A 72,089-nucleotide genomic window follows, 5' to 3' on the forward strand; every position below is an offset into this window, starting at 1 on the left:
AAACTGAAGGAATAACCTGGTAAATCACACTTTTTCCAAAATTGGTTGGCAAAATACAAAGTGTATCAAAGCCCTGATAGATATAAGAAATTGCTGTAAGCTGCTGTTTCTTTATAACATAGCCATTAACTTTCAAACAATCATTCACTGCCTTTACAAGTTCCATATTTCATAACATTATACATTTCGAGGAGTTGGCCATTTTCTAAATAGTGTTCATAGGTTAAACACGCTATACTTTTATTTTACTCATTTTGAGATTTCTTATCTTAGTAAGTGTGCCCAGTTTAAATAATTAATAAGCACAGCTTTAGTGGTTATCGAGTCCGGCAATTAAATATTCCGATTCAACAGCCAATAGAATTGTTACAATCACGCGCTGGTTTTCTTGTAGTTCTCGACGCCGGTGCTAACGCGCTTCGCCGGCAGCCAGCGAGGGCTGAGTTACTTAACTAATGTAAAGTTACCAAGGAAATGAAAATCTAATTGTTACGAAAGTCAGTGTGGCTGAATTGCTTGGATAGCCCCTAATCAGTTCAAATATAATATCCTTTCCCAAGATTATAGTTAGTTCTGGTGCTCTAGAGGATGAAAACAAAGAAAAAGGGTATTAAATTTTACAATCCCAAGCATGTCTTGTATATATTTTAGGGTTGAAATCGGGCTAGTAAGGGTTATGTTATGTATTGTTATTTAGGGTTTTTAAATTTAGATTTGTTTAGATTTTAACTGTTTCTTGTGGATGTCTGGAAATGTTAGATTTTGTTTGTCACTCTGGTAAACAGCTGATGTACTATCATATTACTATCTTTGTGTTTGAAGAGAGAAAGTGTCTCATTTAAAGTTAAATCATGTTGCAAAACCAAATATCACAAACACCATTAACAATGTCCTCTGTGTAATCAATATTTTAGTTACAACCATTTGCTGGGCAGTCCTTGACAAATGTGAAGACTTTAACAACAAATTAGTGAATGGGTTTCCCATGGTTCTGCTTTATTTTTTCTATAAACTAATTCAAAGGGTACGTATGTAAATTTCCTGGATATCCTAAAAATAAAAATAAAAACACTACAAAAATAACACCTTCAGAAATTTCGTTCTGCAAAGAAGACTTCAGAAATTTGATTACGAAGAATGAGGCTGAGAATTTAGCACAAATATTAAGTTTAGACTTAGTGAAATTGTGTGGCAGCTGTAACTAGAAATAGTTTAGTTTGTAAAATAAAAAATAATGCTATAAAAAGTATAAAAAAATTATGTATAATAAGTTAATTCAAAAATAGATACAGAAATATTTGAAAAGTCAACATACCCTGAAATGCGGTTGCCCTTATCAAATATAGCAGTAAATCAAATGTCAATGACTATTAAATTACTCGAGTGTGTCAATGAGGTGAACTTTCTGGTCTGTAAAATTTAACAAATTTTGCGATTTTCATAATGAAGAGTAATGAGCTCAAATTTAAACGTATCAACAAGTTCAGAATATTGTGTAATCAATTTAATGCGAAAATATAACCTTTTAACTGAAGTTTAGGGCAAACTCTTTTGTTAAAACTGTCAAAAACCGCGAGTAAACGACCACTGAAGTAAGGTCCCAAAATTGCTGTTTATCAAAAAGTGCAACGACTTGGCCGAGAGTTAAGGGTAAAAAACAACTGTTTAGGGCGGTCTGCACATAGGGGCACCTGATCTAGGGTCGGGGCTAATTTTAAGGCTTAGATATTTTGTCCAATGAAATTTCAAAGTCCAGACTTTGATATCCTGTTATTCGAGATAGGGACCATGAAAAAATAGCCCCGACCCACGGTTTGGTCCGCAATTTATCTGGCTTTCAAGAAAATCTAAAATGGCTTTTTGATAGCCAATACAATCGCTGCATTTGTGGGTTTAGTGGGAACCATTATTTCTGCTAAAGAAAATTCATGTGATTCGAGGAAGCATCAACACTACAGACCAGATAAAGAATGACGTAATGCCCTCTACAAGCCACTGTGATTGGCTGATCGGGAAACAGACGTGGAATCTGATTGGCGTAATAAATTTTTTTTTAAGAAGGAGGCGGGGGAGAAAAAACAGACGAAATGTCCCAAAATGAACTTCAAAAATCAAGAAACCTGCAAAAGTTGAAAGGAAAGAAATGAATTTCATTCTTCTTGTGAAATATTTTATAGGTCATTCATAGGACAGGGATGTATGTAAACTAGAAGGACTAGATATCAAATTTAGAACAACAAAACAAGGTGACATTTTGAGACACAATGTACAATATATTTTAAACTTCCTGTTGCTCAAATAAAAAAAATCCAGAAAAAAATGACTCCAAAACCATCTGAAATCCATTTTTTCTACATCCTGAAGAAGAAAGAATATAAAGAAATCTAATATAAATCAAGGTTTGTGTCATCATTCCTTAGTGATAACAAAGATACTTTCAATGAGACAGGGATGGTTAGCATAAATACCCATCTTTTACTTCCATTCTCTTTATAGACCATAATAGCATAACATAGCATTTTAATCTACTTTCTGCCAGAACAGGGATATTAAAAAATGAAAAAGCCTCAGCTCATCTGTAGGGAAATTAAATATCTAAAGTGAGGTGAGTGAAGGGGGTTAAGCATTTGCCAGCAAATAATAATGAGCTGAGTCAGGCTGGATTCTCCATGAATTTCGACCAATTTCGAGGTGGTAGAGGTTTCACAACTCCTTCTTCAGTTGACAGTGAGAGGATTCTCTTGCTCTTGTCATCTGCGACTTGAATAATATCAAGAATCCACAACTAATAAAAGTTAACTAACCTTTGTTTTATTGCAGTTGGGCTCCAGGGCCCGGTTGTTCAAAAAGCGATTAAGGCCGCATTAGCTTAATCCCGATTAGCGATTAGCGCCGATTAAGCGGTTGTTCTAAACTCACGAACTTAATCGTGATTAAGAAAAGATTGAATCCAGATTAAGAGCCTTAGCGGCTCCAAGCAAACCTTAATCCTGCTCCATAGCAGGATTAAGAGCAGATTAAGATTAAAAACAAGAAAGATGGCGAATGTTATGAATCAACACCTTTATGGAAACCTTGGAGGAAATAATCGAAGAAGACGAAGAACGTATCGTCTGAGGAATATTTTGATAGACAACACCTTCTGTAACGAAGAAATAAGAAATAGATTTCGATTTTCACGACAAGGCATTGCTTTTTTGGCTAATTTGCTGCGAAATGACTTAGTGTTACCAACAAGAAGAAATCATGCATTGTCGGTGGAGACCCAAGTTTTGATTGCTCTCAGGTTTTTTGCCTGTGGGAGCTTCCAACAAGTGGTTGGAGACAGTATAGGAGTTGACAAATCCACAGTTTCCCGAGTGATCCCAAAATTCTGCCAAGCATTGAATGCAAAAAAAAAGACAATTTATAAAATTTCCGACAACAAACGAGGAAAAAAGAATCATAAAACAGGGCTTTTAAGAGATGTCTTGTTTCCCTAGTGTGGTTGGTTGTATTGATTGCATCCATGTTAGAATCTCATGCCCCAATGAAGATGAGAGAGATTATATAAATCGCAAAAGCTATCACTCAATCAATGTTCAAGGTGTTTCAGACCACAAGTACAGATTTATCGATGTTGATGCATCTTCGCCTGGTTCAACGCATGACTCTTTTATTTTTACAGCTTCTCGTTTGAGTAACTATCTCGACACAAATCATCGATCTATTGAAGATGATCTTTTGCTTGGTGATTCGGGATATGCCCTATCTAGCTATTTACTAACCCCACATGACAATCCTGTCACTCGTCAAGAAAGAAGATTCAATAGGAGCCAAAAATGTGCTCGAAGTTCTGTTGAGAGAAGTTTTGGTTTACTGAAGAGAAGATTTCCAGCATTGAAGAAGACATTGAAAATGGCGATGATGAATTTGAGGCTCTACCCTATCCAGGCAACCCTGCCCACTACAGATATAGAGACACTGTTCAAAACCACATAACAAACACTTTTTTTTAAGATATCGAAACCAATATCAAGTTCATATTATCTATCGTTTATAAGTTATAAATTCACAAGTTTGGCCTCCTCTCAAAGTAAATAAATATTATTTACAGTAAATACAAAGTTTATAAGTTTTTATATACATAAACAAAAAAAGCAACAGCAAGACCACCACCATCCAACTCCTAAGTTTTCCTTACATTTTGTTTGTTTTTGTGCGCCTATTTTTGAGAAAAGAATTCAGACAAAAAATAAACATTCAAAAAATGAGATTCGAATCCATTGTTTTTTCTCAGTCATTGACGTTTTTATCAAAAATTCTAAGGAATTCCTTTGTTTTTTGTTAGAGAAGAATGAGAAGGAACAAAATAACAATAGAATTTAAGAATAGGCTCATTCGAAATTGTAGAATGCTCGAAAGTTGGAAAGTGTTCATTCAAAAACATTTTAAAATAAGTTGGAGATCTGGTTGGTGGTGGCTTGCTTTGGTTGCTTGCTATTAATTTTTATTGTGATTTGTGAAAGATTGTTTTATTCTTCAATGGGATTTTCAACATCTGGTTCAAACCCGGGGGGGTACTAGGGTTGCAAGCTGACGGGGGGTGCCGCCCGACTTTCGAACTTTGGACCCTTACCGGGACTAAAAAGGAGAAAACAAAGGAAAATTTTGGGAATTTTACGACCCTTAGCGGGACTAATTTGACCAATTTTGATCAAATTTCGATCTTTCCGGGGGTAAAAAGTTGAAGTTTTCCTATTTCTCCGACCCTTAGTGGGACTGAAATTTGATTTTCTGATTTTTCCGACTTTGGAAGTCCAAAAAAGGTACCCTTAAGGGCGGCACATACCGTACCCTCCATTTGCCTAAGTACCCCCCCCCCGGGCGTTCAACATATAAAATGTTTCCTTTCATCAAACTGATTTCAAGCTGCAATTTTTCTTTTTGGAGGGTTAGAATTTCGTCTGCTCGTCGAAGGTTTCTCTCTTTCAAAAGAAGGTTTTTGTTTCTGAGGCGTTCCCCTTTCAGACGAGTCTTTTGTATTGCAAGTTCTTGAAGAAGACATTTTTTCTGAATTTTCTTATTCGCAGTTAGCGTCGAGCGTTTGATTAATGACTTCCCTTGTTTGGGTGCTGTGGCTTTTTGTTTTCCTTTCGTAGTTTTTTGAATTGTTTCGTTGGTTTCATCTTGAGGACCCATAAGAGCGGTCGATGAAAGCATTGGGTCTGCTGATACCTCACTCATCATTGACGTTGAATAAGATCCGATTTCTGTAAAAATAAATAATTAGGAAATTATCATCTTAGAATTATAATTAGCTGATTGCTTCATTAGTGTCTTGTTTTCCGGTGGGTGGGAGTAGAGAAAGACAGCAAGGATAATAAGTATCACACCAGAAAGATCATCAGCAAGTGTACTGAAAAAAATAACAAGGAAATTTACCAGTTTCATGTGCGTTTGTTGCAAAACCATGAAGGCCCTCAAAAGAGGGACGCCCTTCGAATAAACTCATAATTCTCTGGTCTGATGAAGATGGTTCTTTTGGTGGAGGACCACCACCAGTGCCATTTTGATGTCCCTTGAATTTATTATAGGCCAGCTTTGCTTCAGATTTAATGTTTTTAAATTTGTTTTGTATACTAGCAATCGTACGAGGGGTTACCCCAACAGCATTAACGTTGCTGGCTATTTTTTGCCATGATTCGTTCTTGTTTTGTTGTGTTAGAGCATTTGAAAATTTTCCTTCAAGGATATCTTTGAATTCTTCGTGTGAGTCTAGTAGGACTCGTGTTTCATCTGCTGAAAAGTTCGGTTTTCTTGTGAACTTTGGTTTCTTCTCATTTACATTCTCCATTTTTATTTGAGTTTTGGTGATTTTAGAATTTTTGTTTGTTTTGTTTTTGTTTTTGTTTTGGAAACGAGGGAAAACCCCGGCGCATTCGATTTTGCTCGAATTGCGCTTCAAGGTCTTTTTTTCGGGGAAACCCCTCGGATTAGTAAATGAAGCTTTGAACAACGCTATCAAGTCGTAGGATTAACAAATCGGAAATTAATCACGATTAGTGGTAATCGGCTCTTAATCTAATCCTAATCTAATCGCTTTTTGAACAACCGGGCCCAGCAGCTCCAGCACGCATTTCTCAAATTCAAAAACATCTCAAAACTGAAGAAAGCTTGGTTTCTTCTTCTTCCCATCTTCTTCGTTCTTAAATTGCACTAACACCCCCGAAGTCACTCCTATGATCTGGCCTACGTCATGTGCCGCGCTTAAGGGTGGGGTTTTTCAGCATCCCAAAATGCACTGTAAGGGTGTGTTTCTGTGAGATTGCACTGCAAGGGTCGAATTTTAAAACAAATTCAAAATGATTAATAAAAAGAAAGGTTTTTACTTCTTCTTTGTTTGAAAAAGTTTCTATTGTCTGATAATTACAGCTAACGAGAATAATTTTCTCAGTTTTTCTTTGAAACAGAAAATTTCCCAAGCTTCTTTTTTCACACAGATTTACAGCTGAAAAATATAGTGCACTAAAAGGGTTGGGTAAATCATGAGAAAATGCACTGAAAGGGCACCTTTTCAGTCATATTAAACTGCACTGTAAGGGTACGATTTTGAAAAGCAGATTTTGCGCGGCACATATCGTCGTTTCGAAATCGAGTGCCCCCCCCCGGGCACTAACATCATCATCATCATTGACAACACCAAAAAAAATCTAAAGCTTTTTGGGGAATAAAATAAAGAATTGTAAACAACAAAGAAGTGAAGAAAAATCAAAACTGAAGCTATAACTTGGGCAAAAATAATGCCCTCCGAATAAACTTGTGCATCCAAAATGTATGTGTTTCCTGATAATTCTTTAAAAGAAAATACATTTCGACTCTGTTTCATGAAAAGAATATACAACATTTAGAAAAAGAAAATATCAGAGTCCTTCCCCTCTCAGAAAAAAAGATTTCAATGATTTCGAAAGATCAAGAGAAAAATAACATTTTCCAGACTGTCCAGATTGAATGTACTTACTAAAATAAATTGTTTCGAAACATTCGAGAACATTTGCGCGCTCGTTTGAACACTCAAAAACATTCGATTTTCAAAGCGCTGTGATGTGTTAACTCGTGAATGTCCAGTTGGGCAGCAATAACAATGAAATTATTATCAGCAGTTAAATATTAAAAATTTGAAGAGTTGATTGCAGGCATGATTCTTCTCCAAGTGCAAAATTGATAAGTTCAATCATGAGTAATTACTTTGTCCATTATACATATTTTTCCAAATTAACTGTTTGAACTGAAAAAAAAAAACACAAAAAAAACAAATATGTAAGATACAAAATACAGCTACAGGGCTGGGAAATTATACTAAGGGTAATTTTGGTTATGGCATAAAAATTTCTTACTCATGTCAACTGTGGTGTTGTCCAATAATCAACAGTGCTGTCATAGCAATCATGTTATCATTCATATAACATAATATCATGTTGAACATTATACAAATGTGATTATACACACGAAAATGAGCCAATACTCATGTCCTTTTAATATGATCGCATGACAAAATAATATATAAACAATAACATTGTCCAGACCAGATTATTGCTTTAACAGAACTACAATGGGAAAAAAACTACTTTTAAGTTTAAGATTTTTTTTTTCTTTTTTTAATTTATAAGTAATGACACGAGCATAGAATACAAACACTAAAAGGTTCCAGCCCTCCCGCAAAAAAACCGCTAGATTATACCGCCAGGAGAGAGGAACCTTATAAAATGAAAAACGAGAAGAAAAAAACAATAGAAAACTTAGGCAAAATTAAACAAAAAACAAACTAAATGAGCATTGTGAACAATCAAAACAACGGACCTCGAATCGACCGGTATCTTGGATAAATTTTACGGTTATACTTATTATATCATGATTTAGGTTGTTACTAAAATTCGAATCCCCAAAGAGAAGTATTCTGGAAAGTATTCTTGGGTTAAAAGGTAACAAGCATATGTCAAGTTGAAGAAGGCTGTCAAACATTACATGTCTATCATCGGTGAAATCAAAGCAATGCATCAGAAAATGCTGAGTAGTTACGATAGAGTTATTTCGACAGCTGCAAAAAGGATCAACTGTGTCTGCAAAATTGTGTTTGAATTTATGTTCCCGAAGATGACTGAAGTCGACCCTTAAACGGTTAAGTAGAACCTTACCTCTATTGTTATCAAGTCTGAAAACCGAATTGGCATTGGGTTTTAAGAATCTGAGTATCGCGGTTTTGAAAAGAGAGATTGAAGGAAGATTTCGTATGTTCTCGTCCAGGTTATTCCACTCACTGATACAAAAAGGAAAAAAGGAAGCACGATATCGTTCAGTTCGACAAAAGGGTGGCACAAAAGGAGGTTTAATTCTACGTCTTCCACCAGCATCCTCATCTTCATCTTCATCAACCTCCTCCCCCTCTGGGGAGGAAGGATATTAGAAAGATAAGTTGGCGCAAAGCCATTAATTATCTTATAGAAGAGAATAAGTCTGCGGCTAAGTCGCCTGTCCGCTAGACTTTCAAGACCTAGCTCAAGATAAAACCGGTCTACACCGGTTTTCATCTCGAAAACTAGGCATTCGTCTAAATTAGTAAAGTTAGGTTTTGGCTGGAGACCTAAGTGGTCTCGATAGTAAACACAGACTCCACCTCTCTTAGAATCAGAGGGGTGGTCGCATCTTTCGATCGTATAGTGTTCAATAGCTAACCTCGGATCGTCGTCACTTATTTCAGAATTTAAAAAGGTTTCTCCTAAACACACGATATCAAACTTATGAATACTGAGAAATGCAGAAAGTTGTTTTATTTTGATAAATTTATCAACCCAGACACTATTCAGATTCCAATGACAAACATTCAGTGTGGTTTTCTTCCCCGGCCCAGGGTTTACTTCAATATCTCCAGATAAAAAAAAGCAGAAAATTATAAAAGATGCAAGATTTAGTAGGCTACAAATTGGAGAAGAACCTAGGTTGCCACGGAACTTCAAACTTAAAGCATCGAAAAATCCGATGCATGCTCTGTGCTGACTTACCCACATGACAAACAACCTGACATGATATTCCTCGCAATGGTCTTGGTGCAAAAAATAAAATCAAAAATGTAACGACACAAAAATAAATTAATGAAAAAACTGTAATAAAACAGTAAACGCTATTAATAAGAAATTTCAATACACTCGTCATGAGTATAATGACACTAAGGATTCTGAATAGAAGTATTCAGAAGTCGTTATTGATAATCATCTAGTAGTGGATTTGAGACAAAAGACAGAATATCAAATTTATCTCAATCTGAACTGCACAAAAAACTAAGTTTCTGTGTGAAGTTTTGTATATTAATAAGGAAAAGCAAAATTCGGAAAAGCGTCTCTCAGGTCGTCTTCGTGAAAGATGTCAGTGTACGTGTTTGCGTTGAGTTTATTTATCCTGGCCATACCATTTTTCGTAACCACATTCGCGATCAGTCCCTGTTTTTTTAACATGCCACAACGACCACGTAATGCTTTATTACGTGGGTACAATGACTCGTTGATGAAAATATTATCTTGCAAGTTCTTTTTGGCTTGAAGAATTTTCGCAACCATTTTCCTGTTAGAAAATTTTACAATAATATCTCTTTTCCTGCCATACCTGTGACAGGCTTGAATATCTCTTTCCATATTAACATTAATATTAATTCCCCCCAGCAATTCACAAACTTTCCCTTCCAGTTCTCCATCACCAATCTCATCGTCTAGCCCACTAATGTCCAAACATTCTCGTCGACTGTATTGCTCACTTTTCAGTAAAGCAATTTCTTTTAGTTAAAAAAGGCTTAAAAAAGGCCCTTTAAATCAATAGAGCAATAAAAAAAACACATTAGGTTGCAAGGTATGAATATCTCACAAAATTCACCTAATACAAGTTTATGCTGAAATGATTTATAATTTTATTTTCGTTGTTGTTGTCTGCCGATGCCGTGATCAGGTAGAAAGCCACAGACTATCTGGAAAGTGAAATGAACGTTTTTCATTTTTAGCCAATCAAACTGATCAAATCAAACTACCACGTATCACTAATCACATCAGACATCATTGCCATTTTTGTTACCGTACCTTTGAGTTGCTGAACTGGTCTTGCTAATGGAATACCCTTCTTGGATCTGGATTTATCATCTTTTAAATTATTGAAGCTGTTGCTCGAGTTTGAGAATGTCTGAAGACAGGCCAGTCTGTCTGTTGATCGTCGGGTGCTTTTAAAAGCAACCAAGAATTAGCACCCGAAAATGAGCACCCAACTATCAGGTATTAAAATTTCTATCTTCGCACACCCCACTGTTGAGTGTTAAATTTTCTATTTTCAAGGCACCCAGCACTCCAGCCAGATTTATTTTTCTATTTGGTTGAGTTGCAGGAGGCTCTGACACGTCGTCAACAGTTGGTTTTGGACTGACTACACACAAGTCCCCTCACATCTGCCTCACATGGTATGGGTTGACCCGGGCGATGCAAAGCTTCATTCACTTGCCAAGTGAATGAGCCGACACATGGGAATCGAATTTCGCTCAGTCCGCTGAGCAGAAACCAAGGTCAATGGCCACTATACCATAGCGCCTGTGGCTGTAAATAGTCAACACTTGGTTTTGGACTGACTATACACAAGTCCCCTCACATCTGCCTCACATGGGGATAGTATGGCAAGTCATGTTGACCCGGGCGAAGCTTCGTTTACTTGCCAAGTGAGCCGATGCGAGTGGGAATCGAACCTCAGTCGCCTGAGTAGAAATGGGGGTTTCCATCCGTATCAACATGCATAACAGCAACAACCACTCCAAGCACCAAACCCGGTAGACAAGGTTTATTTATTGCTGACAACGATCAACCATCTTTTTTAACCTTTTTGTATATATCTTTGTAATATCATTATCTATAGAAAAAAGATATCACGATATCATTACATTATTCATATTTTTCAGTTACTTGATTTGCTAATACTTCAAACTTTGATTTTTTTAGAAAGGAAAATCGGTGCTCAATAACATTTGATTTTATCAGAACATTTTCAAACATTATTAAACATTTGAAGAAATATCTTTGAAATAATTTTCGGTAACTTAAATTAACCAGTTGTAAATTACAGCTCTTATTATGAATTCGTTATAAGCTCAAAAAAGTACAGTAGGAGTTAGATCTCATCAGATAGCGTGTTATTGTTTTGCTAATCCAATAAACTATATCTACAGAGTTTCCGCATAATTAGTGAACAATCATTTTAGCCGCGTCAGCAATAAAAACAATTGTTTTGTCGAGTCAGCATAAAAAATAATTATTACTAATTTATCAGAATTTTCGTCGAAATTTTCAACACGGCTGAATCTATTCCATCTACTGCTACAATTACCACTGCTGAAGATTATTTTGATGATGATTTGGATGAGGTGATAGTAAATTTCGTTCCAGATGAGCTTGTTCAATCAATTATCAATGGAACCGATCCAAATTTGAATTTTATTCATACAGAAGTTGGTGCTTCAGACGACTCTGACAAAAAAGTTCCTAAAATTATTTTGAAACTCACATCTCAGAATGTCGAATCTAAGTCTGGTGAGTTGTGGAAAAAAGCTGTTAGTAGTTTACAAGAAGACAAATATTACTTTATTGGGAGTAGAAACAGTAGGCAAACGAAAAGACACTTTATCTACTATATCATCAAATTTGACAGATCTACGTATGTCTAATCTGAGATCAGATTGTGGTTGTTTTCTGCCCACCACGCTGAAGCTCTAAAGGGATGGGTGAAAACATACAATCTGACGAATATGCTATCTCAAAATCGTAAGGACTGCGTTCGTCTAAAAGGACTGGGAATGACAACAAAGTTGCGTGATTGTGTTTACAAATAGGGTGCTGTATCAGTTTTTGACTTTCTGGGGCACAACAAGTTCTTGTTGTAAAATTTTCCGCGGGAGGACTATTTTCCTCAGATGTATAATTTGTGTGCCTTCAGAGGTTTACCGTGCACGTAAGAAAATTATGAACAGCTGTTATCAGGTTATATATGTCTGTCTAACTTGAAGATAACATTGAATCTTTACCCTATGATTGAACTTTCCCTCCCAACAAGGTCCCTTATTTCAGAAGGAAGAAAACTCACGTGGCAAAAGTTTTATGCTTATCTCAGTTCAGACGAATCTGACGTTGACTTTATTCATTTGAAGGAAATATGGACAGTGGTGAATTTTGACATCCTTATTTACAAATTAACTTCAAAACTTTTGGAATTACTAATCACAGCAAACATTGAACCGTACATAAGTTCTGCATCTGTTAAAGAAGGAGAAAAAATAGATTGCTGGATTCATTGCTCACTCAGCAAAAAAAAACATTACAAAAGAAAAGGCAGTGAGGGTGAACAATTTATTGAAGCTATCAAGACATGGAGCACTGGAAAGAAAGTAAAATGTTTTGACCTTCGGAATCGTGGTGGATTAGTTAATGTTAGTGATAATTGTTTTTTGCTTTTTCAAGCTATTGAATATTCCGTTCGTGACGTCTTTAATCCTGTAACATTAAATAACTATGCTGGTGAGAATTTAAAAGAATTAATCAATGAGAGCATTTACAAACGAAAATATATCATTTATCGGTGGGATGAGCTGAAGAAAGGAAATGAACTCAACTCCATTGAGAAAGAGAGTTTGTTTAAATTGGTTGTTGTGCGTTGGATTGATATACGTGGGAAGGCATTTGTCAGAGCTTGGGTGGATGGATTGAGACAGAAATAAAAAGAAAACGTTTCAGATAAAGGAGAGCATTCTCATAGGAAGCAGCTAAATGCTAAAAGAAACTATAAATCCAAATCACAATGTAAATGGTTTTTTTTTTTTAGTATTTTATTTACCTGAAGGGAACTATTTTAAAAAACTCAATTGAAAATCATTAGCAGTGATTCAATTCTAAGATATCAAAATCTAAAGTTCTCAATTCTAGACATCATTCCTCTATGGAAGTCACATAAAAATGAGATGCTTTTCATGATAGCTACGCCTGGATCAAGTTTCATTTTTAATGCTTATAAATAATTCAACCAATCAAAATATTCCGCTCAAAATTATTTCTATCCAGTGTAATTAACTTTTTCATATAACAGAGAAGTTTAAATTCTATTGAATAAATAATTTTTTTTTTTACCTTTTGCTGCACACAATTGTATTCTGACAGATCTTGGCTTTGTGTTCAGAGCCACCAAGGGTGATCGAAAATAGGTTTCATATGCCCTTTTCTTAAAAAATTGCTTTTTTATTTTTATTTTTTCATTCTAAGAAGTTTCAGGGCTTGTTGATTAAAGTTCTATTTCATGAAATTGCTTACAGTAGTGATGATAATGTCATTTTGTATATACTTTTAGTTTTGACTTTTGTATATAATAGACCATAATCTATTATGCACGATATTGTGTTACTTTACTATACGCCATTTCGGAGTTCACGAGCAAAAAATTTGTTTTTGCTAGGAACATTTTGTAAGAACTAGTGTTTGCAGTTGAGATCCTACCTAATGTATCGAATTTTTCAAAAAAAGACAGAAAAGAATGATATAAGTATGAAACAAACATCCAGCTTTAACGTTCTATTTTTCGCTTTTTTCGCCATATATTATATGGTGAAGATCAGAGATCTGACCTCAAGGAGAGAAAGTGTAGATAATACTAAATAAAATAAAGATGAAACATAAAAAGGGACTAATATTTTTATGATTATACGTTTCTTTTCCTTTTTTTTGAATTTTTCTAAACCAATCAAACATTCTGTCAAGAAATGAGAATTTTATGCAAAAAAGAACCAACAAACTAATAGACATAAAGTTTAAAAAGCCAAACAGATAACACCAAATACCACTCAAAAACCCAATCAATGCAATCTGGAGTCCCGACTTGCGACAGGTGCAGCGGCTGTAAACATGTTTTAAGGACGTCCAACACTCAGCCTCCCCCAGATTCCATAACCCTGGACACACCCGCAGTCCAAACAAACTAACAAACATAGAAAAATAAACAAAAACTCGCACACTAATACAAAGAAACAAAAAAGGGTTAAACACCAGACAAGAACAAGACAAACGACAAAATACAAGTATCAAAAAACACAAATTTTCAAAAAGTAGGCCCAGAACCCGGTCCGACACCTACAGTCCGTGCAGCGGTCTGCACGGGAAAGAACGAAAAAAAAAATGACTGAGAAAACTAACATGCAATACATAATATAAAAAAATGTTTCAATTTTTCAAAAATGCAGTTGCACTAAGAAATCATTTAAAGATTCTCCGAATTTCATAAAAGTCTCCGGAAATCTATCTAACACTTTACAATTTGTTTTCGCAACAAAGATCTTTCAGCTCCCTGAAAATACCTAGGGCGTAAAATGACATTGCTAGATTGTCCCCTTGTGTCGTTCCCTCAACTGATAAAATGTTTCTACCGTTCCGAATTATCATGTTTACTGGTATTCTGTAGGTGTTTATAATAATACATGCGAATTGTAGACACTGAATTCTTATGTTGTGTAGGGCGGCACTCCTGTTCATTGAGTTAAAAGCATTGCTTGCATCTACTAGTATTACGGCATCTGTCTCGTCATTTGCATAAATGTCCCTCATGGCATGAATGGCAGCTTCGGCTCCAGCATCTAATCCTGTGGCCACTTGAAGGGGTCCTGCTGCCTCCTGAATATCGTTCTTAAGTACCCATCCTATACATTTACCGACAATCCTCCTCAGAACTTCTCCTACTCCAATTGGGCGTACTCCAGGTTTTTTGTCTAGTGGTATTAGTCTACATGCTGTTAGAGTTTCAATGGCATGGGGATTAACGTACTCGGATGCTAGTTTTTTTGCAAGTTTGGCTATTTGGTCACGCAGGTCCTTGTTCTCCTTTTTAAACTTTTTACTGCTTATTAGGTGACAGTAGAGTTCTGCGTCCATGTGGGAGGGTCCTCCAGCTCCCTTTGTTCGATTTGCGGCTTTGAGTACCATTTCCTCGTTTATATCCTCAAAGTAAGATGGTATCACCTTGTTCACTGGGCCTTGCCGGAGGGTGTTATCTTTGATCTTAGTGGGCTTTGGCTTTAATTACATCTTCATTTATCTCATGTACACCTATGTTGCTTTTTGACAGCATGTTGAGGGCTGCATTGACTTTACCTTGTAGCATTAGGTTCGAAAAAATTCTGGCATCATCTGGTTTTGATCTGCTTTTGGAATTGTCAATTCTCTTTTGTATTACTCTACATTCGGTTAAAAGGTCATTTATCTCACCGTCTTTCCACTGTTGGATTCTTGTTTCGAGCTGTTGTGAATGATCCTTGGCTTTACTGGTTTTAGATGGTTTTTGCAGTAGTAGTGCTGGTAGAACCATGAAGACTTTGAGAGCAATGCTATAAAGATTTGCTTTAGTATTAAAAATCTCTAGCCATTTTGTGAGTTCTATGATAAAACTTTTCCCTCCTTTTCCATTTGGTAATTTAAGAAGGTTCTTTTTCCAATGAACAATCTCCTCGTAAGCACTGTCGATAGATGTTATAAACTCTGCACTGTTCATGTTGTTTATCATACATTCTTGTAGCTCAATTGGTTGGAAGGGTGGTAAATCTGGAAGGTTGACGGTTTCGGTGATGATATCTAATTCGGTTTCGGCTAGTAGCTGTGCGGTAATATTTACATTATTTACATTTGAGTCTTTATTTACATTTTGATCTGTTGTTTTTGGTTTTTCGATATATACAGTCTCATAATTACAAGCGTTTCGTTTTCTGGAGTTTATATTTCTGATTCTACATATGTACAGGTGGGTGTCTAGTTCTCTTTTTGTTACGAATGAGATTCCACATTTCATGCATTCCATAATGACAGTTCAGTTCAGTTAATGAAGAAAACATTCAGTTTATGTTGTTTGTCTTGTGAGAGAATTTGTCTTTCTGCTTCTGGTAGCAAACAGCTTCAAACAGCTTCAAATATCATAAAATTTCAATGTTTACATAATTTTCGCAACTGTGGCCACCATCTTGAAACTCTAAAAAAGTAGCCTGCAAGTAGCCTTACTTCTCACTTGGTTCCGTGCGATAGTGGCTATACTCTCAAAGCACAAACAAGGTTTAAGATGGCGGTGTTCAAGTCTCAGAAATTTTTTATTAACGCTTAAAAGTACGTTCCTCCACTCTGTTTGCGTTGCAAATATGTTTGGGAAATACAGAGTAGCTCCATCGAGTGTTTTGGATAAGATATATGTGACCTTAACAGACCGACCTAGCACGGCAAGTTTTTTTCAAAATATAAAAAAATGCTGATTACTAGTTAACCCATGAAAGTTCTTGGTTAACCTCACTAATATCTAGGGTAGACTCCTGAAGGGACTGAGCACTAGCGAAAAGTGAAAACAACAGGGCAGATTCACAGCTTTTTAGTTGGACACTCTTTTGAAACTTTTACCCGACTTTTTATCTCCGACCGAAATTGTTTATAGGATATAGAATTTCAAGTCCAAAATATTTAATAATTTTCAAAATATTTGAAAAACACGCAGATTGGGAGGAAATTAAAATCCCGCCAGAATTTCTTTGAATAAGGTACCAAAATTCTTATACTCAAAAATTTAACAAAATCCAGAAAACCTCTTAAAACTCTTGGGTAATTCTCAAAGTATAGTCCAATAGGTCCTTTAGCTTTATTAACTTTCCACTAAATTCGCTAAAGTTAGAATGACTAGAGTAGATTATTTTTCACAAGGATATATATATTGTATCATTTGTCCGAAAAACCAAGTACAGTATTAAGTCTTTCAAAGAGCCTAAGAGCAACTAAATTAGCTTGTGTTAATTGCCGATCATTATGATGAATTGATGAATTGGAAAATTAATAAACTATTAATTTTTTTTGTAATTTAATTTCATGGAATAGGTATTTTTAAATTCATTATGAACATTTTTAGAAATAAATAACATTTTACAAATAATTGAACTATTTTAAATCGATAAATAATCTTTTGATCATAAATATTACCATAAATTTTGATTGCGCTTTAATCCCCGTTGTTCATCAGTAATTGGCCCGTAATCGGTTTAATTCTTGGTTATCAAACTCCAGTGCAAAGACGAAAAGTACAAAATGGAAAAAAGCTCCAGTGTAAAAGCGAAAAAGTGGCTTTTGTCTCCCACTTTTACTTTATATTACATCTCATAAAGAAAAATGTAAAATGGAGATAAAGCAGCAGTGCAAAAAAAATCCACAATCGTATATCGTATAAATGTTCAACTTGGTCGTTGTGACCTTAAAGACTCATCTAAAAGAAAGGAAGAAGTCCAAATCCAAACGGGAGAGACCAGCGATACCGTTGCGGGAGATCAAAATGTTGGACGAAAGCACAAAAAAACGTTTTATTGGACGAAGGAGCTCAAGGACGAAAACAACGTAATAGACACCGAAGGAAACAGGACATCAAAACTGTATTATTTTCGCAAAACCTGGACATAAAATCTTGACTGAGGAACAAGCGAAAAAAGAAGGACTCGAATCTGAAGTAAATAAACTACGAGAAGGAACTACAAAAGAAGATATTGAAAAACTAATGCAAAAATACTAATGATCCCCACCTTTACAATATTCAAAACATATGGCATGACAAAGGCATTCCGACTAATAATCATCATCATAAAAATCACCCTTGCTCCAAGAATAACCATCGCTATTCTTGGAATATGGGTGATAATTATTACGGCGATTATTAGCACGCTCAAAATTGTCACTCGGCCGATTATAACAACTGGAGGCAGTACTGGAACTTCTTGACTCTTCTCTCTGGAAGGAGTCAAGATTCCCAGTACTCTTCCAATGTTTAAAATTGGCTGAGGGAATACGTTTGTCATGACATGTGCTTTTGAAATTGCGAAAGGTGGGGATGTTACCATTCAATTTCCACAATTCGTCAACTTTCGGCTTGTTCTCCTCTCGTAGTCTCTTTATTTCAGATTCGAATTCTTCTTGTTTCACTAGTTCCTCAGTCAAGATTTTATGTCCAGGCTTGCTAGGGTAAAGTTTTGATGGCCATCCTTCCTGCAGCATCCATATGTTAAGGTCTTCGTCTGGTAGCAGGACCGACTGAACCCCTTCATCCGTTAGATAATTCAAGTACATGGCACTTTCGTCCAACGTTTTAATCTCCCGCAACGGTATCGCTGGTCTCTCCCGTTTGGATTTGGACTTCTTCCTTTCTTTAAATGAGCCTTTAAGGTCACAACGACCAAGTTGAACAAAATGATTGTTACGAAAGACATGACTGTGAGTTTAGTGTCTGGAAATGGAAAAAAAATATCATTAACGAAGTGCCTAAAATAAACCTAGCCTGGGTACTCTCCGGGGGGGGGGGCAGTCAGGCAAATTGACCGACGGGTATGTTTTTCAAAATATCAGAAATGCACTGTAAGGGTGGAAATTTTAGCAAATCTAGGCTCGAAAATGTTGATTTTTTTTGCTCTAAAAGAGTTTAAAATTTGAAAAAATGCACTGTAAGGGTATGAATTTCACCGATTTTTTTCTGCACTGTAAGGGTGCGATTCTAAAAGCCAATTTTTTCGCCGCACATACCGTCAGTTGGTAAACCCACTGCCCCCCCCCCCCCCCGGGGTACTCTCTAAACGAACAGGGTTGAAATTATGGAGGCATAAAAACCAAATTGAAGGATTTTTTGCTTTCTTGACAAATAGATAATCTCTGAATAGTCAAAGATGTTCATTTATTATTAGAGACAAATGAACGCACTTGAATCAGAAGAGCTTTGTCAAAATTAATAGACATACCTGTTGTAAGTTATTTACACACCAGGGAGTGGAGAGGTTGACAGCAGGCTTAACGTCTTAACCAGAACAAAAGCTGTATGGAATTGCCTTTTTCTTTTATACTGTTTCAACAGTCGGATATTGGATAAACCAACGTTCGATTCAACTTACAAATTGGAGAAGTTTCCGTATACGTCCGCAAAAGAACTTTTCAAGCTCCATTTCTAAAAAAAGAGATAAAAGAACGTTCGAATGAGAAAAGTTTCCCTGTACGTCCGAAAAAACAAAAGACTTGGAGTTTAATTGCGTTTAAATCAAGGGTTCCTAACAGTATATTATGAAATTGCAATTCAACATTCAAGTTTGGAGCAAATTTGCCAGTCGCAAGAGTTTTCCTATCAAATTTGAAAATGCTTAATTGGATGATTAAATAATCTGAAACATGAAAAAGAGTTTTATTCTTTGTTGCATTTGTTCGAAACGGGCAGACATTACAGTCATATAACTCATCCATAAAGTTTCCATGGGGATCATTGACAAGTTTTGATATTTCATTTTCAATGGAATGATTGTTAAAAGGATTAGGAAATTCGATGTGGCATGTGATGTCTGTCTTCTAGAGTTTGTTCTGATGGAATAAGACAATTTTGGCATAATATTGATTCAGTAAATGAAAGTCGGAATATGTTATCTTTCGATATAGAATTATTGTCAAGAGTTGAAGTGTATACCGTGTTTATGAGATGCCTTAAACATTCTTCAGCATCAAACTGCTCACGAAGTTGGTGATTGTAATGTAAAAGCTGGATTGATGGCATTAATCTATATGTTTCTATTGGTATGTCGGAGAACTTCATAGAAGTAACCATTCTTTAATTGCCAGCTGTGGACCACTATCAGTTACTAGGTTAAAAATGTATTCACGAAAACCATCGAGAGAAAAGAGGGCTTGGAGAACTGAATCGAAGAAACAAATATTTTGTCCCATGTTTTTCAGGGGCAATGGTGAATTTCTCTGTTGTTCACGAGAATTCATATTTGAGATGTGACTATTGAAAAACTTCTATTAATTTTTTGTTAGCTAATAAATTCAAATACAACTATGCGTTTTAACTGAGAGTGATGATACAGGTAAAAATATTCAAAATATATTTTGTATAAATCCCTTTTTTGCTTTTATTTGTTCGTTGTACAGAATACTGGTCTTTTGGGTGTTGCTAGCGCTAGCCTAGGTAAGTTAAGGCCAACAACCCTCAAGTTGGAAAATCAAGGGGCAATGTTGTAGATGAATAGCTATACAAAATTTTATACTTCCCTTTGTCCTGTTGATTGGTGCTGCCCTGTCTATCTGTTTGTTTGGTGCTGCCCTGTCTATCTGTTTGTTTGGTGCTGTCTACTGTTGATGAGGTATGAAGAAATTTGACTCGAATGCAAGCTTCTTTGCAATGATACTCAAAATTCTATCGGAGGAGAAAATTCCACAAATTTCATCAGAAATTGCTTTGGTCATTGATCATCGGTCCGCAACCAGTCAGCATTACGTAACTAATGGTAACGGATGAGCATTTTTGAGCTATCTCATTATTCAAAATATAAAGCACTGAGGATCCTTCACTTGCGATCGGAGTGATCTGAGGATTTAAAAATTGATTACGCACGAGCGAGTGCGTCCCTTTTTTCAACGGCGGGCGGGCGTGCGAAAAAAAACGAAATTAACCCGAAAATCAATACTATGCGTGTAGACTAGTAAACTAGTCGTTGAAAACAGACCCATATACAAAAAATCAAGCTCCGAATAATAAAGAATCGAAGGGGTGAAGTTGCGTCTCTTTTCTGAATTTCAACGACTAGAAGCTACTTCCCTAAAAAAACGTTGTTTAATTTTACAACTTTTTTTAGGTTTTTGAGAATCCATCCTACTTTTTTGACTAAATGATATTTCATAGTAACATTGAACATGGGAACATATAAATAAATGAGCATTTCAAAAAACGCAATAAACAGAAACAAAAATAAATGCAATCCCGCACGGGTCAGACATACAGAAATCTGTATGTCTCTCCTTACGATTTTAGGTGAAGAAAAAAAGGCGTTGGAAGTAGCTTCTAGTCGGTTATTTTCCTTTTCTCTCACGCGCGCTGAATATTTAATTAGTGTTTACATTATTTCATTGACAGTTTTATTATAAGGTTATAAGTAATAACCGACTAGTTTACTAGTCTACTATGCGTGTTGCATTTTTCAAATCTTCCACTTTTTTGCAACTTTTCAAACGATTCGAACGTTCTACGGACAAACTCACTAAATTAACTTTACATTTACGAATCTGTTTTTAACTATGGTAAGTAACCAAGTATAGGAAATCGGGAAATAGGCGGGAAAGTCACTAATCGGCAAATCGGGTTTCCCCCCGACAACAAGAAAGTAAACAAAACATTTTTGTCAACAAAACCAAAAACCTGGAAACTTTTGGCTGTTGACGACATTGATTGGTTTGTTGGGTTTGACTAGAAGATTTGCTTTAAAATTATCAACAACATTAAAAGTACTCCTGTTTTCTATCCTGGTGTTTTCTCTATCTAACAAACTGGCAAATGTCAAGGCAGAATATTCAAAATGGCTAGCTCCAGCATCACTTTTCTGTTGATTAGAGAATTGGTTGTGACTTGCCTGCTTGCATTACAGCTGTCAAAAACAGTTAAACAGAACAGATATATCTAGGAACTATGATGGTTCAGTGTACCTCATTCTTCAAATTTTGAAACTGTAGCTACCTGTTGACTGATTGCTTTGTTTGAGTGCCGAAGACTGGAAGATTTGATTTTCCTAAATTCACGATTCTTCTGGAAATGGCATGGGAACAGTCACAGCTGGTAAAGACTAGAAATATCAGCTTACTCAAGTGGATGGAGAAACAAGGGAACAACCGCTTGATGATCAAGTACGATATATTAATCACGTAATACGTGTGTGCACAGGTGTGAGTGCTGTATATGCACATCGTACATTCATCATATGCTTATAAGTTTATATGTTATTATATCTGGATATGATTATTATTGATGTTTAACGGATGGTAACTGACAGCTGGTGGACGGACGACAACTGACATCCTGAAGTATGGTGGCCGAGCGCTGCCATGCGATATTTTACTGTTTTTCCCCGTTTTTTTAATATCGTGTTTGATTTTTAAAAAGATTTTCAACTAAAATTGAATTTAAATTGAATTAATTCTCAAATTGAAATTAATTTGATTTTGTTTTCAAAATCATTTGATTTTGTTTTCAAAATCTTTTCAAACCAAATCGATTTTATTTTTAATTTCAAAATAATTTTCAAATCAAATCGAATTTCAATCTGAAAATAAAATAAAATTGATTTTTTGGCCATTGCTCCAAACCACTATACCTCAAAACAACCTTTGCTGAACGCTCGGAAAAGGCAAGACTGGCAACTGGCATTCCTTTTGGTTCTGCACGCTGCTGTTTGGTTTTAGTCACAAAAGGTAAGCTCACATGAATTCTGTAAGATTCGTTTATAGTATATGGTAGGTGGGTACCTTTTTTCTTAACTACTAGGCCTGGGGGTACTAGGTTGGTTTGCTATTAACAAAACCAACCCTGAGCTGTAGTTTTTGGTATACCTGAGAGCATGAAGGTAATAAGAAAATAGAGAATTCTAATTTTCTTATTACCTTCATGCTGAGAGGGAAAATTTATGGTTTTCGTGGGGTTTTGGGACCCTTTATTTACTACAGGACAGAGTGGGTTGGTTTTTGTAACCCTTGACTGCTCTTGGAGAGATATTTTCGAGGTGTGTGCGTGAAAAAGGTACCCTTAACTTGTTGCCATCAGTCAGCATCACTTGACTTGCACATACCGACATACATACATACTACCCATACACACCCCCAGATTATTTTAGGCTATTAAAAAGGAAGGGATCTGCAACACAATCCATCAGTCCCATCAAGATGATATAATTTTTTCTCAAGGCATCCTCACTCCATGACAGACCACCATAGAATGAATGTTCAATTCACACAGCTTCCCTTTATAAACTTTCACCTGGACTCTCCTCCACAGAGTCTAACTACACTTTTTCAAAAACTAACCATAGATTTGAAATCAAACCTTCTTTGTATGAAAGCATACCTAATAAATTCTCAATAGTATAGAAATTTAAAAAATTGAACCTGAGAATTAATCAAATTATTAATTAAAATTGATCACCCTCAGGGATGGAGCGCACTTTGGTGTGTGCTATGCCAAAATCACATAAATAAAAGAGAGTTCATTCTATGGTGGTCTATCATGGAGTGAGGATGTCTTGAGAAATGTTTGAAACAAATTATGGCATCTTGATGGGACTGTCCATTGATCTGGTTGTCTTACTTATCTATTCTCAACTTCAGTTGAGTTAGAATCTGAGAATGTCTACTGTCAGTCAGTGTTGTGCCTTCAAACAAACTTTGGGGCAGCCTGGAGACTTCAAAAATGGTTGGATTTGGCCGAAATTTGATGGTACACAGTTGTTCTTTGAAATGAATACAGCTGGGTTTTTTTTAGGAAAATTTTGATTTTTCAGGCTGGGAAACTGGGTTCCAGTCCCAAAAATGGCCTAAAATGGCTGTAAACAAAATAAAATGTTTTTGGTCGGGTGAAAATTTTCTTCGTCCTCACCTGGCCGCACTGACTTTTTTTCGAACATTTTGACCATTTTGCAATTTTGTTTATATACAATTTTCTATATTCCAACTTTTTCTACACTTGAGCAATCTAAAACAATCTTTCTGCAGTTCTAGATTCGTATAGCGCGCTGTGCGCTGCTTCAATTCTTATTTTACCTATTTCGTTTTTTGAATTTAACCTTTAGACAGCGCGTAATTTTTTTTGTTTTGGGCTGGGCCGGCGCGTCATTTTTGGTGATTTGGTGGGGTTTACAAATTTGATCATAAACTTAAAACCATTGGTTCAATTTTAAAATCCAACTTAATTCTTGAGACACACTAAATTTCTCAGACATATTTTTTCATTCAATTTTATCCTATTTATAAAACAAAAAGCTATTTTTAGCCTTTGCTTTCCATTTTTATACATTTTCATTTTTATATATACATATGTTTTATAAGTAGCGAGAATGGGCAACAATTTGCCTCATGATTACTTAATGAATAGATAGATAAAAAGTGAGCCCATTTTGGAAAGCTGATGTATATAATTGTCTTTCAAATAGATTTGAAATAATTCATTAATAAGTGCTACACAAAATTTGCCATGAGACCAAAAAAGGACAAAAATTCTTATATCACTTTTTACGGTATTTTTCAAAACCTTGTAAAAAAAGTGGTGCCAGGTTGTTTTTATAAAATTATTTTTGGTACATTTCCTCCTCAAACCTTCCCCTTTCAAAATACCAAAAAGATTTGTCAACATGCAAGCTTTAAATGATCCAACTAGACTATAAATTTTGAACTTTAGAGGCCTGCCGCACCGCACCTTCCATGACGGACGCGTGGCGTCGACCGTTCCGGCATATAAATATGAAAGGCAAAATATGGTTTGAAACTGATGTCTAATGCCTGAAATAGTAAAATGCTCAGGTAAGTTATGGCATGTCCAAAAAACTGAAAAATTACCATAATTTTTGGAGGGCATTAGCTGGCAGAATCTGACCAAACAAATGACTCATTATGAAGGGTACTATGATAAAGTTTCTCAGAGGATGTGTAACCTAATTGTTTGGCGCTCATTTTCGCGAAAAACGCAAATATTCCATTATTACGTCATAATTGATGACGTCATAAAAATTGAAAATTGAATTTCTCGAGAATGGTTTATCCATAATTCACTCCAAATTTTAAACAAAGATAGGTCTTGGTAAACTCCATCTTTTAACGAAAAATTTTTTTTTAAATTTTGATGACTTTGATGACGTCAGCAAAAATAAGCAGAATTCGAAAATTGCAAATTTTTGATGACGTCATCAAAATTTTGAAAAATTTTTAACGTTAAAAGATGGAGTTTACCAAGACCTATCTTTGTTTAAATTTTGGAGTGAATTGGATAAACCATTCTCGAGAAATTCAATTTTTATGATGTCATCAATTATGACGTAATAATGGAAAATTTGCGTTTTTCGCGAAAATAAGCGCCAAAACAATTAGGTAACACATCCTTTGAGAAACTTTATCATAGTACCCTTCATAATCAGTCATTTAAGTTTGGTCAGATTATGCCGGCTAATGCCCTCCAAAAATTATGGCAATTTTTGGACATGCCATAACTTACCCGAGTGTTATGTTACAATCAATGAATAAGAGTTAAATGTACAACTATCACTCAAAACTGGTGCTAAGAACCCCACATAACCCAAGATAAAAACACGGTTCAGCACGGTTCTGCGAAAAGCAGCAAAAAATACCTCAAAAACCCTTCAAAAAGCCCCTTAAAAAGACCTGTTTCTCACTCCCATAACAAAAATCTTTTAAAAATACATCATAAAGATGTTCAAATACACTCTAGGTTTGAAAAATATAACATTATAGCACTCGAAATTCATATTTTAGGTAATATCCATTAGAGGTCCTCCAGAACAGCTTTTCCAAACTTTTTAACTACTAAAACTCTTTTATGCAGCTTAGCTACCATCTTTAGGGGATTATTTACAAAGTGGGGCCCAATATTTGGCTCCAATAGGCCCATTCTGGCGCTAATTGGCCGTTGTAACTACCGAAATCTATTTTCGACATCGAAAATTCAATTGCAAAAACATTATGTTTTGGCAATCCGAAATCGAATTCGATTACCCCGATTTTCGGAAAAAGTAACCCGATTCGGAAAATTCAACCTTTCCTTCAACCTTTGCCACAAAAATGAAGTTTATATCTGCAACATACCCAAAGATATAGCCAATTTAATATGGTAACCAGTTTTGCGTAGATCTATGGCATCCGCCAGGTAGACTTGCGTAGATCTACGGCATCCGCCAGGTAGACTTGCATAGATCTACGGCATCCGCCGCCTAAAGTTAAAGTTAAATCGGAATTCAAAAACATTAAAAATGGTAGACTTTGTATGGTGTCGCATCGTTATACTTACTTACAGTCAAGGGAGAGAAATCGTGAAATGGACCGAAAAAATCTTTTTCTGTCCGCCTGCATGACTTCTTTTCTTATCGTCACCCGGTGGACCAGAAACAAAAAATTTTTTAGGGCCGGCCCTGCTGGTGGACCGGAAACAAATTTTTTAGGGTCTGCCCTGTGTCTGGAGACTTAAAAAGTAGTCGGATTTGGCTGAAATTTGGTACAGTTGTTCCTTGAGTGAATACCTATTGGTGTTTTTTTCATTTTTGAGGGGTAAGTTGTAGCGCCAAAACGAGGCTTAAATGTGACTCGGGGACTCGTTTTTGAGGTTAGAATGAGGTTAAAAAGTCGCTTAGATTTCTATAACCATTGCATTTTATTGGTTATATACACAATTTTCTCCAATTGTAATTGTCGACTTATATATCTAAAAATTTCCCCCTTGTTTTTTCTTTTGCAGATGGCTACTAACAATGACAGAAAACTTTGGGAAGAACGTGCACAAAAACTGAAAAGGAAGAGAATGGGTCAGGACACAGTGAAGGGTGATAAAGCTGGTGCTGTTGGTTCTCATATTTTAGCCGAGAGAGAAAGGACTGTTCAACGTCTTTCTAGTGTTGCTACTGGGAAAGCAATGAAATTCAATAAAATGGGGCCTCAGGAATTCGTGGCCTATCCATTTGATGAATTGACAATCGAAAATTTGATTCAAGCGTGCAGTGCACATTTTCGAGATGAATTGCTTGACAATCAAAGGTGTGATATTTTGCAATCACAAGATGGTCCTTCTTGTTCTAAACTTTCACACATTAAAAGTTATAAGGTGATTTATGTTCGTTTTATTACAAATGTGAATCAAGCATCCATTTCCATAAGAAAGTATTTCGATAAGATGAAGATGCCACCTCGCAGCCCTTTATCCTCAATGAACGTTTTAAACTCTTCTGCAGTATCAACACCAAGCAAATCCATTAAGCTTCAAATACCTCAAAAGCAAAAGCCTGTCCAAACTACTCAATATCCAAAAAGCTTGTCCATCTCAAACATGCTTCAATTTGGAACAGCAATAACAAAAATGCAAAATCCACCCGTGGAAATTGAGCTCCAAGAAATTGACGTTTCAGCTATGAAATGGAGCTATCCAACATCAAAAAGATTTTCTATCTCGGAGACTCCTCTTACCAAAGGTGGATTTAGGGAAGTGTCTGAAGCCATCGATGTGGACACAAAAAAGAAATTTGTTGTGAAAACCTTCCTTCCAGAAGTTTTCAAAGTAATGGAAGAAGTGAATACTGTTATTCCACTTAATAAAGAAAGTGAGGAGTCTCTATCAAAAAAGGCCATACAAGCCCATGCCCTAGCTAAAAATGTCACCGATTCATTGAAAAAATTATGCTTCAATAATAACTTAATGGACGATTTTGGGGAGTTTTTTACATATAATAAAGCGTACTTAGGATCAAAGGTGATGCACGGTGGAGAGAAAAAAATTGTCATGGTGGAAGAGTACGTTGATGGAGAATTTATTAAATTTATCAACAATGATGGCAAAATCATTCATGGTCAGCCAAAAGATCTGGACCGTTTACTGAAAGCCCAATGTCTTGCCCACTACTCACTCGTGAAATCTGGGCAAAGGTTTATGATTGTTGACATCCAAGGTTCAGGTTATACACTTTACGATCCTGAAATTGCTACGACTGGTGATGCTATAGAAAATGAGCGTTTAAACTTTAATCTTGGCAATTTGTCCAAAGCTGCAATTGATTTGTTTATCATTGCTCATGTTTGCAATAGATTCTGTAAACTTGTTGGGCTGGAGCAACCTCCTTCCTCAAAGATCGACTTGTCAAAATAAACTACACAACTGTTTGAAGCAATTTCTTACGTTTATATTTTACTCGATTTTATTTTTGTTCTAGGTTATATATTAAAACTTTATATAACATTTCATTTAGTAAAAAAAATACTAAGCTTGACTATATTTAAGATCTAGATAACTTTGAACATAATTAGATTCTGTAACAGTATTTTTCACGAACTGCTGGTAATGGTTTCGTTGATCTGGGAGAAGAAAGTCAATTCCATAATCCATAACTCCTGTAATTTGAACAGCTTCATCAAGTGTGTCTTTGTTGAGTGGTTTTCCTAAAATGTGAAATGTTAAACTGTGTTAAAGGGATTTTAAAAAGTTATTGCCGATTTGATATGGGTGTATGGATTATTTCACAATAATTTTTCTCATATAAATTTTACGGTTAGGCCAAAAACCGCGAAAAAAAGTTTCTATAAAAGTTTGTACTCTTTTGTCCCTAATTGTAGGGGCAGGTAGGGGGGTCACTTTGTAATTTTTCTGATTTTTCACCCCCAATCTCACTTTATTATGACCCCCCCTCATTTTACGACTTTTTGACTTGATATTGCCTAAAAGTGCCAAAAACCTTCATTTTCCTAGGGAAAATCACTAAAATCACTCCAATATCACTTTATTGTCACCCCCCCCCAATTTTGTGGATTTTTTCCCAGACCACCCATCCCCTCCGCTTATTAAACCCCCCCCTACAATTAGGCACAAAAGAGTACCCTTAAAGGATACTAGAGAATATAATTTTTCTGAAAAGTGAATAAAAGCACATACCACATTGTTCCATCGAGTATTTGGCGGGAAAATCATACATATGGTTTGGTACTCCATCAGCCATGTATGTGTCTCTTTGGTGTCTTATTCTGTGGGGGTTCCAAATGAGATCTTTGAATTCGTCCAAATGTCTTTGAACCAAGGGAACCATAACAAATGCCAACATATCTCTAAAAAATGGAAAATTTATTCTTCTTGGTCTTATTGTTGTTTTATTTTGTTCTTCAGTTGGCTTTTTAGTTTTGACAACTGTTTTCGATTTGTTTTTAGCTTTTACTTTCAATTATTTAGCTTTTTTATTTAAGTTCGACAAACGAGTAGATACAACATTTATTTTAAGGTCTATTTTTTAGTTACTCAGCTATTTTTTATTTTTTAGCTATTTTTATATTTTTTTCACTTTAACCCTATCTGCCCTGGGTTATTTGGGGTCTGGTGTTGCCCGGGGAGGGGCTTCCCGGAACCCCCAAACTCAAGACTGTTTTGGCATGAAATTTGGTACATAGAGACTTTGTATACAAAGAAGTTTGCACATTTTTTTCCAAATTTCCTTTATTTGGGTCATTTTCACATGCCAAAAAAATTGACCGAAATGGAGGAAAATACTAGGCTGTATTTTCAAAAAGACAGATCTTTGTAGAAATAAGCTTTTTTACTTCTGTTTTCTGTAGTTACTCATAAATGGGCAGTTATTAGTGGTTCAGATTTTATAGTAATTTAAAATTTTAAAAATATTTTTTTTAAATTTTGCATTTTGGGCGGTTATCGTTGAATCTGCAGCCACTCAGACTGTAATATTTGAATTTGTAGAGAAGTCAAGAAATTTGAAAAGAATTGGGCAAGCGGTTAAAATTCAAAGGAGAAAAAAACCAAGACCCCCCCCCCCGGCAGATAGGGTTAACAAACAAGCAGATATTACATTTTGGCATATCTTTTTTAAGAGGTCAATTTTTTTAAAAGTGTATATTTCTATGTAGATTAAATTTACTTTAGCAACTAACCTATCTTGTGCCACGAGGGTCGTAGTGATTTTCGTCTTTAAGCCAGGAAAGACCAGCTTTGAAAAACTTCTCCAAACGATCATGGAGCTCTCTCCACCAACGTTCAATCTGTTATATCAAAATCATAGAAATCAGTTAGCAATTATTCCCTGAAAATTCCTTGTACTGGTGATATTGCATGGTGATATTTTACTTATGAAAAGTTTTGATCTTGTAAATAGTTTTTAAAAGAGAAAGATTTAGTGTGTTAAAAGAGAAAAAACTTCAGATTATAGATAACATGCCTGATTAGATGTCGAAGGGCCAAATATAATTGATGATGTCGAGTCTTCTAAGTCACCATGTTCTTGTCTTAGATGACAGTGAATCTCGGCCATGGTCGTGGTCTCAGTTCCCTTATCAATTCTTAAATATTCTGGGACAATTTGATTTTCACGTAGAAATTCAGTATACCATCGGCCAATCACTTGTGGCTTTGAGTTCGTAACCCAGACTTTGAGAAACATTATCTTTCTACTCGCTGTGTCTATACAGCCATAAATTGCCAGGGGGAATGTCGAGTTTTGGTAACCCATTAATTTATCATGCCCGTCCAGCGAAAAAACCCAGTCTGGTCCTTTCGTCACAAAGTGTTTCCGCTTTTTTTTTCTTTTTTAAGCAAGGCTGTCTGTCCTTCATCAGCTCTGGGTTTATTTCGTGCATTAACTCGTATACGTAATCACGCGGTATTTTTATATCGTATTTTTGTCGCAACTTGAGATGCATTGCACGATACCCAAGTAATTTTCCAGGTCCGTTCAGTTCTTGGCGTAGAATAGTTTCAACCTCTTCTACATTTAGACTGAAATCATTATAATAAATATCAAAGCCTCTAAGCCTTCTATCTAAAGTTCTCAAGCTCCAATTGTACATGGGGAAATCTCGTTCAACATAGTCCAAAATTTCACTTCGTTTCATATTATGCTTGACATATTTCAGAAGGTCGGTTTTTAGATTACAGTCATCAAACCAATCGACTTCCATCTTCTCATTTTGCTACCAACGTCTTTTGAGTTTTGAGTGAAAAGAGAGACGATGTGCGCGCACACGTGAAATTATTTGTTTGTTATGCTACGATGCGAATTTCCCTTGTCAACAGGGAAAATCCATAGGTGGTTTCGGAGTATAGTAGTTTTGAGCAATTGCCAAAAAATCAAATTAATTTCATTTCAAAATTTTTGAAAAAAAAATTAAAAACAAAAACAAAATAAAACAAAATCGACTTGAAATTAATTTCAAAATGAATTTGATTTAGATATGAATTCAATTTGTTTTTAATTTCAAAATGAATTTGATTTAGATATGAATTCAATTTGTTTTTAATTCGAATTTCATTTCATTTTGATTTATATTTTCTTAAATAAAAAATAAATAAATAAAAACAGTAAAATATTGCATGGCAGCGCTCGGCCACCATACTGATGGACCATGAAAGTGCATCAAATGGGATTTGTTTGCTTCAATATAAACTTGTTAAATGGATAATTCTTGGGTCTTTTTCTTCTCTCAAATCTGTATATTACCGTCTAACTTGGGACGATTGGTCAAAACATGGGACTGTTGACAATCTGGCCTGCACTCCACCAAGTTTATCAATCTTACTTTCTGTCTTAACATGTCACAATAACTTTCACTGATAACGCGCCCTTTTTAACTTTTTTGTTTTCATTCAAAATGACTGGACGCTGATTGGAGACTTAGAGAACGCCCGTCGCCTGATGGGATTAACCAATAACGTGTAATTTGCCGCCCGTGCAAGTGACGTCAAACGCTGTCGTTTTGCCACTAATTTGTTCTTCTTCGTTCCAGACACTGGCATGTATTCCACTACAGATTTTCTTCATATTTTGATTTAAAAGCCTACTTGGTGCGAAAAAGAGATCGTGTATTTTTTGATACACCGTTCATTAACTCAAATCATATTATTTTGGAGGTTCGGTGAAATGGTGGCCGAATTGCCGTCCCATGTGTTGTCAGACATCAGATAGTCCCAAGTTAGAGCAGTTGACGGTATAAATGATTGTGCTGTGCCAGAAAAAACTCATCATTGGGCTTGGGTGATTTTTCCAGGGACAAGGGGTATTAAGTGATGGGTATGTCCAAGCCAAAAATTGAAAATTGACCCTGTGAGAGACAGAATTTTGCACATATACCCAATTTACCTTTAAAGTAACAACCATCCCAGTTCTTGAAAAAATTGCAAAAACAGTCATACCCAGGCCCAGGGGTCGATTTGTCCAGAGGTAAAATTATGGATTATTTCAACAAAAAAAATAGATTTATAAATTTTATAATCTTTGACTTTTCTGGGTTTTTGAACTTATGAATTTTTTTAGGATATATGGAATTTATGGAAATTTCTAGGACTTGCTAGATTTTAGATTAAGTTATGTCAATAAATTTTGAGAAATTTTAGAACTCTTGGGGATTTTTCGGATTTTTCTAAGACCTTTTGGTTTAACAGTCTCGTTTATTTAAACCGGTAATTTTTTTGTTGAGACCTTGCTGTTCTCATTTTATCTCATTTTTATTTCTATGATTCCTATGAGTTTCAATAAGATAATAAATCAGTAAATACTTTATTTGATTACAATTTTATTGTTTACCACATGCTTGAGTTACTCATATTTTCTTCCAAAACTCTTAGTTGAGCCTAGGATGTTTTTATTTTTTCTATACCAAAGAATCGTTATGATGTTCTTATTTTAGATCGAAATTTTAAGATACTTGAGGCTATCTTTGTCCATTAATTGTATTTATTGAATTTTTATAATAAAAAAGCATACAATTTTTGCTTATTTCACCTCAATTGTTATTTTTTTGTAAGAACTGTGTTTAAAGTTGTTTTTATAATACCCTGGCCATTTGAGCCTCGACTCTCATAAAATCGTTCTTATAAAGAAATATGTCATTCTATCTTGTATTCCATCAGGATTTACCAAGTTCTTTATTAATTAAGTCTTGGAGTAAACATTCTGACATTTGGTGTAGTTAACACGTCTCCTTTCCATTAAAATTCACCAACTTAATATTTGATGATTTTATAACCAATCAGCCGGTGGAGCTGGGGGAGGGTCAGTGCATCATATAATAGCAGTGTGTAATTTGAGGTTGGTCGGTGCTTTCAGGAAAATGTTCAGTGTTTTACTACACAGATATTATATAATTTCAATGATTTTTGAAAATAGATTCTAGAGCAATATGTAGAAAAGATTTTCTTAAAAATTCAAAAGCAGTTTATTCTAAAAATAGAATATCAACTTTCTAAAATTTTTTTGATTTTCAAAAACTTTGTTTTAAGCATTTTCAAAAATACGTTATCTTCGTGAAAGAGGCTCAATGTCCCAAAATCAAGTTTGTGTTCACCAGAGCAAGGATACTTTAAAAGCTAAAGAAAAACTTAAGCTTTCAAAGTATCCTTGACCAGAGTTTTTATATGCTTAAAATGCATCTGTAGAAATCTATCTTGCTCTCGTGAAAATCATGCAAATCACCAAAAGTGGTTGATTCATCATGCAAATATAACGAAAATAGCCCAAATCACGCACCATGCCCCGAATTATTTCCCGCGATCACGCATCACGCAAACGGCTGGGTTCCCTTACAAGTTTTAATTTTACCGTACGTACCCCTAGTAATCGAAAGCGCCAAAATCGCAAAATTGCGATCTAGCCACTTTTTTGGGATTTCAGCGCTTTTGATAAGGAAGCGTTTGGATTTTTATGTGTAAGTACGGTAGATAACACCCAACACTAAGCCTTTATTAAACAAGTTAACAAAAATTGGGCTAGTTTCGGTCCTTTTCTGTTGTAAATGGGAAAAGTTCGCCGGGAATGAGAAATAAGCTTCCTACGGCACTGATTAAAAAACCTTTCGCTTGCGAACACGAGACTTTCGTTTCGTGCGTAACCCCTTTTACAATTGATACGAAAATTGATGCCATGTAGTCATACACGAACTTAGAATTTTGAAAATGGTTGAGTAATATATAGGAACTTAGTCGACCGCGCGCACATTATACCAAAGGAGACGCGCTGCGCACGTAAAAAGAAGAGTGCATCTAGCAATGCGTAGGACGTCAGAATATATAGAACTGTAAAATATGATTGATGGTAAATTACTATCTTCATGTGGCATTCTCACGATGAAAAAGGGAAAGGCGTCTCTCTTGTCAAACAATTTGTAGCGAAAGATGTTATTTTCAATGCTTATATCTAGATCCAAAAGCGTTGCATGTGTTCCATGATGTTCAACTTTCAACTGTAGCTCTTCCGGATAGATATCATTATAACATGTGAAGTAACGATGTCATGATTATTTCTGTTATTCCAGCTATGAAAAGTACGTGGAACTGTTCTAGCTATTTTTGAAAATAATTTACCAACTGGAGGGTCTTTGTCATGTCCTCTGGCCCTTTCATTTAGACCATAGGGATAAATAGTTCGCAATTCTTTCATCCAAAAATCTTTCTTGCAATAGGACAAACTTTTTTACCGTCATATCCGTTTCCATCAAACAATTGAATAACTTGAATAGAAAAAGAAGCACGAGGACATGCTTCTTTGAAATGTTTTATCGTGTGCTCGCATCCAGTTTTTGCTGTTCTATGGATATTCATTCTACTACTTAGCTTTATGGTTGTTTCGCCCACATATTGGACATTGCAATTCAAACAGGAGAGGAGGTAAATAAGATTTTGTGAATCACAAGCGACAGGAATGTTAGTATGGTTGATTAAAGAATAAGTGTTTTTGGTCACATTTGAGACAAAAGTGGGTTGATTGAGTAAGGAAGGACAAGTAAGCCATCTTCTTAAATGAGAAGCAGTCTGGCCGGTTGGTTGTTTCCCATTGGCAGATGGTAAAAATGTGGAAGGACTTCCTTCTTCCGCTGGACCAACTACTACGGCCTTACCCTGGCGAGAAGCAGCCAACCTCCTGGGGCAGTTCCAATCATCCCCAGGGGAAGCCATTTATAGAAATAAATTGTAGGAAAGCAAAAATTGTCAGAAAGCAAAACCCTGGAACAATTGAGCCATGCCAGTCTGAAAGAGCCAGGCCACTAAAGAAACATTCTGAACCTGAATTTTGGATGTTGACTTGAAGACTTGAAAAAAATATTTTCAGCCCGAAAAAAATTCATTAAGGATAAAAATCAGACCAATTAAAAGTAGTATCTTACCTTTCGACTGAGGAGACAGCAGCCATCTTTATCTCCATGAAATCTGAGTATTTTGATGAAATTTTGAAATTTAAAATGTATTATAGCATAATTATACCATTTCAAATTCAACCAATCTAATTTGATTACATAATTCATGATAATTATCTCATAATTACTTTATTTCTGACCAAGATGAGCAAAGCTTTTTGGCAGCCATGTTTGCTTCTTGTCGGCAACTAACGTGCGGATCAAAGGAAATTTATTTTTATTGTTCGAACAATGAGATAATTTTGCATAATTATGCGCTTAGACGTCTTGTTTCCGTTATAAGTCATTGTTTTTCACTGACGATGTCTTTTTCCATTCTGTTTTCATATTCCGTTCCGCGATCAATCAAACTATCGGGAAAATATGATTTCGAAGATTTGGAACATTTTCTTCCGAAATTGAAGAAGAAAATCGTCAATTTTTCGGTGCCTTTGTTGTATTGCTGAAAACAAATCGCCTTTTTCCGCCCATTTTTCAAGGCGGCTTTTAATGCTACGGCACCGAACAGAGAAAACACGCTAGATCCAAATATACAATTACCGCACACTTGCACTTCGTAAACAATTTTTCAATTATATGACGTCAATTATCGTGTGGACGATAACGATTTTTTTAATTATTGTTATGAGAGGTAATAAATATACGTTTTCCTTAGTTCTTTATGTCTCAAATTCCCAAATGGATTGAAAAAGAGTTTTGCTGCGTAATGTAATGCAGAGAAAACCCCCTAAATATTGTAGCATATGAACAAAGACTATTTTTATTATAAGAAAAAAGTACCCGAATCTATAACAAAATGCATATAGTCTATTAATCCAATAATATAAAGGGTGCCCTTTTAAGTTCTTGTAATGCACGAAGTTTTATGGTTGAACCGGGGGCTATAGGGTTATTTCCAGTGCCCTGTTAAAGTGTATAAAATGGCAAGAGTGACAAGGATTTTCAAGCATACATTTTTAAGTGTGTATTCGAAGAAAGAAGATCATCTACATAATACACACGGTACGTTTCATTGCAACTTTTCATTCAATTTTATATTTTACTTTTTCATCCAAAGCCCCTTCCCCCAAACGGGGGGACTTGATTTTCGCATCTTTATGGGGAAAGTCCCTATGACTTAGCAGGTTGCCATCCCATAGGTTAAATGTTTGAATCTATTGCATTATAGTTGATTTATTTATTCCCATATTCTATGTTTTTGTATCTTTTCCTTAATGCAGGCGAATAAGTTTCTTCCAATTCAAAAAACTTTAGTCAAAATATAAATTTTACGTCATAGTAGCCTTATTTTTCCCTTTACAGAATTGCAATTATTTCAACCCTCGGCAATTCCCCTAACCCACTTTTTATAAGATGGACATTTTCCTATTACCGGGATAACCGGGAGCCCCGCCCCAGCTGACACACAACGTTATTTTAACGCTCGTCTAACGTTATACAGTATGGACGTTGTGAACGTTAGATGAACGTTAAAACAACGTTGTGTGCCAACTGGGTCCGTTTATGGGTACTGCGAATATATTAGCTGCTAAGTAAATCCCCACATACCCTGTGCCATAGATCCTATTCGGGTATTTCCCTATACACGCTATTTTTTGATAAGAACAACTTCATAAGAGCACGAGGCTGAAATTTGACCAAAAGCTAAGAACTAATCAAAAACAATCTGAGTCTTAATTTTCACAAATTACTAAGAAAGTACTAATTTTAACAGATTTTAAACACATTTATGTTTTTAAGTAAAGAAACTAAGCGTATTAAAAACATAGCAAGAAGTCTGAACCAAAATTTACTGGTTCTTATAGAAAAAAAGCGTGTATGTAATTAGAAGGGAATAAGAACCACAAGTGAATTTTCGATAGAAACTGTCATGGGGTATAATCATTCAGCTTTAACACAAAAATATGTGTTCATCCAGCCTGTAATACAACACCAACTGTGAGGTGTCCCCTCGGGGCGGCTTTGATCTGTCACAGTGTGTTCGTGCCGCAAGGGAATAAGAGTGCCGGTGTAAACGAAAGTGAGCGACTCTTCTGCGTGGTGCGTTCGACTTAGGTCGTTCTCTCAAAGTAGCACACTCATGCGCTATGACTGCAGGACTCATCGAGCCAATGCTGGTGATAATGGATGTGCACATTCATAACTTAAAGCTTTTCGTAAGTCATTTGACTCATTCGCACCATGATTACCCTGCATCAGTAGACAATTAAAAACCTTTTGGATACACCTGTCTCATTGAAAGTCTTAGTGGGATAAGAAAAGGGATCCGTTGGAGATTTTTTTGTAGGTAAGGTTGTTCTGCGTGTTGTTTGTCTTAGTAGTTTCGGGGTGGTCTTTGCAGTCGATGTCATTATTATCAACGAAAGTACAATATTGTACAAACATTTTGTTTCAGAACGGAGAGGACGTATAAGCGAAAGCCGGAGTCAAAAGCAAACAGGCAATATGATCCAGCCAAACTAGAACGTGCAATACATGCAGCCAAATCAAACGCTATGAAGTGTGGTCCTGCCGCAAAACACTATGGTGTCCCGTACACAACGCTGTACAACAAGGTTAAAGGTAGATAAATAACATCGATTAATTAAAAGCAATATCCAGTGAATGGGAGCCTTGATAGTAATCTTGTATTCGACTGTGATATGTCTGAGTTAATTTGAGCTATTGATCAGTAGTACGTTCAATTTCTTACCCATTGAATGGTTTGCAAAGCCAGAGCCAGGGATTGCAAAAAATAGACCTATTGGAGCAATAGTCACCACTCAAATTACCGTCTGAATGAGGAACAACACATATATTCATTTATATTTATTTATCGATTTATCCATTAGGTACCTATAGTCTGAAGCCCGGTGGACAACCACGCCTTTCCCAGGACACAGAGGAGTTTTTGGCTGGTCTTGTTGTGGATATGGTCGACTGGAAAATCCAAATGCAGCCAATCGATTTAAGATTTTTGGTGCAAGACTACCTTAACCGTCAAAATGTAGTAGACCAGGTAAATCTATCATTAAATACCCATGGATGACTTGGGAATGAAATATAAGTCCTATTATTTTTACACACAATCTCAATTCCCATTTTTATGTCAGCCAAAGCACAGGTGTATCATTGACACCCCTGTCTCAGTGCCTCAGTGGAACTTGTTCACTCAGTGGGGATGAAAATTTCCGATTAAATTTTAATGGGAATAGAAAGTCTATTGTTTTCGGCGCAAAAAAGCCAGCTGGTATAGTTTTGGAATCTCCCCTTTTCATTTTCAATGATGCGACACGCGTGTCCATTCCTTTTCGTGATTTTGTATTTACCGTCTTTCTAAGGTTTTTGGAAAAAATTATAACACGCCAGGCGTGGATTGGGTGAATGAACGATGGCATTTAACTGCCCGTCTACCTGATAATGTTAAGCCTGCCCGTGGCAAGGTTGGACCTGCAGAAGTTAAGGAGTATTTTCGCAACTTGACTGAGACACTTGACGGAATACCACCAACACACATATTCAATTTCGATGAGACCAACTTCACCGATTGTCCGCAACGGAACAGAGTGAGGGCTTTGTTTATTTTACATTTACATTGTCAGCATAATTAGACAAAAGATTTAACATCCCCTATTGTCTTTATCTTTGCTGACGTCATATCAAAGTAATTTCTTAAAGATTGACCATTCGATCCAGACCTGAGATAGATCAGTTTGCCAATTCTCCAAAAATCCAATGTTCAGTTTTCATGACGTCATCAATTAGAGCATATCATGTTTCCTTATTTTTTGCTTTAGGGAAGGTAAGGGGGGAAATTAGGTAACACCTCTGTAGGTAATGTTCATCTTAGTACCATCTTTACTCAGTCAATGAACTGTGGGTTTTCTGTTGGCTAATGTTTTCTGGAAATTAGATTAATTTTACACACTATAGAACCGGGGGCCTAGACTTACCTGAAAGTTTTTTTTTGATAGAAAATCACCTCTGCCGTTAGGTTTAGCTGAGAGTCAATTAATCTTAAGAAATAGCCGAAATTGAGGGCGAAATACTCTCAATGTATTCTTATACTTTTTCAGACTTTACCTCTATACAAACATAAATGTCCTATTTGAGAGTTTCATGTTATTTTGCGCACATTTGAAGCTAAAATTCTATTTATACCTTAAAGTTTCAAGTTAGGTCGAACAAAAGTTATTCTTGTTACCAAATAGAAAATGTTCTTATCAAGATTTTTGAAACTCACACGAATCTATTTTTTTAAATGGAGCTTCACGAGTCTTTCGATTGGTTGATCTTTTCATAGTTCGGCCTTGATTGTATCTAAATTAATTTGCTATTATAGGCGCCGTTTACGAGAGCACTCAAAGTGTTTGGTTCGATATGCCAACATTCACGATCTGGTTCAAAACCTGCTTTCTGCCAAACATAAAACAGTTTCCCGGCCGAAAGATCATCATCGGCGACAGTTGTCATTTTAGTGAAGAAGTGATCACCATGTGTAGAAACAACATCATTGGTTTCGTGCCACTTATTGCCAATTCAACTCATCTAACACAACCACTGGACGTGTCTGTCTTTCGCCCGTTAAAGGTTACGTGGAGCAATACCCTAAAGAGATGGAGAAGAGACACGCGTTATACAAAGGCTATACCAAAGCAGACCTTTCCATCGCTACTAAAGCAAACGTATAGTAAAATGAAGGTGAAACTTAAAGATGCCTTGGTTTCAGGTAGGTGTAAGGTTTTTTTCACATAGAAACTGGCTTAAAAACCTTACCCGAAATTGAAGTGAAAAGAGGATTGCATTAAACGCCGTTCTGTTCTGAAATCTGGAGGAAAAAATTGTGTTCTTAAGTTATGGTAAAATTGTACCATCATGTTGAGATTAAATTATCGATTATATTTATTGATTTAGGTTTTTATATTTTATCGGGACTGCAACGGAAAACAGTTTTATTGTATATATTATGTAAATATTGTACATTTTTAGAACTGAATAGTAATTATCCTGAATAAATATTCGTTAATAATAATAATAATAATAATAATAACAAATAGCTCTTATAAAGATCTAGCCTGGATATCCAGACCGTAAACTATTTCACCGTCTATTTTTTATAATCTTGTCTCTGGTTTACGGTCTGGTCCAACTAACTCCTCTACAGGGATATTTGTCACTGCATATGCGAGTGTATCTAATTGGTCAGTACGTGCCCAGTCACTGAGCGGGATTTTCGCGAGGTTTTCGATATTTCTCGATGCGCGCGCATAATTTATGGAAAAAGCTGACATGGCAAAAAAAGATTAACAAATGAAAAAGAAAACACAGGTTCATTTCTAAACAAAATGGCTGATGGAAAGGAGAGTTTTTTGAAAGTTTATTGAGTTTGTAAAAGAGGTTTTATGGTAAGTAATTATTAGTGTCTGCCTGGGTTTCCAAAGTTTTGAGATTCTATCAACAAGGGTTCACTCACAGACTGTGTCATTCAACACTGTATCAGACTTAGAAACTTTGTATGTTGAGGTAATAGTTTTTTTTTCTGAAATTTTGAGTCTGGATACCCAGGCTAATAAAGATCCTTTATAAAGAAATTCTTACGCTTTATCATTAGGATTTCGAACGTGCGGTATTGTGCCAGTGAATGCCAATCAAATCCTCCATAAATTACCGGGAGCAATCGATCCTAAAGTATCTCAAGCAAGAATTCCCTGAAAATCTCCCAAAAGGTTAGTACAAGTGTCAGCTAGGTATTTCCTTATTGTCCTAAAAGCAGTGAGCGTCACAGGCAAGCATGCGGACAATTTTGTTATACTTTGCGAGTACCGATAATCTTCTGTCATGAAATACGAAATACAACAAATTGCTTTTTTTTACGTTTAGTAACTTTGAAAGGGGCAAAAAAATCATCCCAGGCGCCGATTTCGCTAAACAGTCATCGTTGGCTGGAACAAGTCCTGCAACAACATCTTCGTCAACAGCGTCTTTGTCAACAACGTCTTCATCGTCAACAACATCTTCGTCAAAACGCAGCACCCGTGGCAAAGAGACGAAGAAGAAGGAGCCTAAAGTGAACGAACAACACTCCCCAATGAGTAGAGCCCCAAAGCGATTTCAAGCAGACGAACCCTCAACATCAGGATATGCATTACGGAATCGTATTGACATGAGTGTATTATTTTCTGTAGAGATATTATTTTGAAAACTGTATATAGCTTATGCATCACGATCCACAATTCTTGCTGCCGTGGCTCAGTGGTATAGAATGCATGCTTCGTAATCCAAATCATGTAGGTTCGAATCGGGGTAGATGACTTTTTCAAGAATTTTTCATGAAATAATATTATCTAGTTATTTTTAAAGGATTGTGTGTGGTGTGTGTGTGTGTGTGGGACCGTGGCTCAGTATTATGGAATACATGTTTCATAATCTATATCATAAACATTCCAATGAGTGTCAAAGACTTGAAAGTTTCTACTGCTACTATATAAGATGAAAGCCCTGTGGAGGAAAATTACATCATACCTGGCACATCTTTTTCCACCAGGATCATTGATATTTGCTTCAAAAAGGGGTTGAGCTATGCGATCTTTTTTAACATTGGTCACTTTTGCTTCAAAATGGATTTCGTTTGCTTGTTCTGATACCCATGTTTTTGTAGCTTGCAGCACTGATTTCAGTCTTGAGGAACTGCTTTGATCTTCTTCAGATAAAATCAAAGATCAAATCTGACACTTCATGAATTAATGGGTCTAAGTTTCATCCAAAATCAAATTCCTTCATTTTTACTTATTGTTTTACTGATTGCTGACTCCAAAACTCCTCCAAAAACCTTTTAGTCCATCTTATAGTCCATCTTACGCTTGCTTTGAATATTATGAATGGACTTTGCACGGACAAACAAATCGCTCGGGTAAGTTATGGCATGTCTCAAAAACTGAAAATTACCATAATTTTTAGATCGCATTAGTCGACAGAAAATGACCAAACAAATGACTGAACTCGAAAGGTACTATGATGTAGTTTCTAACCTGATGTGTAACCTAATTGTTTTTTCGCTGATTTTCGCGAAAAACCGCAAAAACTGATTATTACGTAATAATCTATGACGTCACTAAAACTAAAAATTGAATTTCTCAAGAATGGTTTATCCAATTGTCTTCAAACTTTCACCAAAGATGTACCTTACTAACGTCGATTATTTGACCAATATAATTTTTCAAAATTTTGATGACGTCAGCAGAAAATAGGATTTTTCGTTTTTTACTAATTTCTGCTGACGTCATCAAAATTTCGAAAGAATTTTTTTTTCAAATGATCGACTTTAGTGAGATACATCTTTGGTGAAAGTTTGAAGACAATTGAATAAACCATTCTTGAGAAATTCAATTTTTAGTTTTGGTGACGTCATCGATTATGACGTAATAATCAGTTTTTGCGGTTTTTCGCGAAAATCAGCGAAAAAACAATTAGGTTACACATTAGGTTAGAAACTGAATCATTGTACCCTTCATGTTCAGTCATTTATTTTGTCATTTTCTGTCGACTAATGCAATCTAAAAATTATGGTAATTTTAAGACATGCAATAACTTACCCGAGCGTACTTTCGATTTTGATTTTACGGCATACGAGAGCAGAAAAACAAACACTAACCTAGAGGCTCCGCTTCCTATGATAGCCTATTTACCGAATGTGGCGCGCGGGTACATATTTGACAAGCGCGCGGGGATGCTCGATAGCGCCGAATTGGTTGCGCGGGCGGGCGGAGCGCTTGTGTAAAAAGCGTTTCCCGATGCGATCTATCAAACCAAAGGAAAACAAATAGAATATTAGAATTTTAAAACATCGAAATATGTATATACAGGAAATATCTAGTACACTATAGCTAGGAACGCCTCTGGGTATGACCTTTTATTAGCTTGAATAAATATCTGGAAAGAAACCAACAGGTATTATAAAAACGGTGAAATATAAAATTGTTATCAGATTATTTCAAGAGACAAAATTTTGCGACGGGTACATAATGCATAAAAAATAATGCATATTGCATAATGCATAATAGTATTGTGCAATTTACAGAACTATTTTATATTTTCTAAAACTCTCCTTTGTAGAGGCTAAAACCGCGAAAACCTCTTTAGAAGAGTTTCTTAATTAAATATTCCAATCAGAGGGATTTCCCCAGACATGATATTTACTTTTCGAATCCGAATGAAAGAGAAAACTATGGAAGCCTAGAAGTGCCATCGTGTTTCCAATATTTAGAATTATTTCAGTAATTTTGTAATTATTTCATTATCTTTGGCAGCATTTCATTATTTTTGGCATAATCTCAATAACTGCTGCGCGATTTCATTATTTGCTGCACGATTTCAATATTATCTGCGCTGTTTCAATCCCAATATTTCCTGCACGATTTCAATATTTGCTGCACGATTTCATTATTAGCTGCGCTGTTTCAATATTTCCTGCGCGATTTCAAAGTTTCCTCTGCGCGATTTCATTATTAGCCTGCGCTGTTTCAATATTAGCTAGGTGATTTCAGTATTTGATGTGTATCGCCCCGGGTTTCCCTTGCGGTTTCCAGCCTAATGTAGTAATGAATGTACCTTTGGGCGATGTTAAAATAAATAGAGCTAAAATTCAATATGGCCGACCCATGGTGTGGAAAGTGTGGTAAAAACTTAATGAATCAGCCATTTTGCACAAATTGTGGAAACAAAGCCTCGTCAAAAGAAGAAGATGACAGTGGAAATAAATCAGAAGTTTTTTCAAAACTAAAAAGGCTTCAGAAAGACGAGTTGGAGTAGCCAAAAAAATCACAACCAGGCAGAAGAAAATTCAACAAAGCTCATCATAATCAGCAACAGAGGAAGTACAAATTAACGTTGGGATTATTGAAGAGAACAAAAATGAAACTCTTACTAAAAGGAGAGGATCGAGGATCCCTGTCACAGTATATAAAGGAGGATACAAACTTAAACTGGGAAAACCGTATTCGAAAATAGAACTATTTGTTTGTCTGGCGGTAAGTTTGCTAGAACAACCTATAGACAGCGATCCGGATCTGGATAAAAAGAGCACTCTGAATGGTCTGACAGTTACATCAAAATGCCTCGAAAATGTCAATATGAAAATTGCGTAATCAGAGAACGTATGTCTCGCTCATTATAAAAAGGCCAACACAAACTTTCAATAATTGGATTCTAACATTGAGTTAAGTCTCTTTTGTTAAGTCACCAGGGGGTAAATAAAACAGACCTTGATACATTTATCGTTCGTTTCAACTTGACGCTTCGTTTAAAACTCAGCCTCCTAAATATTTGGGGTAGGTAAAATATGTACAAAGAAATTCATATTTTTCCAACCCGGCGAATCTTTAAAAAATAAGCGAACAATAAAATATAATTACCCTTTCCAAATAAACCTCTTCGGTGGCGAGCGTAGTCTACTCTGACGTAATTGTAAAATTTATGTGATGGGAGTTTGACATAGTAATGTAATGTTGTTTGGGGAATTGTGAAGTTCTCTGGAATTTCGATTGCATTATACAGGTTGATTTTTTATGATTTCTAATGGTACTTTTTCTAACGAGTTTGATTACTCTGTTCTCACACTTATGTCTTTTTTTTCGCGTCCTTTTCCGTGATTACTTTTATTTATATTTTTAAAGACAGGTAAGAAGGCATATTGATGTAACTGTCTGAAGATGGATGAAGAGGCAGTACCCTCTTTTTCAAAGGAAGTAATATCAGTCTCTGATGAAGATGATGATAAGACCAAAACAATTGCTGATGAGAGACCCAACAAGTCTAAAGTTGGTTCATGCCCAGTTTGTTCTCAGTCAATTCTAGCCTGGGAATCCAAGCGTTAAACTTTGTTCACAGTCTAGTTTATGATATTTTTGCTGCTTGTTTAACGCTTGGCGCAGGTAACTCGCCTGCAGGGAGATTTCTCCCTGCAATGCAGGTTTGGCCTGATTGGCCAGCTTTCCGCGTATTACTTAGCAGTACTTTCGCGCACATTTTGATAATTTCGATGCGCGCGCATAATTTATGGAAAAAGCTGACTCTGCAGAAAAAAGGAAAACCAAATGAAAAAGAAAAAATAGATTCATTTAGAAACAAAATGGAAGTCTAAATACATGTAGCTGATGTTTTGATGTTGTTTTTAGTAGTTTTGAAAGTCTTTAGAGCTTGTGAAAGAGTTTTTATGGTAAGTTGATTATGTGTGTTTGCCTGGGTTTCCAAAGTTCAGAAAGTCTGTCAACAAGGGTTCACACATAGACTGTTTATAACATTCTGCATCAGACTAATCTACCTGCACCAAGCTCTATAATCTTAGAACTTTGTGAGGTGAGGTATTTTTTGTTTTTCTAAGATTATGAGCTTGGATTCCCAGGCTAAGTCAATTCCAATTGACAATCTGCAACAACATGCAAATGATTGCTTAAATAAATCACCATTAATGGAACTGCAAGGCCATCTGCCAGCACCTGAAGATCTTGTCGATCACACACAGACAATGTTTGAAAAAGATTTGGACGGAAAAAGAACTTTTGAACCAAGAAATCAAAGTGACTATATAAGGGAGATCCAAAAGGCTCTCGTGAAATGTGTTTTAATTGAAAACCCAACTATTGATTTGTCCGTTAGAAGGGGATTTGAGTTTGATGACTTTGCTAGGTTTTTTAACAACTCCTGGAACAAAAAATAACTCAATGAAATAAGGGGTTTGAAACATCTTTTTTTCGCTCGAGTTTTTGAAATATTTTTGAAAAAACCGTGGATTGTTTTACTAAAATAAATTCACGTGGAATCATATAGCCACGTAAGGTTCACGTAAGGCCACACTCAGATTTTGGTAATTCTCCGAACGATTTCCAAAATCTTTTTGAAAAATACTTCTAGCTAAAAAATAATCCTTCTCCATTTCTCAAAGGTAAAAAGCTTTACCTTGCTGCCTTCTTTCTAGTCCTCTTGGTCAAAAACATAGAGACAACAGTAGTCAAACCTAAATCAATTTTTTATGTATTCTTGCTAGTATATCTGTGCTTTTAATCTGGAGCTAAACAGAATCAAAGCAATTCACTCTTCAGACTGCTTCAGATGCCTTTGTAGAAAAATGACTGTTTGACCCTATTGTATTTATCTGCAGTTGAACGAAGTTTAAGAAATTTGCTTTCATAGGGGTTTGACCAGATAGTCACCAAGTGTTAGTCTCCCTATCTATCCTTTGTCAGAAAAGACTCCCCCTTCCACCAAAACCTACAAAGCTACGGCTAGCTAAGTACCCCAAAGATTGTGTAAATAATAAGAATCACTCTTAATACAGCTTAAAAATTCCAATAAATAATGTGTGACAAACCTTTTTGAAGAACCCTGTGTCATAGAAAAATACCAAAGTCTTCTGCTTTGCATGATGTCTCTCTGTTGAGTGCTGCTACTGCTGGATTAGAAAACCATTGCTTGAAGAGGTGTTAAACGAGTATAAAATATTCAATACTTGTAAAAAGACTACTGAAGTTACATTCCAAGATTCCACTTGAAGCCCAAAAACTTCTGATAAATTTCTATGAAAAGCTGAGACACTATCAGACTTTCTAAAGTTTCATTTTTTCTGACAGAAAACAGAAAACTCTCTTTCTCCTTCTTCTACTACTGAGTTTGTTTATTTTTCAAAGATTTCGAATCTTTTCGTTCGACGTTCGAAAAAAAGACCAGACGTTCGAAATTAAAGACCGATATCGTGCAAGGCTTTCTTATTGGTCTGTAAATTGTTCTTTAAACTTGTGCGTACGCATATCTGGTCTGCAGATCTTTGTAAATAAAAACAAAATTCTTTAGAAAACAAATTTACAGAATAAGTCATACCAGGGGGTGTTTTTTACTTTCGCATGATGGGGACACAATAAAAGTATATTAAAAGTATAACCGATGGAAAGCTAGATAAATTGTGCATATGCCTCTGACCTTACTTTTTGTTCAATTTGTCCGAGTCAATTTTTATGACTATTTGAGGGGAAAAGTGACAAATTTTTGGTAGATTCGAGGCTATTGTACCCCCTGAAAAGACTAAACTAAAATATCGAAAACAGGGTCTGATGGGGAATTCCCTGTGCTTTCCGTCGGTACCAAACATGCAAGGGTTCGGCTTAGATTTTGTCATGCGAAAGTCAAAAAACATGATTTTTTTCACTAAATGGACAAAATGGATGGTTTTAAAAGTAAGAAACATGTGTATTGTCCTTGAGAAGGTAAATCTTCCTTTTTGAACACTTAGTCAATAAAACTAGAAAGAGTTTTGGTGTCAGAAGGGTTTAGATAATGTAGAATTTGATTTTGCAATGGCTTTTGAGGTATTGTCCCCAAAACCTGCGGAAAAAAGATTCGCGGCCCTTATTATGATTGAGAAATTGGACATATAATCAAGATCAATTAACATGGAATAGAGGTTGGTATTGCCGATGGTGGCGTTTCTCGAGAGTTTTACTCAGGTATTGTGTACATCATTATTTTTATACCGTAAATTACCCTAATCTTGACACCCTCGTCCTTAAGTCGACAGTCAAAATAAAAAGGACTTATTGAAATATGTGAAGTGTTAAATGACATTTTTATTTTAAGAATTTTTAAGAATTTTTTTTGAAATTTTCCTCAATTATTAGAATTTTTTTTGAAAATTTTTGACTTCTCTCCAATAGATCAAGGGTATTTTGCAATACGAATTTGATTCGACAAAACGATTATCCAGAAATCTTTTTACAAAAAAAAATTTGTTGAGATTTTGAAAAACATTGGAATTTGACTAGATTTCCTTGAAAAATGGCCAGAAAAGGGTGATATACACAAAATTTTGATTAAAAACTAGTTACTAAACTAGTTACTACCCTGGTGTAGTAACTGGTAGGGTGGTGGTATCCAATTTTTTTGTCAAAATACCAGTGGTATCAATACACATGGTATCGTGTTGACCCCCCTGTTTCTGTAAAAAGGTTTTTTAGAATTTTGGATTTTGGTTCACCGGAAAGTACACCAAAACTTAAAATTTCTATGGGACATGGATGTTAGTGCAACATTAAAAAAAATAACAGATTACTCAAAATTCAATATGGAGGAATGCATAAGTTTTTCGCGCTCTATTGCTATCGATTTTATATTAGTCATGGGGCAAGAATTACCAAAAACCTCATGTTTTAGGCTAAAAATGTTGATAAAAATATAAAACATAATCCCCAGAAAAAGATAGACGGAGATCTAAAATCGCTAGCGAAAATCAAAACGCTGCAGAAAAGGCTTCACACAAATGGCTATTATTATATAGAAGTGTCAAAATAATTTAAATGAATCGCTGGAATCTTAAAATTTTATGTATGTAACCGCAGTTTGATGTTCAATGTCCCCTACTTAATTAGAGAGGAAAATATATAGGGTCTAGGCCTTTTCGTGCAGAAAACTTTGTCCGCTAAATGGAGAGTCCGCCAATTAATTGTCCGCCTTTTGGAAACCTTTTTATAAGGATTTGACTAGGAGACTAGGAAACTAGGAAAATATAATTGTCCGCTAATCCGCTTTTGACGAAACTTTTATCCCGTGGGTAAAGCACCCCCTTCAAAAAAAATTCTTCCAAAAAAAGCAGAAACGCGACAAAAAAAAGAAACAGGACAAAAAAGAAAGAAAACGCGAAAAAAAAGAAAGAAAACGTGACAAAAGAAAGAAAACGCGACTAAAAAGAAAAGAAAACGCGCTGTCCCCTCTCAGCCACCGTAAAAAGCAAACCTTTGTTTAGTTGCTGTTCCTATTTTTTATTCTTTTGAAAACATAGTGTACTTTTTTATTTTTTGATTAGCAAATATTTTTGTACACTTTTTTAAAATCGGAAAACTGGCTTACACTTCATTTTACACTCGACTTAATTTTTATATAACACATTTTGCGTCATTCCATTATGAAATGGTGTTCAATTGATACAGTCGTCGTTCTCTAATTCGACGTTCTAATTTTCAGTTTTCAAAGTTCTTCCGTCTCAACGTCTTAAAATTAAGTAAATTTGAGAAATTTCTCGCCAAATCTGTGGTAAAAACTGGTGTAATATCGATTTCCGTCCGAGATGAAAAACTTTAATTTGTCCACTGAATTTTGAAACTCTCGTTTTCAAACCAAGTCTTGTTCCCGTGGACTGTCTTTTTTATAAGGATTTATTTAAGCTGTAATCATTGAATTTGAGCCCGAAGGGCTAGAAGCGAAACTCTTTGGTGGAATTTGAAGCCGGTTAATAGCGGCTGCTATAGAACGAATGAGGCAAAAGAGAGGGAACTATTGACAACATTTTCCAGAAATTAATAAGCATAGGGGGGGTGGAAGAAGAATATCCCGGGTGGAAAATTTTCGAAAAACTAATAAGCGTCTGCCGCCTGTCTATTAGAGACCCAAGAGTAACGGGATTCAATGTTCTATGCTCAAATTCTATACTTCTTTGCGGGGTAAAACTTGTGCTGTGTTTAGGGAGTCAAAATTTATTCAATCAATTATCAAAAAGGTACCTCCGAAGATACCACAATTGTTTAAAATTGAGTAGAATGATGAAATATTCTGATCTTTTTGTGGTCAATTTTACCATGCTTTATTAAAATTTATTAAATTACATATTGCATGATTGTTTGGTACAGCAGTCTCGCTTCTCGCCAATTTTTTTGAGGAGATTCAAGTCCAAGTTCCCTGACGATGTAAGAAAAAAACTCTCCTGTGCATTCAGGACTTTCTTCTTCAATACGGGATGCCTCCCTAAAGACGTTTTCTTCCCTTAACACGGAAGCTATATCATTGTTCGAGATTTGCAGCCCACAATCTTCGAAATCTCTTGTTTCTGGTAGAAAGTAGAGTTTGTCTGGTACTCCTGCAACTTCACAATTATTTGAATGTCATCCGACATGGTTATTCCGCTCATCCTTTACCGTATCTAATTCTTTTTGTAGAAAACCAGAGTATACTAAGCAAACGAAAGCTTTTTGAATCTCGTTATTTGGATTTAAATATCCCTCGTCAACTAAATCTTTAAAATAGTCAATGACCCAATTAGTAAACCCCCTCCGCTGATGTCACCACCAGTTCTCGATTCTCTGATTTCTTATCGACTGACCATATTTGTGTGCATTGGTATCTCCATGAAAGTAACTTTGTATCGATGCTGTGATACCATTTTCAGTACCGCAATCTGTATGGACTATTCTTGGGCATAGGTTCAGGGTTTGAATCGTTTGTAGAAAGTGACTGGCTGGAATAACTGGATTATTATTAGATTTGCATACTTTCAACCATAAAATTCTTCTTGAAAATCCGTCTATGCATCCATGAATAGGTAGGCCATATGGCTTTAATTTATCATAGCCATTGATGTGCCAGGCCCAGTTAGGGCCCTGGGAACGGTATACCCTCATTATTAACCTTCTTTTCCTCCTTTCTTCTGTCCCATCAGGATCAACATCCTTTAATATTCGCATTACGGTATCTCGTGGAACGGTTAGACTATAACTTGGTCGAAGTTTATTCCACATACCATGATAAACCACAATCTCCCTCGAAATATATTGAGATTTTAGTGTATTTTAACGTTTTTCAGAATTTAAAGTTCGGGCGAGAATTGCTATTTTAGCACTTCCACTTTCTTCCATTGAATGTTTCGATTTTAGAGGGGTTTGGTGGCTTCTAGGCTATATTCCAAGCCTCATTCGAGCAAATTTGAGCTTTTAAATCCTGAGATCCTAAGCTCGTAAGTCTTAAGTCTCATGTTAAAACTCAGAGTTAAAACTCTACTTTCCAACTGTAGTTTAAGGCGCCTAAAAATCAATTGTGGTGTTCAAAATTACACCGGGAACTCCCCTTTGTCTCAAATACTTCTTGAAGGATTGCAGTTGTGAGGAAGGGCCTTCAATTTCTCTCTCAATAATAGTTCTTATCTGTCCCTCGTTAACATTAACATCCTTCTTTTTGAGACCGTATTCACCGAGTCTTCTTTTTAGTGTTCTCAAGCTCATTTGAATCCCATGATTAACATCGAGGAAGAGGAGGATTGATTCGTAAACAAAGCTTCGATGGAAGTAGTATTCTATGATCTCCTTTTCTCCACTTAATTATTCGATTCGTGTTGGAGCTTTCCTTTCACCACAAATGCCACAAAATACATCAGCCTCGAGCAATGCTTGTCCACACTGCCCACAAAACATGGCACTAAATTAAACTTAATTAACATTCTTCAAAAGTATGTCCCTAGTCTCATTCAAGAAATTTGATACTTAATTTAAACTTTGAAATCGCGCAGGAAATATTGAAATCACGCAGCTGTTAATAAAATCGCACATCTAATAATGAAATCGCGCAGCAAATATTGAAATCGCGCAGCAAATATTGAAATCGCGCAGCAAACAATGAAATAGCGCAGCAAATATGGAAATCGTGCAGCAAATATTGAAATCGTGCAGCAAATATTGAAATCGCGCAGCGCAACTTTTTGAATTTATTTAGTCTTGCACGTTTTAATAAAAATTGAAAAATTAAAAGTATTTTGGGATGATAACTTAATTTAGTATCAGCGTATCAGTTGACTTAAATCATCAATACCAATTTCAAAGTCAAAATTTTGTCTCTGTAAAGGTGAAGGACCGGACTGCATACAGCAAATCCGGTTTTATAAGAAAAGAAAGGAGGGTAAGCTTTTCCCTGCATTGAACAAGTTGAATAATCATAACTCCTACTTGTCTCCCGAATAGAACGGGGTCCAAATAAGCAGGTGTTAATAAAATCGCGCAGCAAATATTGAAATCGCGCAGCAAATATGGAAATAGCGAAGCAAATATTAAAATCGCGCAGCAAACAATGAAATAGCACAGCAAATATTGAAATCGCGCAGCGCAACCTTTTGAATTTATTTAGTCTTGCACGTTTTAATAAAAATTGAAAAATTAAAAGTATTTTGGGATGATAACTTAATTTAGTATAAGCGTATCAGTTGACTTAAATCATCAATACCAATTTCAAAGTTAAAATTTTGTCTCTGTAAAGGTGAAGGACCGGACTGCATACAGCAAATCCGGTTTTATAAGAAAAGAAAGGAGGGTAAGCTTTTCCCTGCATTGAACAAGTTAAATAATCATAACTCCTACTTGTCACCCGAATAGACAGGGGGTCCAAATAAGCAGGTGTGAGAGCCTCATGGACTTTTGGCCGCCCGGACCGCCGGCTCTAGCGCTCGATCCCAGAATCCCATTGTTTTACTAGAACTCAAGCCTCCAGGGACGAGCAACAGAATCAACGTGCAACACATGGGGAAGACGGACGTTTCATGTTAAAGAAAGATACTATTTTACTTCTATGAAGATAATTGTAACTGTGTCCAACTTATTCAGTCTCTACCCCATTTAACCTTTGAATAGCACTTTTAACATATGGCACCGTCGATAAATAACTGGAATTAGTTGATGTAAAACACGACAAGACATTTTTAATTGTTTGAAGAATTATGTTTACATGGTGTATTGGTTTATAAAACCCACATATTAACTGGAAAGACAGTGGTTATGTTTATTGTTATTACTTACTAATATCCACTTTGTTTCAATTGGTGTCGATTCCATGCATCAAAAGATCAAAACATTGAGGTTATAAACAGTGTTTGAATTCAGTGGGTTAAATATCGTGTTTCGTTATTGCATCAGACAAAATGAGTCAAGTTGAAGATGAAGAGTTGACCACCACTGGTCCTCAAGTCGATGCAGAAGAACTTAGACTCTTAATTGATAATGAAATTCTGAAGATTCAAATGGACAAACTTCGAAAATTTGCCATGTCGTTAACGATTGACGTTGAAGAAAAGAACCTTCGAATGGTGAGGCGATTAATTAAGAAATTTGTTGATGCTGTTGAAGACGACGAAGTCACCGTACTTCTGAACAATGTGCGGAAATTCAATACAGATGCAGTGGAGGAACAAAAGAAACTACCACCAAAAGAAACACCTGCACCAACAATAAATCTCTGGTAAGACAGACTTACAAACACTTGTGGGTTTCCGCAGGGAGTTTAAGATTAAGGGCGTTGTAGGGGAGGTGGGTCACAAGGAGAGCTTTCCTCGGTGTCTCTAAACCGGCAGATTCAGGAGGATCTGAAACAAGAGTACTGAAAGTATTTGTACTACAGATATGTCTGATTTTGTAATCTGTGTTATATTTTTCAGACTTGCCAGATTAGTTCCACGAGACTTCGACTCGAGGAAAGCGTTTTATGATGGAATAACTATATTCGGAAAAGGGATTAAAATCCATGTGGACACTATTGTAAACGCTAAGATGTTGAGTGACTTCTATCGTCATTTGGAGACCCGCGGAGATGAAGAGTTAAAAATTATAGCATGACCATTATAATCGGAGTCATAGAGGACACCTTAGTCCTTTCAAATGATGTAAGTAATTGTTATAATTATTTTCCTCTTGTTTATATATATCTGACACAAATCAATTTGAGAAATCTTTAAACAAAGCCACTCAGCTAACTTTTGAAAACCACTTTAGTAGTGATTGAAAATCATTTGAAGTCTGAATTTATAATGACAGACCTCTTTTAGATGCAAATAAGAGGTGGGAGATTGGGGCCACAGATGGATGTGGAATTTTTAATTTGCAACGAGTTGGAACCGTACACTCTAGAAATTAACGAAACATTAATATCCGACGAAGGATTCCTCAACTACATTATTATTAGGTAAATTTCACCAAAAAGTATTCATTCAATTTATTTTATTTAACAATACAAGCTACATTAAAGAACTGATTTTGAAATAAACTTATATGACAATGAGCAAAAATACTAAAAAAATTGTGACAATGCTGGCAGGGGCAGTTAATGATTTCAATAAATACTTAATCGTTTCAGAATTTTGAGCTATGCACAGAATTTCAAGGACAATAAGGATGGATTCCTTAACTGTATGGCATTTGTGTTGTACAGAATCGCAAAAACACTTGTCGGAAATGTACTTCCTGCAGGTAAGCTTTGCCATCTATCACTCTGTTCCACCTTTTTCACACCCTAAACCAGTCTATAGTAGTGTAGTACATCATATATTAGGGTTTAATCTTTGTTTGTGCTAGAGTCTGAATTCTGTTGATCAACTTTCCATTTTCTCTTTTTTCTTATTTCATATTTACTAGGGTCCATTTTTTGCCAGTTTCATTTCTCCTACATTAAAATTGTTAATTTTTTGTAGCTGAAATTAAATACAGTGCTTTGGTTAGCCAGCTCAAATAAATAGGAAAAAGTACCGTTATGAATGTTGTTTCCTTTGGATTGGGTATGAACCACATCAACCATCCAATGATTGTGGTAGGCGGCGATGGGCTGTGCTCAGGAACATCTTTGTAGGTCAAATATCTTCTGAAAGAATTATTTTGGCCTTATCCCTGAAATTCAAGTTAACCATAAAAGGCCATAAAAAGTTACACTAATACTTTGGAACAATTAAAATCAATCATCTATTTCAATTGATAGATAATTAATATTAAGGGTACACAACTGTCAATTGGCTATCTGAACAAATTCTGTTCTGGGTCGTTTGGCGTTTTTCTTTTGGTAAAATGATTTATATGATTGGATAGCGGAAGGATTTTGCTAAAGGTTGATGTAATTCGTTTTTCAAAATGGCGGCTAAAAGGGGGGGGCGTACGGTTTCACGGTATCCGGGATAAGGCTTTTTTAAACACGGGATAACGGTATTTGTGAAAAAAAACTACGGGATGACGGGATTTCAGATGACCCACGGTGACGGTATTTGTCAGATTTCAATCTCGGGATACGGTATTTTGAGTAAAAATCTACGGTATTTCGGTGAAAATCATAGAAGGACGGTACAGCCGGTACGCAATTCTCACCACAACTAGAGAGTTAAAGTGTAAACGGGGCTTTAAATATTCGAATACTTTTTGGGTACAGCCGTTTGCTCCCAGCTTTACGCAATTCTCACCACACAGTGAAAATTCCCGCACAGCGTAAAGTGTAAACGGGGCTTTAAATATTTAAATGGAATATTTTCGAATGTTTTCAATTGAATCGAATGTTTTCATTGAAAAGTTTTTTTCACACTCGTGCTGCGTGGGCGATGGAGACGGTTGAAAAGTCTTTATCGATTAGTGTAGTTGCTTGATCGAATGAATTAAGCATGTCTTCAATCCAATGCAGAGGACTTTTCTATAAATTCGTAAGATTTGTTGGCTTCAAATCCTACCAAAGAGATTGACTTCTAGCGTTCGGCTTCTACTTCATTGGCTGGAACGGTGGAACCCGGGAGGGGGTACTAGGGCTAGGGTACATCTTAAGCAAAGGGGATCGGCGTAACGGATTGACCCATTGAAAGGGGAGCAATCCTTCTGTTACTATGATTTACCATTCCATGCACGTATCGTTTAGTCGAATATTTTCAAAGTATTTTTTTTTCTAAGAAGTATAATCGTTTAATGCTGAAAACACCACATATTCTAGTTGAACTCAAAGCTCTTCCGAATGGATTAAAAATGATTTCACAGTCACTTAATATAATTTCTGGATTCGAGAAAGATATTCGGACCAGCGGAAACAATGTTCCAGCTGTGTTAACTGGTGCTCAAGGGTTCGTGTCTACAAAGTCCTTCGTGTCATTGCAGCTGACGGAATGGTCCATTACGAGACTGATTGATAATCTTTCGTCGTTTAAATTTAACAACGCCAACTTTCTGAGCATGATGACCCTGTCTGTGGAGCATTTTCATTCCACCGCACACGTGAAACATGTTCTAAAGAGTCAGCTTCAATATGCAAGAGAATTCATGCGTGCAATAAAAGAATCTCTCAAGCGAACAAACCCTTGGTCGGCTCATTATTTTACTAGTAGAAAGGGGAGTTGGTATCCTCCTCCAGAAGGAAGTTTCAACTTCAAAACGTTGACAGCGCTCCTTCCGAAAAAGAAATCTCCTATCCCAATGGATAAACAGAAAATTGAAAAATTACAAACTTGGGCTAACAATTATACGAAAGCAGTTCGACAAAGAACGGTACGTCAAGAAACAACCATGGCGAAAATGGGGACATTACCACACTACATTTACACGACAAAACTGAGTGAAGTGATTGAGTCAACAAAAGCTTATCAAAGAGTCGAAAAAGCTCAAACAATTGAGCGTAACTAAGACGATCAACAGAAGGAGTCATCAGTAGAAGCAGAGGAACCAGAAAAACCAGTGGAATCAGAAAAACCTGATAAGTTTGATGAATCAGGCGATGAGGACGAAGTGATGAACGAACCCATCAATGTGGACAATGCTCTTGACGAGGGACCTTTTTTCCTTGTTGGTCGCTCCTCGAGATTTGGTCGAACAATCAAAATTAACTCTAAATTGTTGTCTTAGGATATTGTCTTATAGGATACTGTCTGTATATAAAGATATATTCGTCTATGGTCCGGAAAAACCTCTAAATTTTTTGGTATAGTCCAACTATTTTGAAAAGTCGAGATACCTTAAGGGAACTAATTTTGCCGGGAAATAATTTTCACTTTTTTCGTGGTTTTTCGGCAAAATTATAATCATACGGTTGGTGAGTGAGCTAAACGTCTTTTGCCAAATAAAGGGTCATGATATAAATCTTTGGAGTTCACATTACCAAACTATCAAGTTTGACCAAGGAACTTTCTTGGTTTTACGAAAATTCTTCACGGGATCGGTATTTTCGGAAAAAAACCACGGGATGACGGGATTTCCTCGAAAAATTTACGGGATGACGGGATTCCAGATTGCCGTACGCCCCCCCTCTAAAACAATAGATATGACGTAATTTGAAAATAATACAATAAAAGTTTGCCGAGTTAACATGCCAAATTGAATAAACTTCGTTGAATAAAAAATATAGCTTCTTGAAGCCCTCCTCCTGAGCTGCAAAACGGTGCTACATTATGTTGAATTAGCGCCCCGTTCATTAATTATGCCTATTTGAATTTTTTGCTTTGTAAAAATCATGTAAAGAGGTAATGGCGATAAAGTGTGCCAGTCTTTTTCTAATTTTCGCGATTAATAAAACGTTTTTGCGATTAATGACCTACATCTTTGGAAAGAGGGCATTTTTTTCTGTCAAATGTTTGAAAAAAATTTTTTCAACTTTTTTATTTCATTTTCTCAAAATTGACATGTGTGTATCCTTAAGGCAATTACTTTTTTAATTTCGCCGATGTTTTTTTTTTTGCAAAAATGAAATTGAAATTTACAAATATTTTATTTATTTCTGCTCTTCCAACCCTGTACTGATACAAAGGAAACTTTTAGAAAAATTACATTTTAAGCAGGAAGGGCGAATAAAAGGGTCCAATGCTTTCTTTAATGGGGGTTCAAGGTTTTCGGTGACACGGTATTAGCCGTTTTTTTGTCCATTATTACGGTATTTCGTAAAAAAATGGACGGTATTTCGGTATTCAAAATCCTAATAGTGACGGTAAATTGTTCAATTTTAAGGCGGTATTTCGGTATTTCTTATGTCCCGTTTAATAAACTTTTCTCCTATTTTTCATCAGATATTACCCTGTCTCGTGTAATAAGCTTTTTATTTTTCCTATTCGAGTATGATATCTCATAGGAAAATGAGAGAAGGGATAAAATACAATAAAAGAGTTCTTCACCAGAGGTGATTTTTAACCTTTTGTATCTGTCGAGCAGCATAAAGAATCAACAGCAAAACGGAGAGAGTTTTTCAAACAAAATAAATTTTTGAAAAAATTTTAATTTTGACTACACAGAAAATTCACGAGAAAGTGAAATAGTGAAACGTGCATGTAAATTCAATTATTATCACTCTAATACCATGGCTGAATTTTAATTGATTCCAAAGGAGCACGATAACCTTTCATGCAGCCAGGACCACTTATTTCCTGCTCAATAATTCGGCACAATCCCTCAACTGAAATGTTTCTCGTTCGCTTTTACAAACCATAAGTTTTCAAACATCTTTTTAATGTTCTTAGGCTAATGTTGATCCCATGATAAATTCTCAAAAGAATAATTATGTAGTTGTATTTGTAATGTTTGTTAAAATAATGTCAGGTACAACAAGGGTTTCTTCAATGGCAATATTCACTCCGCAATTAGTACAAAAGAAATTAATTTATTTACGTTTTCGAAAAATATCACTTTCGCTTTTAATTTGTGTTCCGTAAATTAACTCTTCTTACAAAAGTTGCGTGGTATTCAAACGGGGTGACAGATTACAGATATGCACGGTTAGTGTAAAACGCAGGTCACAGGTCACAGGTCGCAGGTCACAGGTCACAGGTCAGTGACGACAGGTTAACTCTAATCAATGTCATTGCAGAGGAAAATGTTTGGAAAACACAAAGAATTATCAAAAACATAATTCTCAAGCAATTTCATCCATATAAAACCATTTCAAACATCAAAATTTAACCATGTGCTTTCATCGATCTTTCGCGGTTTGCGCCGTGTATAACGCAGACCAGAAAATATTTGAAACCATATTATACGTATAAAAGGTATATTACATATTGTAATGTTTGTAATGTTATATGATGGTTACATATAATAAAACGAATCGCTCTAAAACTACCTTCTCAGAGAACTCACGAGCTTCTGATTGGTGTAATTTTATATCCAGCCATATTTTTATCATCACATTGGGCATGCTGAATATTTTTGGTGTTTTTCTCTTGTAAGACTAGCCTAGAAATCTAAGCTAGTTTGATTCAGTCACTTGGATAAATCTGATGGTTAAGTTGTGCCTGAGTATTCCAAGGCAAACTTAAAATCCGTAAATATAAAAAATCTTTAAAGCGCCGAAAAACGCTATATTGCCATAAGCCGTGTGTCCTAGCCTTGTGAATACGGGCTTAGTTAACTAGGCTATTGTAAGACATGATATTTTGTAATTCTGTCAATATTTTTGTCAAAAATTGTCATTAAGTCATTAAAATGACAATTGAATAATTAATTAGTTTCATCCTTCTAAAACCACTCTCTTAGGGTCCTTGCAAGCTTCTGCTTGGTTTCATTTTATATCCAGTCACACCATCCACATCACATTTTGCATAATAAATATTTTTCGTGCTTTTGTCTTGCTAGGCATCATATTTTATGATTTTGTCATTATTTTTGTAAGTAAGTGTCACTATGTCAAAATAGGTTGTTATTCTATTCAATTGTCATTTTATAATATCTAAATAGCATGTATTACTTTTTTGTAATTTAATGCGCTATGTATTGATGTTATGTTATGTATCTGTTATGATCTTATTTTTTTTTCCGGTCTGCACTTAGTTGACCTGTGACCTGCGACCTGTGACCTGCGACCTGTGACCTGCGACCTGCGACCTGTGACCTGCGTTTTACACTAACCGAGATATGCACATGTTGTTCGAAGCTCTCATCTAAGCAACTTCAACCAGAAATTTAAAAATGGAAACTGGAGAACCTCCAAAAACCACAACTAAGAAGAAGACAACTACTGCTTCAGCCAAAGGTATCTCAACCTCTATTTAACTTAAACAAAGTGCAAATCTGCAAACACACTGATCTATATCGCGACCGCAGAAGAAACTATACAACCAAATTTTATTAACGTACAAGCAGGTGTTCCTCAAGAACAAGTCCAAGCCCCTTGGGCTCAGCATTTTAATTTATTCAAAGAAAACTTGACTAGTATGCTCGACTCAAAGTTCAAAGAACAAGATGATAAGAGAAAAATTGAGTTACAGATGACAAATCACCAGAACAAGAAAACAGCAAGTAATGATATTTCTTTTAAATATAAATCAAATAAACTACAATACAAATTCCTTGAACAACTAAATGAATTTGTTGATGAGGGCAAGGCCCTAGTAACAGTTGGATCCAAGAAAAGATTATCTGACTGCCTTGATGATATTGCTTCTTCCATCGCAAAGCGTCAAAATATCATTAGATTTGCAGACAAGTCACCAGTCGGATGGGATGCGGTTAACGAGTATGTCCAAGATGAGCTTGTTAGTGATAGTGACGATGAAAAGAAGATGGGGGGGTACTAGGGTTGCGAGCTGACGGGGGGGAGGTGCCGCCTGAATTTCGAACTTTGGACCCTTACCGGGACTAAAAAGCAGAAAACAAAGGAAAGTTTTGGGAATTTTACGACCTTTAGCGGGACAAATTTGACCAATTTTGACCAAATTTCGATCTTTCAGGGGGAAAAAATTGAAATTTTCCATTTCAATTCTGACGCCAGTGACACTGGAATTGGAGCAATCGTTCATGATTTGTTATTGAAATTTGAATTTTTCAGAGTAGAGTGAGAATTCTACGTTTAGGGAACTATTAGATATTTTGCATGCCATAAAATCTTTTGATGTTTTGATTCAAGAGAAAAGGCTCCTTTGGCATATAGATAATTACAGTGCTGCCATTATTGTGAGAATAGGGAGTAATAAATCCAATCTACACTTATTAGCAACCAATATTTACGATGCATGTATTATGCTCACGGTCACTTGGATATCTAGAAAAATTAATTCTGTCTCCGATAAAATTACCAAAACTATCGCTTACGATGATTGGACGACTTCATTTGCATTTTTCAATTTTGTCGAAAGTAAGAGGGCAATTTTCAATAGATTTGTTTGCTGACGATAAGAATTAAAAGTGTAAACGATTCTGTTCTAAATATTGGTGTCCAGATACTTTTAGAGTAGCTGCCTTTTCTTTTGATTGGTCAGGCGAAAATTGTTTTATGGTACCCCCTACATATCTAACTCCTAACGCACTTTTTAGCCTTCAAAGGAACTGTTTCGGGAGTACTAATTGTCCTATTTTGGCCCCTGATTGTAGATGAAACACAACAATTAAAAGAGTTTGTATCAAATTACATATGTACTATCCGTCAACCAAGAACTTGTTTTCCCTAGGGGAATTCAAGGGGTCTAGCAAATTTGGTGATACAGCAATTTTCGTTTTAAGAATAAAAAAGTAATGAAAGACTTCATGCTGAGATTCTTTGACACAACTTTTATTTATATGACATGTTCTCTTAAGTCATAAAATCACAATTTGATGTGCAGGATCAGGCACTGAAAGATATTGTGACTTCTCTCCCAAGTGTATTAAAACGTTCAAGAGCAGTGAATACGATAAAGAATTACAATTGCTATTTCAAGCATTGGCAAAACTGGTGTAATAAATTTGATAAGACCAATCCTCTTCCAACACAACAACAATATATCATTGTAATCATAGTAGCCTCTTATCAAAATGGGAAGTCCTTTTCAGCTATTGAATCAACAATTTTTGTGATTAAGGATTTTTATTTCTTAATAAACGGAAATTTCAGAGGCAACTTAATGATTAAACATGCCTTAGTGGCTGTGAAAAGAAAATTAAGTCATACATCAGAAAAGAAATCAGCCTTGACGGTGGAGCAGTCAGGGCTAGCTGTTTAATCTTTGAATCAATATTCGAGACTTAAGTCCTCAAAGACTATATAATGATTCTCATAGAAAAAAGTAAAACAGATGTGTACAGGGAAGGGCATTGGATATTAATTAAGAGCTAGCCTAGTATTAACTCTACTTCTGTATCTGAAGAGATTCCAAATTAATGCATTATCTGATGAATTTATTTTTAGGCGGATAACTAATGTCAGAAGTAAGGAGAAGTTAAGAAGAACAAATGAACCAATCAGTTATACATCCATTAGAGATGACTTCATATTTGTGTTAAAGGGTGAAAAAATCGACCCAAAATTTTATGGTTTGCACTGTTTACGTGCCGGAGGAGCTTCCGCAGTCGCTAATGCAGGAGTCTCCGATAGACTGATACAAAAGAACGGACGTTTAGAAATCAGTTGGTGTTAAAAACCGGTATATTTCGGAGGATATTGATAATATATTGTTGGTTTCAAAGAATTTTAAATAAATAAGGTTATTTTAGATTCGAAGAAATGAATTTATTTACGTTTTCGAAAAATATCACTTTCGCTTTTAATTTCCGTTTCGTAAATTAACTCCTCTTACAAAAGTCGCGTGGTATTCAAAAGGGATGACAGATTACATATATGCACACGTTGTTCGAAGCTCTCTATCTAAGCAACTTCAACCAAAATAAAATTGGATACATCCTACCAAAACATTCATATCTACTGACGACCGTGCATACCCTTAATCTTAATATCAATGATAGCTCAAAGATTTAGTAATTTTAATCAGCCATAAAGAATATACAAAGACAAAATTCAAGGGTGCAATAAATATCCTGCCAGAGTGCATTGAATATCATGCCAGAGTGAATAGAGTTTAAGTCAGGCACATAAAAATTACAGTTAACATTACAAAGATTACAGGATGAGGGTATCCTGTCACCTTTGCTCAAATTTTCCATCCTTATGGTTTCTTTCAAACAGCCTAGTTTTCAGAGACAGTCTGGGTATTTTGACCACCAGGGTTTGGGAGTTTTTATCCGGGGGACTTAGAATTTTTGAGGAAGAGGTTTTCTGTGAATCAATACTGAAGTATGAATTAATCAAACTTTAATTTTAGAAAGAAATATAAACAAGATATAAATAGTAGTTTAAAATAAGTATTATTTCATTGTATATCTATCGTTGTTGTAGTAAGATTTATATGTGTAATAGGGGAAAATATTTGTATTTTTGAGAGCCTTCGGTTCAACACTTACTTTCATAATACATTGTGGAAGCTGTCTCGTCTTAAATACTGAATCTTTATTTTCTTTTTATCTTATAGCCTTAACAGTGCTCCTATTTGAAGAATTAGTAAATAAATAAGGTTATTTTCGATTCGAAGATAAGAAAATAATAAATTTTCCTCAGCAGCAGTCCCACACCAAGTGCAATAAACCATTTTGATGCTCCTCCTATAGTTGATATATGTTATGACAATGTGATTAATAGAAATGCATTTCTCGTTACACATTAAGATTTTTGGATGTCCCTTCTCGGCTTCCATAAATAATATATCTTAACCCATGAGAAAACATAAATGGAAACCATAACCAATTTCTTTCAATCCCTCTATTTAAGTCCGTCAGACAACTTGCATTTGATGCAGATATCATTCAACTACCTGGTGGAACTCTCGAGCCAATGTCTTACGAAATTGCTATATAAAGCCAGTGATGTCGGTAGTATCTCTCCAAGAATTTACAAAAATGTGCCCGAGGACGTCAACGTGTCCGGTGGACCGTTTGCGGAAGCCATCCACGACAGCTTCCCCGAAATCAAAGACAAAATGAAGTTTATTGTCAAGTCTCATCAGTGCGTTCCAGTTGCCACCAAAAATTAAAAAGCTCACGTTGGCTTGGCACAAAAACTCTGGAAAACAACATTTGTTAATGTGGTTCGTAGCCTAACACACCCTAGACTTATCACCACTCTTTCAAAAGAGAAAGTTTTTGGTATGTCTATTCACGACCAAACTCAATTTCTTTTCATCGATAAAATCAGTCCGGAAGTCTTGACGACTAGCCAAGATCCTTTTGCAAGGCGACTGTAGAGGCAGGCAGGCTGGACACAGATTAAGGGTCGGTTTGGAACACGCACACAATAATGTATTGAAGTTGATTGATTGATATTGTGTTGACAGAGTTAAGTACAAAAAGTACAAAATGAAAATGATAAATATTTTTAACTAAAATGACAAATCCTTGACTAAATATGAAAAAATATCCTAGATATCCTCAAAATGCTCGTGATAAAACCTCTAAAATCTCTCAAAATGTGAACAAATCATAGAGACAAAATGACAAGAAAACATGACTGAAATGAGCTAATTCCAAAGGAAATTTTAGGTAAATTCTATAATTGAAAATTGTACTGAAAATCCTATGGTTATCCTAACTTAAAGAGAGACACTGAGAACCAAAATCCTAGACAAAACCACAGAAAAACAAAAGAACCAAAACTCACCGGCTGGCCTATGTGTGTGTGTGTGTGTGTGTGTGTGTGTGTGTGTGAAAGGCCATGCCAATAATTCAATGAAAATTGATGAATTATAACTTGAAATTCCAAATTTGTAAATTAAAATAGTGACTTTTCTCTGACTTCCCTCGCATACATCCTTCTACAAAGGTGTTCTGTCAGAAATGTGTAAATCAGAAAACGTGAAAACTCTCTGATCAAAATTGAAACAATTAAAAATGCGTAAAAAGAAAATTGCTTTATGCTAATTATAAGAAAATATGTTTTCTCTAAGAAATATGCGATCTTTTTATAAGATCAAAGTTCATTAACACGAAGGTAAAATGATTTTGTCCATTTTATAAGCACAAACATTATAGCGACCAAGTGACAATTTCCAGGAAGAATCAAGACCCAGAGATGTTGATAATCAGGATGGTGAGTACAGTGATTTTGTTTAGCTTGTTCTATTATTTGTTTTTTCCAATGTTCACTTTGATTGTAGACTTTTTCGCGTGTGGAATAGACACCCTAAGCGACTACAATCATTCTTTTACGTTAGATATTTTCATCACATGCAACAACCGAGGCAAAGCTTCCTCTTTAACACTGTGAAGTTATTCTTTATTGATTTCAATCAGCTCATCGGTAAATTAAACATTTGTAGTGGATATTTCAATTCGGGAGGGGTTTGTAGAATTTCATTCTCAGCCTTACTGGACCATTTTTGAACTTCCTAGAGTTATTAAAACTCAGAGTTTGAAAATTCTACCCTTCCAACCTGACTTGGAGCACTTCCAAATTTGTGGGGAATTTCCCTTTTTTTCTCATATATTACCACCATGATTGTACCTAAATTCGATCAAGTTTTGTTGTCAAACCTGGTTGGACTTTCATCAGATCCTTACAATTCGTCGTCCACATGACTAAAGGTTCAATCTCAAAATCAGTGTCTTGGAAAATTGGAAATCTTGCAACTCTGTTCTGCTTTTGAGATTAGCCTTTTGTCATATAAAAACATTGACTATTCCCCTACATGAAAAAAGGGCAATCTCAATCTCAAACATTACCACCACAGTAAAACTAAATTTTGTGAGGTACTAATTTTGAGATTTATTCTTTCGTCATGTGAACAACAAATTATTTCGACAGATTTTAAAATTTGATTTAATATGTAGGATTAGATTTAATTTCAATTTAGCTCTGCATATTTAGTATGATTATTTCTACTTTTGTGAAATTTTTTCACCACTTGTTTTTATGAAAATGAACTAAAATTTCATTACAGTTAATATTAATTAGAAGTATGCAAACAAGGAAAAAACAAAACAAAAAAGAAGATCACCACATCGACCCAGAATCCATCGCACGAGAATGGATTTTGAGAAAACATGATCCAGATGGATTTGAAAAGGTGTTCATAGAACAAAATATTGGTACATGTGAATTTATTTTGATTTTTTTCCAAACCAAAACACGTTAAAGCTATATATAAACAATAATAAATGATTCTTTTGTTTGATCTGGACTACGGTAGTTATCAAAAACTTGAAGGACCCCCAAAGACGCCTGGATTTTTCTAGACGTGTTTGAGCGGAAAAAAATTATAGATTTCTAAAAATATTGCCCTGATTCACCATGAACATATAAACGACTGGACATCCATCTCCTTTGTCTTTTCGAAGATAACAGTGCTAGCTTCGTTGCCGCCTCGTTAAAAGCATAAAATGAAACAAAAGATTTTGATGATATACCACTTGGGAATACCTTGCTAACAACGTCAAAACTTCGACAACAGTCTCTACTGTTCTACTCTTCTCAAGTCTTTTATCTATATCATAACAAAGATAACAGAGGCAAAATCATCGTCAGCTTGTCAAAACTCCGACTAATATTTCTAAATTTTGACTTAAAAGTGTCGAATAATTTCAGAGAGTGTCACATTCTAATTTTGATATTCTTGTGGCACAGGCTCTCAACTTTCGCAAGCTATTTTTTCAAGTCATAAAAAAAATTATTGGAGTGACAAATGGGATTCAAAAGTAAACACGCAGTTGAAACTTTGCATTTCAGAGTTGAAAAATGTTGATAAAATATATTGCAAACTTGTGAAAAAATTCGAAAATAATCTTTTTGGGAATTACGAGTAATGTTCAAGCTCTATCAATCCTTTTACCAAAATAATTCAAAGAAATAAAATTATGACGGAATATTGTCGGATTTTTCATACCAATTTTGAAATACAGGCGGCAACGAAGCTCGCTTCGAAGAGACAATAAAAGATAGATGTCCAGTCGTTTATATGTTCATGGATTCACCGGGGAGAGACATCGTTGCTTTCATAAGCCAGCATAAGCAGGGGTAACTTTCATATACTCAGACCACAAAATTTTCTGGTCTTCAATTTAGTAAGAAGGCATAGCATAACTTTTGTTTCCTAGCTTAATATAAAAATCACAGACAAGAAAAGTCTGCTGATTCGATGTGATGAAAATTATATACCCCTTCAGGCATCGAAATAAGGGATAGAAAGTGCATCGCAATTTTTTGATAAGCATGATTTTGCATCCTAAAATGGATCAATTTTCAATTTTTAGCTTGTAAGTAATCCTAAAACGCATCGTGAATTGCGAAATGCGATACGCTAATTCGATCCCTGCCCTTATTTATGAAGAAAAAACCAATAAATTGACAACAATCTGAGAAACAAGACAAACCATGTAAATGGCTCTCACACAGTTTGGATATAAGACTGAGACATACATCAAATAATCTCGTAAGACAATAAAATTGAGACCAACCTCAGAAAAAAAAATGTCAGAGATAAAATCAAGGGTAAAATTTATGAGACATGCATTCTTCCCATTCTTCTTTACGGGTCAGAAAGCTGGTGTCTTTCTGAAAGAATTCTTCTTAAATTACGTGCTTTTCACAATCGTTGTGTTCGTGCTATGTGTCATGTAAACCGATTTCGCACCTGGAAAGAGCACATTAGTACAGATGATTTGCTTCGCAGAGTTGATCTCAAACGAGTTGATTCTTATGTTGTCAAACAACAACTGCGTTGGATTGGTCATGTCCTTAGAATGCCTTGGGAAAGACTCCCTCGTAAGATGTTAACCTGTTGGATTCGCTCTAAAAGACCTAGAGGATGCCCTAAATTCACTTTTGGAAGGTCGTTGAAGAAATCCTTGCGGTTTGCTAATATAAACGTTGATGGTTGGGATGTTTTGGCTTGTGACCGCCTTAAATGGCGTAGTATTTTGAGTAAAATTTGATAGTGTTTTTTTTTTCTGTCAAACTATTGTGCTGTGATCCTCAGCTTCACTGAGGCCTAGTCTTATATTATAGGAAGGTATATATTATTATATATTAAAGACTTTAAAATTGAGACAAACCTCAGATAATCTCGAAAAGTCTGAGGGCCCTGAGACGTCTCAGATGCACATTTCAAGGACAGAAAGAACACATATAATACATCAGTATAAAGGTATAATAGATGCAAAACAATCTATTATTTATAATAGATGCAAAACAATCTATTATTGAGACGAACCTCAGATCATCTCAGACGAATTGTGCAAAATCCGTGCTACACTCCATATCATGCATTATTGCAATATTTATCCCTTTTTTGTTGTTAATGGTATTCATTGTTTGGGCTTGGATCAAAGGGTAGGTCTAATGATAATTTAAGGAGATCAATTTTTGCAGATATTTATGAGGTTTTTTCGGACTCTGGAAATTTAATCCTCCCAAAAATTAGTTTTTTACAATTATTTAAAATTCATGAATGGATTTTTGTATTTGTATCATTTTAAAGCACAAAAATTTCAAGTATTTTTTTTTTAACACTATGTTTTTATGCCATAATCCTACCTACAATTGCTATTATCATAATTTTTTCAACGTTTTCAGTCCAGTAGATTTAGAGGAGGAGCAAGGACCAAGGAACCCATAGTCAGTGAAGATTCTGAGAAAAGCTGCTCTTTTAACTTTTTGTTGTTATCACATTTGGAGAAAGATGTGCCAAAACAAGTTCTCGTCAAAGTTAACATTTTGCTAAAAACTTAAAGCTCGTTAAATTTGCTTAAAATAAAGCAATTCATTCTCCAAAAATGATTTCTCATAAGAATTTTCAAAATTTATGCTGTTCTTGAGTGCTCGTGCTCTCATTAAAATAGAAGATATTAGAAATAGCTTTTAAAAGTCACTAAAATCTTTCTGATGACATCTTTAGATTAACGTTTAGTAGAATAAGTACAGTAATCATTTTCTTTTTTAATTTAATTATTCAGATCAGTGGATTCAAACAGCCCAGTTGAATTAGACGTTGAGTTGAAGTTGGTTTGGGCCATCGCAGAAAATTCTTGTTAGCCATCTCGGACGACGTGCATTTTTTAATTTTTTCTAGCCTTGGAAATAATTTTTCTTTTCCAGTGGTGGTAGTAAAATTCCGATGAAAAGCCATGTACTTTTGCAAAATGCATCGGAAATTCCACTCTTTTATGCCTTTTTTAATTCAATTGCCTTGGAAATTCATACATTTTCTTCTCTCGCCTTGGAAATTTTGAATTTTGGTGAAAACTTTTGCCCTCGGAAATCTTGTGTTGTCCGCACCCCCCCCCCTGTTACAGACAAATTCTGGAATGGCCCTTTATGTTTCTTTTCTATTTGAATTTTTTATAATTTTTTTCATATCAAAAAGAAAAAAAGGTAAAAAGATTATAATGTGTGTTGTGATGGAACCTTGTGATGAAAGAAAGTCCTACTTAATGCTGTCTTTGATATTCAATTTAATTACGTGATGCTACGTTTTTACTTCATAGTGTCTTGATTTGTTGAATATTCAAATTTTGGTTAGCAATAACTTCAATTTTACATGGGTAACTGCGCAACATTGGAAATCTCCCAATCACAGCGTGTTTGAAGGGCCTTTTTGAGCGAAATCAAAAATGACATATTTTTTTCGTAACAATGGTGCGATATTGGGTAAAAATAAATAAACATACAGGATTTTACGGTGCACACAGGTGGGATAGGAAAAAATAAACTTACAAAAATATTCTAAATATCATGCATTATTGCAATATTTATCCCTTTTTTGTTGTTTATGGTATTCATTGTTTGGGCTAGGATCAAAGGGTAGGTCTAATGATAATTTAAGAATATCAATTTTTGCAGATATTTATGAGGTTTTTTCGGACTCTGAAAATTTAATCCTCCCAAAAATTAGTTTTTTACAATACACCGTTTAGGAGTCTCAACTGCGCACGCGCACAGACTTGTTCCGACGAGAGCGTTCTGCAAAATACACACCGCCTTATCTCGCTAATATTTTTTTGGTAGGTAAACATTTTAGAATCACACAGGAATTTTGGTTGAAAAGTGCCTTCTTACTGAGTATTTCTGGCTTGAAACTTTGAAAATATGGATGAAAATGGAAAACAGAAGCCCAAATGTAAGAAGAGAAAAAGATCAAGAACTTGTGCAGTCATAGATTGCCCAAATGGTGATTACAAGCTATCATTATGGCTCGATGAAGAGTATGAAAAGCACAAATCAAAGCAAGCAGATTGCCCCTGTGAACCCCCCTTCACGTAAGTACTTACTTACTTTAACTTGTCTAGTTTTAAGTTCAAAATTTTACATTTCTTGAATCCCAGTGCCCCATATTAAAGTAACCCGCTTTTACTGCCTAGCTTTAAGCCACTTTCAAAGTTTTATATTTCTTGAAAATCAGTCTCCAGTGCAGTGTGTACTCCAAAGCAAACAACTTTGGCAACATTTTCAGAAACTTATCATGTCTAGCACTAGAGCTTAAGTGTAAATGTGCTGACTTTGTTGTATAGGTATTCGTCACCCAAAGATACATAACATCAGTCAGTAATGTCCCCTAGCCTGAATTCAGTGAAAGGCAACATGACAATGATATATTTTAGTCAACCAACAGAGAAATAAAATGGGTACATACACAATAGCTATATATTGTTTTATTTTTCTATTAGTTAAGAATCATTATAGATTCTTTCTTTTTTGTCCTAAAATCCAGCCCATTTACTTACACATACCTTATTATTATTCTTTTCAGGCTGATTCCATTTCCAACGGTTAAAAGGGATGCACTAGGCCGATGTCACTGGAGGGAACTCATCAGACGTAAAAATCCGGACAATACAGATTGGAACCCCGGAAAACAATCACGAATTTGCTCTGTCCATTTTCCAGATGGTATAGTAACATCCGATAACCCCAATCCTGTTTTGAAACTGGGCTACCCAGAGTACCTTATTCCTAAGAAATTTTTGAAAGCTGAAAGGCGTAGTCTTACGTATAAATCTGTCAAATCTTCGACCGATAAGTTGCCCAATTTGACAATAGATTCAACCGCTGCGAAAGAATGTGATAAATGTGAAAAAGAATCCGATAATGAAAATGATAACATTGAAATTGAACAATCTCCCTGTTCATCAAATATGAATACAACAGCCTACCCTGATAGTCCTGAGTCTGAGTCCGAGTGTATGGAATTCGAAACAGAGCCCTCAATGGATTTTCAATCTGACTCTGAGCCAATGGATTTGATTGACAATGAAATTTTGAATAAACCAAGTTTTAATTGCAGCAATTGCAGCAGTTACATAGATCTTGTTATGAAACTCATCTCCATGATTATTGTTTTAGCTGGTGCTTTTATGTTGTTCTATGAAGAAGCATCCAAGGAAAAGCATAAATTAGAGATAATGTTGAAAGCCTGCACTAACACCATATCAAATCTTCGAAAACGTAATCTTTATTCGAGACGAAAGATTGCTAAGTTGGAAAAAAGATGCACCTGTGAAAAGCCTCTGTCCGATAAATTGTTAACTTCTGATGAAAATGTTCAATTTTATACTGGTGTCAAATCTCTAAAGCTATTTGAGAAAATTTACAACAATGTTTATCCATTTGTTAGACGTAGATGGGCTGGATATTCAAAGACTGTGACAACACTAAAACGTAACTTTCCCAAACCGCCAGTAAAAATGGGACCAAAGCGTAAACTGTCTGGGCATGACGAGCTGTTGTTATGTTTGATGCGTCTACGATTAGGTCTCTTGGGTAAAGACCTGGAGCATCGTTTTAAAATTTCAAGCTATCTGTGCTCCACCATTTTTTCCACTTGGCTCCGTGCTCTAAGTCAAACTATCGGAGAATGGTGTGTATTCATTCCAGACCAAGGTACTTTAAATGCAACGAAACCTCCACATTTCAACACTGTGAACAATTTGCATTCTATCATTGATGGTACAGAGTTTTTCATTGAAACACCAAAAGACCATAAATGCCAAAAACAGACTTGGTCCAGTTACAAACATCACAATACTATGAAAACACTTGTTGCAGTTGCTCCAAACTCCTCAATTATTTTTGTTTCTAAAGCTTATGCTGGATCTATTTCAGACAAGAAACTGACCAATCATTGTGGCTATTTAGACAAGGCCAAAGAAAACTCTGCTAAAGTTACAATTATGGCTGACAAAGGTTTCAACATCGCTGAGGAGTGTGCTTATCGTCATATTGAGTTGATAGTCCCACCTGGTAGACGTGGTACTAGCCAAATGACAACTGAACAACTTGAACGGAATAAGTACATTGCCAAGATGAGAATTATTGTTGAACAAGTTATCCGGCAACTCAAGTGTTTTCGCATGCTATCATCTGAAATTCCGATAAATTTGTTGCGCAGCATTGATGATATGGTTTTGGTTTGTTCTGCCTTGACAAACATGAAAGATCCAATATATAAGTAGGATTATTATCGTTTTTCTAGCATGAAATCATTGTTCATAGCAACATTTTGTATTATAAGTGTACATATTTGAAAAAGCTCCTACTTTTATGAAACATTTTGTATTATAGTGTGTGTTTATTATATACTTATTTTTTAGAAAAACAAGGTTACATTGCTTTTGTGTGTCACTAAAGCATTAAAACTCTGAAAATTTTCTATACATTCGGAAAAAGTTTCTTTTAAGATTGAATCTGGTTATTCAGGCTAAATTTTTATAAATCTTTTTAACTTTCGTTACAGAAATATAAAAAGCAATACATGTAAATAACATTAATATATGGATGATGAGGAATCAGGACTTCCAGTTGAAGAATTGCAAACATGGTCAATAAATGCACTCAGAGCATTCCTTCACGTGCGAGGAAAAGTTACTACAGGATCTTTGGATGAATTGATTGCAAGGTAAATTCGTTAATTAATTTGAAAAGCTCCAGTTAGTGAAATATCAACTCAAAAGCTGATTAAGAATGGATTATTCAAGCAAGTCTTATCATTTTAGGGAATTTATTTTTTGAAAATTGAATTACCTAATATGTTATATT

The 72,089-nt window shown here is 35.5% G+C and overlaps 2 protein-coding genes, 1 long non-coding RNA gene and 2 pseudogenes across 3 annotated transcripts; 2 read left to right on the forward strand and 3 right to left on the reverse strand.

The window, feature by feature from the left end:
- Positions 1–3,038: 3,038 nt before the first annotated feature.
- LOC136811698 (putative nuclease HARBI1) lies at positions 3,039–3,981 on the forward strand (annotated as a pseudogene).
- Positions 3,982–4,168: 187 nt separating this feature from the next.
- LOC136811699 (myb/SANT-like DNA-binding domain-containing protein 4) lies at positions 4,169–5,836 on the reverse strand. Its single transcript, XM_067068324.1, has 3 exons — positions 5,425–5,836; positions 4,876–5,252; positions 4,169–4,204 (listed from the first exon to the last, which is right to left on the reverse strand). The coding sequence occupies exons 1-3, from the start codon at positions 5,834–5,836 to the stop codon at positions 4,169–4,171; spliced, it is 825 nt and encodes a 274-aa protein (XP_066924425.1).
- A 16,295-nt stretch (positions 5,837–22,131) lies between these two features.
- On the forward strand, positions 22,132–27,769 carry LOC136811718 (myosin heavy chain kinase A-like). Its single transcript, XM_067068340.1, has 2 exons — positions 22,132–22,313; positions 26,353–27,769. The coding sequence occupies exon 2, from the start codon at positions 26,353–26,355 to the stop codon at positions 27,748–27,750; it is 1,398 nt and encodes a 465-aa protein (XP_066924441.1). The 5' UTR covers positions 22,132–22,313; the 3' UTR covers positions 27,751–27,769.
- On the reverse strand, positions 27,763–28,870 carry LOC136811719 (uncharacterized). The gene is made up of 2 exons (XR_010847265.1): positions 28,531–28,870; positions 27,763–28,040 (listed from the first exon to the last, which is right to left on the reverse strand). It is a non-coding gene; the product is annotated as an uncharacterized lncRNA (long non-coding RNA).
- Positions 28,871–29,800: 930 nt separating this feature from the next.
- Positions 29,801–30,631, reverse strand: LOC136811700 (uncharacterized; annotated as a pseudogene).
- Positions 30,632–72,089: the final 41,458 nt, after the last annotated feature.

The sequence above is a fragment of the Clytia hemisphaerica genome, unplaced genomic scaffold (genome assembly GCF_902728285.1).
Source record: "Clytia hemisphaerica strain Z4C2 unplaced genomic scaffold, Clytia hemisphaerica genome assembly, whole genome shotgun sequence".
Lineage (NCBI taxonomy): Eukaryota > Metazoa > Cnidaria > Hydrozoa > Leptothecata > Clytiidae > Clytia > Clytia hemisphaerica.

Coding starts and splice junctions, on each gene's coding strand:
- LOC136811699 (XM_067068324.1), bottom strand. CDS start 5,836: ATGGAGAATGTAAATGAGAAGAAACCAAAGTTCACAAGAAAACCGAAC. Junction 5,253..5,424: donor AACAAACGCACATGAAACTG/GTAAATTTCCTT, acceptor TTATTTTTACAG/AAATCGGATCTTATTCAACG. Junction 4,205..4,875: donor TGAAAGGAAACATTTTATAT/GTTGAACGCCCG, acceptor TCTCAAAAATAG/GCGCACAAAAACAAACAAAA.
- LOC136811718 (XM_067068340.1), top strand. CDS start 26,353: ATGGCTACTAACAATGACAGAAAACTTTGGGAAGAACGTGCACAAAAA.